This window comes from Balaenoptera acutorostrata, chromosome 16, assembly GCF_949987535.1.
Source record: "Balaenoptera acutorostrata chromosome 16, mBalAcu1.1, whole genome shotgun sequence".
Taxonomy (NCBI): domain Eukaryota; kingdom Metazoa; phylum Chordata; class Mammalia; order Artiodactyla; family Balaenopteridae; genus Balaenoptera; species Balaenoptera acutorostrata.
This window is the reverse complement of record NC_080079.1, coordinates 55,984,276-56,046,499: the sequence shown is the minus strand read 5'-3', so window position 1 is coordinate 56,046,499 and position 62,224 is coordinate 55,984,276. Positions and strand designations below refer to the sequence as shown.

Sequence of the window (62,224 nt, the reverse complement as noted above, 5' to 3'; positions counted from 1 at the left end):
CCAGATTGGTAAATTGTACCAATGTCAGTATCATAGTAGTTCCATAGTTTTGCAAGATGTTACCATTTGTACATGAGATCTCTCTATATTATTTCATACAACTGCATGTAAATCTATAATTATCTCAAAATTAAAAGTTTAAAAATTTTAAAGTTGTAAAATGCTTACCTTATGTACAGTCCATTTTCAAACATCTTCAATTATCCCCATAACGTATTTTAACTTTTATTTATTTATTATTATTTATTTTTAAAATAAACTTTTATTTTTTATTTATTTTTTTTTTAAAGAGGGAGCTTTTTTTTTTCTTTAAATTTTATTTATTTATTTATTTATGGCTGTGTTGGGTGTTCGTTTCTGTGCGAGGGCTTTCTCTAGTTGCGGCAAGCGGGGGCCACTCTTCATCGCGGTGCGCGGGCCTCTCACTATCGCGGCCTCTCTTGTTGCGGAGCACAGGCTCCAGACGCGCAGGCTCAGTAGTTGTGGTGCACAGGCTTAGTTGCTCCGCGGCATGTGGGATCTTCCCGGACCAGGGCTCGAACCCGTGTCCCCTGCATTGGCAGGCAGATTCTCAACCACTGCGCCACCAGGGAAGCCCTAAACTTTTATTTTTAATTGCAATCAATTTTGCCAAGTTGTCATCTGGAAAGCCTAGACTAATTTACACTCCTACATGAAAGTGGCCATTTCTTTATACTCTTGCTACACTGAGCTAGTTTTTTTTTTTTTGGTTGTGCTGGGTCTTAGTTACAGCAGGTGGGCTCCTTAGTTGCGGCAGGTGGGCTCCTTAGTTGTGGCTCCAGGCTGAGCTAGTTATTTTACATTTATTTTCTGCCAATCATACATGAAAAATAGTAAAGTTCTTTATGTGTATTCTGGATACTAAACCCTTATCAGATATATGTTTTGCAAATACATACTGTTATTATCCCCATTTTACCAGTGAAGAAACTGAGGCACAAAGACATTAGGTAGCCTGCCTGAGCCCGTGTGGCTAGGAGGGGGAGAGCCAGTGTTCAAATCCCAACATTTTGGTTCCAAAGGGAGGGCTTGAACTCACTCACCAGCACTGTCCTCAGAAGAGCAGGCTCAGAAACAAAGGGTTAAGGGCGCTTGGCTCAGAAGTCTCATACTCTCCCAGCTGAGATGGCTCTACCCTGCAGTCCAGGACAGACCAAGTCATGACTGGTTACCAGACTCTCACAGGCTTTCCCGGGGCTAGCCTGGCCCAGGGGTTGAAAATGGCAACGTGAAATGACCAAGCCCTCTCCCCTCCGATGCAGGGCAATGCTTGGAGGTCACTGCCAGGGCTTGTGCTGCCCCCTCCTGATGCACACATTCTTTCTAAAGGGAGCTGAATGCCTTGACTCAGGTTCTAGTCTTTCTCACTTCTCCCTCTAAGCTTACATTATGTGTCTCACCTCTGACCAGGCTTGCTTTGCTCTTGCTGAGCAACTGACAAGCAACTGAAGAAAGACTCTCTTATTTTCCTCACCCTCTAGCTCTTGTGGTTGGCAGCTTTCTTCACTTATCCTGTCTATCGATCAAGAGCAGCTGTGATGGACAGAAGCAGTAAGGGATTCAGTGTTGAGTGCATGGGAAACGTTCAATGACCACAGTAATGGGCCAGTGCAGGGAGAGATGACGGCATAAACAAAGGCAGGTGAACAACACCACAAAGAGCATTTCAGAGCAGGAGAAGGGCACGTGCAATGGCACGAAGACAGGAGTGAAGACTCTCTGAAGCATAAGCAGGGTGTGTGTGAGGAACTGCCAGAGAGGCTCAGGGTGCAGGGAAAGGGCTGGATCTGAGAGGAATCTACAGTGAGTGGGAGAGAAGTCCAAAACGGCTTCCAGCTTTTATTTGTTTAGGGGGAAATTAAGGGGCTGAGTAAATTCACCCCAAAATAATGTCTGCTTTTTTTTTTTAATTTATTTTTGCTGTGTTGGGTCTTCGTTTCTGTGCAAGGGCTTTCTCTAGTTGCGGCGAGTGAGGGCCACTCTTCATCGCGGCGCACGGGCCTCTCACTATCGCAGCCTCTCCTGTTGCAGAGCACAGGCTCCAGACGCGCAGGCTCAGTAGTTGTGGCTCATGGGCCCAGTTGCTCCACGGCATGTGGGATCTTCCCAGACCAGGGCTCGAACCCGTGTCCCCTGCATTGGCAGGCAGACTCTCAACCACTGCGCCACCAGGGAAGCCCTAATGTCTGCTTTTGAAGGGACTTTAAAATCAGGGCGTCTCCCAAAGAGCTGGGGTCTAGGATGGAGCACATCTTCCCCCGAAGGGTATGTGCTCATCAGACTTTCCGTACCCTTCAAAAGGGAATATGGAAATCCCCACTTTCCACTCAAGTTCATTCCTCCACACATGTTTAAAGAAAGAAAGGGACATAGTTTAAAAGCATGATCTTCATTTTCAATAATAATATCTGACTTATGCTGGATGTTGAATATGAGCCAGGCACTATGCTAAGTGCTTAATTGCGTTACCTCATTTATGTCTCACAACACTCCACAAGTTGGATACTTGAATAATCCCCATGTTATGGGTGAGGAAACAATTTAGGTTCAGAAGTTGATGGCTGGCCCAAGGTCAGAGAGCAAGGCAGTGGCACTCGGGTCTGTCTGTCAGGAGCCCACACACTTGACCGCCAGGCGGTGCTGCCTAACACTTTCTAATGAAGGAATTTTAATTCCTCTGTCCGTGGATATTTTGCTTCAAGTCAATTACAGTCTTTTTCTTAACTCTCAGATGAAATCAGATCTTCAAAGAGCTTTCAAATGATCATTGTCATCCAGATGCGTTTAAGCTCACTCATTCATATTTTATTGTCTTGATTATCAGCCAAAATTAACCAACACTCTAAACATTTAAAATCCCAAACAGGATACTTCAAAAATTCATGTTAGACCCTTTAGGGACACTGTGATAACCATATAAGTGGTAAAGTCCATCACTAAAGCTCTTCCCAGTGACAGAGTAATACCATCCAGTGAAAATATTCTTTTGAATAACTAGTACCTAGTAATATCATTGTTATATTTTTATGTAGATTGTAAATATTTTTCAAACGGTTGAATAATATCCTGTGGGGTGGATAAATCTCACTTTTCTATCTTTGGAAAGAGAACACGAAGAATGACTTTGGGGGAACAAATGCAAAACCTGTGATGTCACAACCAGATATTTTCAGAATTTGAGAATGAAATGGCTTAAATCAACTAAAAATGTGGTTATAAGAAGATGCTTGGGCTTCCCTGGTGGCGCAGTGGTTGGGAGTCTGCCTGCCAATGCAGGGGACGCGGGTTTGGGCCCTGGTCTGGGAGGGTCCCACGTGCCGCGGAGCGACTGGGCCCGTGAGCCACAATTACTGAGCCTGCGCGTCTGGAACCTGTGCTCCGCAACAAGAGAGGCCGCGACAGTGAGAGGCCCGCGCACCGCGATGAAGAGTGGCCCTCGCTTGCCACAACTAGAGAAAGCCCTTGCACAGAAACGAAGACCCAACACAGCCATACATAAATAAAAATAAATAAATTTAAAAAAAAAAGAAAAAAAGAAGATGCTTGTCAGCAAAGAAAAACTGGTGAGTGATTTTCTGGGCAGGATTAAAATTTATGATTTGTATGAAGAGAGTTCAATGCTTGCGCCAACAGTTCCTCAAGGAACAGCTCTGAACCCTGTTGCATGTCTCATATTACTAAAGGGAAAGTTCTCTGGGTCTTTCTGTGTTCATGTTTGAGTTCTATTTGTCAAGAAGAAACTTCTTCTGATGCCTTTCAACAAAAGGCAAGTCTGACCGTCACAGATGGCAGAAAGTCCCATTAAGTGTTCCCAGAAAGCAGACTTTTGGAAGCCATGGTCAGAAGTCATCCTGACACCCTGGTGTCAGGGATTTCTTGGGTCTTCCCACCTCAAAGAAATTATTAGAAAAGAAAAAAAAAAGTTGGTTGCCATTGTCAAAAAGGATGACCTCCAGGACTAAAAAGATAGCATCCAAAGATATTGTCTAAAAATATTACACCTGTAGATAAGTTTAGCTAAAGTGAAATGAAATAATCAAAAATTTCAGGAGAAATACAGTTCACGGATACCGGTTATTGGGACAAAAATTGCTCCACAAGAGGCACCAGAAAAGAAAAGTCCACATACATAATGCCAAGAAGGGAGAAACTGGTCAGGAATCATTGCCCCTAATGATGAAACACAAGTCTATTTTAAGCCAGACTGCAATAATTCCCTACAGCCCAAAAAAAGTCACCACTGGGGACATGTTCGAAGACCATAATGGGCCAGAATGAATTACCTCCAGATCATTTGTCTGAAAAACGAACTACATGGACACAACTAGCTGAGGAGAGACTTTGCAAGAATTATCACTAGGGGAGATAAATTCTGCAGATGAGCCTGGCTAAGGAAAATCCTCATGAATAATGGCCAATAGAAAGCAATTTCATGAGAAAAGTTAACCAGGGGAAAAATTCCTCAGTATTCATCACTGTCACAATCAGTGTATAAAACCAGTGTTTATGAGATGCCTCAAAAATCAATTGCTGGCCTTAGAAAGAGAAGTTTCTATCAACAGGATTGGCCAGAATAGATGCTCAGAAAGGTCATATAGAAAAATAATGCCCAGAGGTCAAGATGTTTAGAATAAAACCCTCAAAAGAGGCAGGATCTGAAGAATGGTTTGTTGACTCAATGAGAAATGATAAAACTAAGCAAACCTTGAGGGACTTCCCTGGTGGCGCAGTGGTTAAGAATTTGCCTGCCAATGCAGGGGACATGGGTTTGAGCCTGGTCCGGGAAGATCCCACATGCTGAGGAGCAACTAAGCCCGCGAGCCACAACTACTGAGCCAACACTCCACAACTACTGAAGCCTGCACTCCTAGAGCCCATGCTCCGCAACAAGAGAAGCCACTGCAATGAGAAACCCGTGCACTGCAACGAAGAGTAGCCCCCGGTCGCTGCAACTAGAGAAAGCCTGCATAGCAACAAAGACCCAATGCAGCCAAAATTAAATTAATTAATTTAAAAAAAAAAGAAAGAAAGAAAACCTTGAAATCTGGAGAAATTTAACAATTGTTTAAGGGCAAGCCCCAGGGCAGAGGTTGTTAGGATTATTCCTCAGAACAGTCAGTAGTCAGGTTTACTGAAGAGGTTCTGCAGGGTGATATTCCTGAGAACATGCCTTGGGGCACATTAGTATTCATCACTAGATCCCTTCAACACAAAATATCAAAAGAATTATCATTGTCATGGGTAAAGCTACCAAACCAAATAAAGAACCTTAAATAAAGAACAAATTTCTCAGCAAAAGTCATCACAAATAATAGTAGGTAAGTCTAGTCAAATAATGCCATCTGGAGATTAAAAAAAAAGGTTCAAGCGTATGATTAGTCAGGATAAAAATCTTGCAAGCAATTCTTTAGGAGAGGAACAAGTAATGCATACTTTGAGCCACAAAATTCTCCCCAGCAAATGCTGTCAGAAAATCTATGGAGAGGCTCCAACTCAGTGAAGTTCCCTGGCAAACACTATTCAAAGGAAGAAAATCTTTAGAAAAAGGTAGCCAAGACAAAACGTTTTAGGAATTGGGAATAGTTTGGAGCAAGGCTGAGCTGACACGAGCTCACGATGCCCTATGTTTGTAGCCCATCAGAAAGAAGTGCTCTGCACATTCTCTGCTGCAGAAATGACCTCTCCTGAGGTAAACTCCGTTATCTCCATTCATTTCTTTTCAGGAAAAACAGATAGCCAGGGTAAAGTAAATCCAGGCCAAGTAGTTCCACAGATGTCATCTTGTAGTGCAAACCCTGTAATCAGTGTCACCCAAGCTAAAGCTTTAGGTCTTCCTTCTGTATTCTATGACCCATTTCTGGAAAGCCATGAAGGCATGAAGATTTTCTCCACTTCAAGTTTAATTTACTTGCCTTTAGTGATTCAAAAAAAATCTTTTCAGAAGTTATCACGAGAGGTAACTCCAGACTAAGGTTAACAAAGCTGATAGATAACAGCAAACAGAAATGAAAGTCACAGCATCAGAGAATGAGGTTAGTCAGGATGAAGTTACCCAAGGAGTGATTCCCAAAGACTTTCCTTGAAAAAGTGGTCAAGTTCCCACAGTGTTTCTTCCTTCAGAGACAAAACAGCAGCTGAGAGGGGGAGAGGTAAATATCGAGGTAAAGACGGTGAACAGACACCATGGAGAAGAGATAAAAGAATCCAGCCATACTTCATGAGGAAGTTTTATCACAAGAGACAAGTACACTGGAGGCTGTTCATCAAAACTGAATTGCTCCTGATATCCACCAATCTGAGTCAAATTCCTTCTTGAAAGTGATTATTTTATGGGTAACTGTAACTTTCCTACTATGGTTCAGTGTTATTCCTTAGAGATAAAAGATGATGGTGAAATTATCTAAAAGGCTATTTCTTAAGAGATTATCAACCAAAAATATAACAAAATATCAGGTCTAAAGATGCATCAAGTACTTCAGAAACTCCAGAAGAAAAAGCAAATGACTGTATGGGTACCTAACGGATAAATGAGAGGAGTGTAGCTCCTTCTCTCAGTGAATAATGGAGACAAAACAAAAATAAAGAATTGATGATAAGATTGGCCAATTTCTACTTGATTTTCATCTCAAGTGAATTGTTATTTATTTGGAAAGCAAGCAGCATAACCTAAGGATTAAGGGCAAGAATTTTGGCCTCCACAAGACCTGGGTGCAAATCCACACCCTGGCACTTACTAGCTGTATGACCATGAGCAAGTTACTTAAACACTCCATGCCCCATATGCCTGCCCTTCCTAAAATTAGAACTCTAATAAACTTCACCACATAAAGTTGTTTTGGGGTTTCCATGAGGCAGTATATACAATACACAATAGCTATTGGCCATGTTTCCACAGCTTAAACTGGCCTCTGAAAACCATTGCATTAAAAGTGATTATGCATATGTTATTTTATTGCCTTATTCCACCTATTAGTTCAGACTCTTCCCTAGATTATTTTTGTCATCCCTAGTGATATGCCAGGTGAGCTCACGCACAATGCCATGTAATGCCTCTCCCACTCAGTGAGTTTGCTCCCCAGGCCTCTGCTCTCTGAGGAGTGGTTTGAAGGTTTCTGCCACCAAAGCAGTTGCTGCTCCCTTCCACCTCATGGCTGCTGCCGCCGCTCTGCTCACCCTCCAAGGGCTAACACAGCACCACGTCCCCAGAGGCAGAGCCAGGGGCTGTGGGGCCTTCTGGCAGAAGTGGACCTCTGGCCGCTTTGTGCCACCCGTTTTCACCTGGTCATTGTTGCCCCCAGTCTGGAAGAATTCTCTTTGGAAATAGCTCTTCCAGCTTCTGATGGCAGCCCCTCTGCTCTCACAAAGTAAGTAAGACATGAGAAAGAGCTTTTTAATGTATCAAGCTGTATAAAGATGTGTATACAGAGTTGTTCATTAAAATAAGTTTATAAAAATGAGAAACCCGGAGCAATCAGAATGTCCACCAATAGGGAGAATGTGGTACAGTTAAATGATCATATGATTTTGGTATGTATGTGTGAATGTGTGTGTGTGTGTGTGTGTGTGTGAGAGAGAGAGAGAGAGAGAGACAGGTGGGAGAAATAAGAGGGGTTTGAAAGGATGCTGTAAAAAAGGGTGGATTTCTTCTCCTTATTTGAAAACTATTTTATTAGACTCAGAATCTACATGACTAAAAAGAAAGCTTCTCTCCTTTTTAATATTTCTTCCTCCTGCCTAAGTAGTGCCCTTCAAGAACCCAAGGGAAGGGGAAGAGGCGAAAAGACAGACATGACTGGAGGTTGTAGGGCCCAACCTTGATAGCCCACCACCAGGGGGCAGCATCAGAAAGACAAGGGCAGGGGGGCCTGCGAGGAGCTCCACCTTTCTGAACTTTTTCAAGCCCTGCCTGCCCACCTTTCCATCTAAGGGTTTTGTTTTACATAAGTGGCCAAATGAACTCCAGAATCTTGTGTTATTCTATCCCCGGTTCCAATCTGCTTAGCATCTAAACTTTTCTTAAAGATTTGAACATTTCTCAAACAATTTCACAGAACAAAAGCAAAAACACACAAACATAGACTGACAACAATTTTGAGAGCTGATTACAAAAAGAGTACTTTGATTTGGTATTTAATTTCTTGTATATTTCAGAGATAGATAGATAAAAGATAACTAGTCAGTACAAAAGGCATTACTGGAATTCATCATGGAAACATTCCACTATGACTATTACGCAGCCATTAAAAGCAATAATGTAGAAAGATATGTGTTGGCATAGCAAATGTATTATCTTAGAGTGTGCATGTGTGTCTATGCATAGAGAAATATATAGAATGATGGCCATTTAAGTGATAGGAATACTGCTGAATTTATATTTTGTTATACTTTTTTGCATCACAAACTTCTTTATAATGATCATAAATCTTTTATAAAGTTAAAAAGAAAAAAAAAGAAGTAAAACTATTTTCTCCATTGGGGAAATAAAATTTATTTTTTAAAAGTAAAATGTACCAATATGAACCTGAGAAGCCCAAATTTTTTTTTAAGTGTAAAATGTACATTTAAACTTGAGCTTTCACTGTGATTGCTAAATGGATGCTTAATTCCCAGTCTTTGTGTTTCCACAGAATTCTTCTAGACCAACCTCCAGATGGGACAGTAATGGAGTGAACTCTTCTGGTTACTTGCTCCATCAGTCCTCCTTCTAGGAGGAAAATTGACCTCTCTGGTTGTTGAGATTGTTAGGTGCCTGCAAGTCTTGGGGTCACATTTCTCTGCTGGGCACAGGGAATGTATTAAATGTCACACTGTTTGGGATTTCTTTTTCTCCCTGGTCCCTTGAACCTGTCAGTACTTGTCAGAGGCTCAGCAGGTCTTCACGCTCTTGGTTTCGGCTTCTCCACCTACAATTTGGTGGGAAAATCAGGCTTGTGGAGGGAGATGGGAGACACTACCACATTCTTCATTCAGCAGCTTACCTATCTCTCTGAACACAATCTTAAATAAACTATCGCTCCACTGAAATGCAAGGAGAACCCATTGAAACTGCTCTCTTGTCATAACACTGCCCTTCAGATTATTATTATTATTATAATGGCCTTTGCAGTTGCCATTATCCATTGCTCATGACTAGTATAATGATCACTAATATAACCATCATTAGCTAAATGCTTCTAACTCTTTCCTACCAGGCATAGTCCTTCAGGGGTCTCATGCTCAAGAAGTCAGTCTCTGCTAAATAGACATTTCTCCAAAGAAGACATATAGATGGCCAATAGGCACATGAGAAGGTGCTCAACATTACTAATTATTAGAGAAATGCAAATCAAAACTACAATGAGGTATCACCTCACACTGGTCAAAATGGCCTTCATTAAAATGTCTACAAATAACAAATGCTGGAGAGGGTGTGGAGAAAAAGGAACCCTCCTACACTGTTAGTGGGAATGTAAATTGCTGCGGCCACTATGGAAAACAGTATGGCGGTTCCCCAGGAAACTAAATATAGAGTTGCCATATGATCCAGAAATCCTCCTCCTGGGCATATATCCAGAGAAAACTCTAATTGGAAAAGATACACCCACCCCAATGTTCAGAGCAGCACTATTTACAATAGCCAAGACATGGAAGCAACCTAAATGTCCATCCACAGATGAATGGATAAAGAAGATGTGGTACATATATACAATGGAATACTACTCAGCCATAAAAAGGAATGAAATAATGCCATTTGCAGAAACGTGGATGGACCTAAAGATTATCATACTAAGTGAAGTAAGTCAGACAGAGAAAGACAAATACCATAGGATATCATTCATATGTGGAATCTAAAATATGACACAAATGAATTTATCTATGAAACAGAAACAGACTCACAGACATAGAGAACAGACTTGTGGTTGCAAGAGGGAGGAGCAGTGGGGGAGGGATGTATTGGGATTTGGGGTTAGCAGATGCACACTAGTATATATAGGATGGAAAAACAACAAGGTCCTACTGTAGAGCACAGGGAACTATATTCAATATCCTGTGATAAACCGTAAAGGAAAAGAATATGAAAAAGAATATATATATGTATATATATATAACTGAATCACTTTGCTGTACACCAGAAACTAACACAACATTGTAAATCAACTATACTTCAATAAAATAAATGTTTTAAAAAGTCAGCCTCTGGTTATTCCACCCATGAACATCCACCTCCAACTTCCAGTACCCCCTGAGACACTTAAATGAGTTAATTCACATAAAGCTCCCAGAGTGGTGTGCCTGGAACATAGGAAATCCTCAATAACATCAGGTGCTGATGCTGCTATTATCATTATTGTTGTTGCTGTTGTGCTAGAACCACGTAGTTCTAAACCTGCAGTTGTGTTACTGCGGGGGGCTTTCCCCCAGCTCCCCACCACTTCCACGATTTTTCTTTCTCCCTTTACGAAAGTTCCAGCCTGTGTTTCCTTTCACAGCCATGTGGTGTCACCAGCACTTCACAAAGGTTCATCTGAAGTGGCTGGTTGTTAATTTCAGGAGCGTCAGGGTCATGCCTCTGCTTATACAAAGAGCCAAGCCTCATGAGACAGATCTTTCCGTGGATTGCAGAAACATTTCCTTTTTATGTGTGTTTTCATGGAGATGTATTTAGCACTGAATTTTGTGTAAAGTACCCCTGCTTTAGCCTCCGTATTTCTTGTTAATTACGCCGAGAAGCTATAAGCACACCAAGGAGCAACTTGAAAATAATAATGGTAATTTATTGAACGCCTGCCAGGTACGGGCACTGTCCTAGGAGAGACAAAGTCCCTGCCCTCCTGGAGCTTACAGAGTAAGCTGAGCCAATGATGCAGATGAAGCTAGAGGAAGGACAGAAGCCACGGTGCAGATCACCTTGTATAGTTCAGGATCTTATAAATTTGGCCAGCCCCAACCTGGGTCTGGACCGATAGCAGCCCCCAAACAGGCAGCCCTCGTCATGACGCTGGGTCAGGTTGTCTAGGGGGGAGCCAGATATCCTCAGGCTTGTGTGACTTGTTTCAGATGTGAGGTGAAAATTTTGCAAATGCGATGATGTGTCTGTGTGTGTGTTTCCTTTGGTCATCCGTGCATCTATCCAGTCATGTGGAGATGAATTGAAACCCCAGCTCTACCTTTTCCTTGCTCCATGACCTTGGCCAAGTCACTTATCCTCTCTAGGCCTTCAGTGCTCATCTTTAAGTGGAGGATTGCAAGGCTTTCTTTACAGAACTGAGGTGAGGATTACCTGAGATAACGTATATAGACCACTTAGCACTGGGCCAGACAGATCATGAACACGTGGTAATTGGTAGTTATTAGCTTCATTATTATAACAATTAAGTTAACCCAAAACCACCAAGCATGAGCCGGGTACCGTGCTTGGCTCTGCACAGAGCAGAGAAATCAATCCAACATAATCCTTGCACTGAAAGAGCTTCTAATTCAATAGAGGAGCAAATAATACACCAAATAATGATCATACAGACTGACTGGAATCATGTGCCAAGAGAGGAACCACAAATTGTAAGAGAATCCAAGGCAGGAGAGTTGCTGTGAATGTAGGAAAGGAGAGTTAGCCTAGACCTTTGATCTAAACACAAGTGTGGGATGGAGGGGCAAAGGTCAGACCCATGGACCCAAGATGGTGCGGAGGGAGCCAACTCCACCACCCAGGGTTGCTTTCACTGGGAAAAACAGAACACAGGCGGCAGCCTACTAGGAGTGCCCATGCAATATCCTCAAGAAAGCTTCCTTCTTCTCCAAGGCTTGCAGTAGCTGACAAACTGGGTCATATGGGTGCCCCCTTAAGGTCTCACAGACACCCTGTGAAGAGAGGAACTGTGGGTCTGCTCACAGAAATTTCCAAAGTGCCAGAGAAAGACTAAGCCCCTATCTCAGGTCCCAGAGCCTCCTGCATTCATGACCACCTGAGGACACATTCAGCAAACCCCCTCTGTAACACAGTGTCTTTATAGCCCAGAGCTACACAAATCGACCTCTAGCACAGATACTTTCCTGCTGGGAGGGTCAATGAAGTCTTCAAGAATGAGGTGACTTTGATCTGGGCCTTGGGGGGGATTTGGGGAAGATGCTCTAGAAAGAGAGAAGAGAGAAGTAAGACAGAGGCAGAGGCTGGAATGCACAGACCATGTGTACAGTGTACATCTGGTAAATTATCCTACTCTGCTGGAGCAGAGGACACCTGTACTGTTGACAATAAGTCCAGTTTCCAAGTGCTTCAGAGTGCTTACATTGTACCGGGTTCTAGGCTCAGGTCCGGCATGCCTTATCTCATCAAGTCCTCACACACTAGATACTGTTATCTCTGTTTTTCTTTAAGAAAGCCTGAGTGAGATAAGTGACTATCTAAGGCTACAGAGATAAAGCCTGTTAAACTGGAATTCATCCCTGACCCTAAGTCTCAGCTTAAGTCACTGTGCAATCTTAGCTTCCAATATGATTGGAAAAGTACCTTAGGGTTGGGTCAGAGAGGGCCTTGAATACCTATCAAAGAATATTGCATTCAGGGTAGCTCAAGCTCTGGAGTGAGAACATTTTGGAAATATCCAAGGTTGTGGTGGAATCTCCTTAAGCCTGAGCAGAAAGGTACATGCAGACCCAAGCCAACACACAACCGAACCTGGGGAGCAGAAAAACTCTGATTTGAGATAAGGTGGTGTCTTCTGGGAGTGTCACTCCAGATCCAGGGCACAGGAGAAGTCTTCCCAGGTGCTGGGTGTGTTCATTCTGCCACTCTTGGACAACAGTCTGGGCTTCTGTCATCTTTAGACCCAAAGGACCATGTGACTTGTTTCCATGGTTATACATATTTGTGCCCAGTAAAAATGAGCTGCCCAGGAGGCTGATGAGGAGAAGAGAGTGGAACTGATGAGAATTTAGTGTCTCGCAGGGCCTCCCCCACTGCCCTGGCTCGCTTGGGACCACCATGGGGGGCCTTGGGCTCTTCCCTTCCCTAATGAAGGAGGAGGGGAAACTCACTAGAGCTGCTGGAGAGGCAGGCTGCTGGAGCATGGAAAGCATCCAGCTGTGAGTCAGGTCACCTTGAATGTAGATGCTGACCTTGGGCAAATCTTTGTGCCATTTGTAAAACAGTAGGACAAACCAGGTGATCCGGAAGAAACTTTGTTTTGTTGTTGTTGTTTTGTGGTTAAAAAAATGCATAACATAAAATTTACCATCTTAACCATTTTCAAGTATACAGTTCAGTGGTGTTGAGTATATTCACATTGTTGTGCAACAGATCTCCAGAATTTTTCCTCTTGCAAAATTAAAACTCCATTAAACAAGAACTCCCGTGTCCAACCCCCTTCTGCTTGGTAACCACCATGTTATGTTCTCTTTCTATGAGTTAGACCACTTTAGATACATCGTATAAGTGGAATCATACAATGTTTGTCTCTTTGTGGCTGGCTTACTTCACTTAGTATAATGTCCTCAAGGTTCATCCATGTTGTAGCATGAGACAGGATTTTTTTGATGCCGAAAGCTCAGCTTCTCTGTACATCAGTGCCAAATCAAGTCTCGGAGACAGAGTTTTGGGTGAAGGAGAAAAGGATAGCTTTATTACTTTGCCAGGCAAAGGGGGACACAGCGGGCTCCTGACTCAAAAAACGATGTGTCCCCACTTGGAGAGGATAGTGAGAAGTTTTATAGCAGTGGTTCAAAGAGGGCATGATCAGCTCGTGGACATTCTTCTGAAGGGTTGGTGGTGAGGTAAGTAGGAGTCAGCAACATCAACCTTCAGGTTCCAACTGGTCTGGGGTCTACATGCTTGCGGGCAGCATACCATTGTTAATCGTTAACTTCTCCCGCCCGGAAGAGGTTTCAGTATCTGCAAAACAGCTCAAAGATATTGTTGTGTGTATCCTTTGATGGGGAACGGGGACCTTGTCCCAAGGCTGCACTATTGTTTCTCTTGACTGTTTTTTTTCTCCCTGGTCTCGCATCCCCTCCCTTCCCTAATTAACAACTGGTTGAATCTGCCCACTGGAACTAAGGGAAGGTCATGTAGGCTGATTGAAGGATATTTCCTATAATCAAAGAAATGGGGAACACAGAATGGCTTTGTGCCCAGGAGGCCCAAAGGGCCCTGCTTGGTATCATTTTTAAGGCTGAATAATATTCCATTGTATATATATATATATATGCCACATTTTGTTTATCCAGTCACCAGCTGACAGACATTTGGTTGCATCCACCTCTTGGCTATTGTGAATAATGTTGCTATGAACATGGGTGTGCAAATATCTTTTCAAGACCCAGTTTGACTCTCAGGTTTAAGATGCAATTAGTTCGGTTGCGTGTTTTATTACTGCTTTCTTTAAACAAACAAAACAAATAAACAAACATGGAGCCTTTTGAAGAGTGAACTAATTGAGATGAACACTTCAGATGCTGTAGGGTGACGTTAATTTGGGAAGTTTGGACACTCAAAGCTAAGATTTTGGCACTCAACAAAGTCCCAAAGCTGCACCACCAGAAGGAGCTAGAATAGCCCTAAACTGGGGCCTTGCAGAGAAAGTCCCGGCATCATTATGAACTTCAGTCACAACATTATGTAGGAAACCCTTTCAGCGGAGATAATGGGTATCTATTAATATAAATCATTTGCTGGATGAGTTATGCATTGACTTGTTGGAAAATACGGGAGATTACATGCCAGGTGTGCAGGAAAAACATTCTTCAAATTCAGTCACGTATACTATACCCCCAGGGAAAAACGTTTAGGATCTATACAGTTTCCCTTGAAAGAAAGGTTTGCTTTTCCTCTCCTGAATAGCATGGTTGAAAGGTCTGGCCAACAATCAGGCTGGCAGGCATGTTACTAAATACTGGGACCTCTGCCTTCAGCACGATGACTCAGTGGGGTGGTGGGCGTTTGTTAGATGATTAATGTTTCAGTGTAGGTGTGCCTGCTGGTTGGGGTGCAGGAGTAACTTAAATCGCTAATCACAGAATCCTCTTTAGAGAAAACTGTAGTGAAACCCGGCTGATCCATTGGAACTTTCCTCCCTGGGTTCGTTTCCACAATGAGAATGCCTATCTCAGGATGGTAGGGGGAGAGCCAAGCCATTCTTCTTAATAACAGTTGCCAAGCCCTTGTCTGGGAGTGTGGCTGTGATAAGCACAGTCTCTACCCTCAAGGTCCTAGTCCAGTGGGGGAGACAGAGGAGGCTGATGAGGAGAAGAGAGTGGAACTGATGAGAATTTAGTGTCTTGCAGGGCCTCCCCCGCTGCCCTAGCTCGCTTGGGACCACCATGGGGGGCCTTGGGCTCCTCCCTTCCCTAATGAAGGAGGAGGGGAAACTCACTAGAGCTCCTGGAGCATGGAAAGCATCCAGCCGTGAGTCAGGTCACCTTGAATGTGGATGATGACCTTGGGCAAATCTTTGCGCCATTTGTGAAACAGTAGGAGCAGCCCCCAAATTAGTAGGGGGGTGTGGGCAGTGTGTTAGTAGGCAGTGTGGGAACGGAAGTAGGAACAAGCCTTGGGAGCCCAGAAGAGCAGAACTAACTCAGGCAGAGTGTGAGGAAGAGCATCGCACAGATGGCTTCTGACCTGGGTATTGAAGGATGAGGAGGAGTTTTACAGGCAGAAAAGCACAAGGAAAGGCAGTCTAGCCAGGGGGAAACAGCACACGTGCAAAGATATCTCGATGTTCAGAAATGCGTAAGAATGGCAGGATGGCTGAATAGCAGAGGGTTGAGGGTGAGGTTGAGACTTGGGAAGGCCTCTTAATGAAGTGTGAGAACTCCAGAACAGGCCCGCCGTACCCCTGCCAGGAGCTCTGGGTGGATGCGATCCCATTCCTGGTCTCCCTGGCTGCCCACAGCGTCTGACCAGGGAGAAGCCACAGCTTACACTGTGCAGCTACGTGCCCAGAACCAAGGATGGAGAAGGCATTGCTTCATGGGTGACACAGGCACCACGTTCATGGCCATGTGTGGGGAGGAGGCACTCAATCACCAAAGAGGAGACCTTGCCAGCTTTGAGGGGAGGTTTCCTCCGGTGAGGCTGAGGAGAGTGTGAAGAATACTCACCTCTCAGCTCCTTCCTGCAGCAGCCCTGGCCATCCCAGCCACTGACCTGAAGCTCACCAACATTCCTGGGATGCAGAAACAGCATCCACTGGCTCCCACCAGGTCCCTGGGTGTCCTGGCAGCATGCCAACGAGGGGAAGGTGACACTTTGAGATAGCAGCAAGAGAACATAAGGCAAGGTGACTGCAGGCGGGGAGGAAGCTTTCGTTTTCTCTCAGAAGGACTGGCTGATGGCAGCCTGCTATTGTCCGAAGCAGGTTATCTGTGGTTTCGGAGACAATGCTTTTTATCATCGCAACCACGGCTCTTCTATCTGGGACACAAGCTATACTGAACGGGATACTAGGAAAAGAGAGAAAAATTAGACAGTGTTAGGCAAACCTAGATTCTCTCTGGGGTGCTCTTCCTTCTAAACATTTTTAGACTGAAACTGAGTCTCCTGGAAGAGCCTCGAATGAATTTGGAGCACCTGTCTCACTAGACAGATTGCTCTTTGTCCGGGGGTTCTGAGTGTCTTCTCTAGCCTCCAGAAACCGTAGGTGATTTTTTAAAATAATAATTAATAATTTAATGAGAGGTAGGCAGAGCTGGGAAGAACTATAGAGAACTCCCAGAGCAGGGGGATGCCCAAAGTGTGAAGTATGAGGAAACAGTTTTTTTTTTTTTATCATTGTAGCTATTTTCTTTTTAGTTATATTGCTTTAAAAATACTAACATGAGTCTACACGTCGAAAAGTATATCTTCCTCTCATCTTCCTCCTTCCCAAAGTGGAACAATTGCTATCAATTTGTGGGGTTTCCTTCTAGAATTTGTTCTATGCCCATATGGCATCAGCATGTGTCAATACAGACCTACACATAGCTAGATGAAGAGATAGACAGACAGGACCAGAACTGGGATACAGATAAGGATAGAGACACAGCTGATGTCAGTTGTCCCTTCCTGTTCATCAGGAAGAGAGAATAGAAGATTTTAGCTCTTGGGAACAGGGAGTGAGGAGTACACATTTTCTGTTTCCAGCCAGCTGAGCAGTTACATTGGGGGAAACAAGCCAATACTTGGGAGGAAGGAGAGGCTGGAGAAGCCAGACCCATGGTGATGTTGAGATTTCTAAGACAAACGGAAGAGATGCGTCTAGGGTTATCCGACATGACGGAGGGCCTGAGCCCTCTCTGTCCCTGGATTGCTGCAGGATCTTTGTAGAAACTTGACCATATGCCCTAAAGCATTGAGGGTGGCTTCAAGGGTCTAATGGCAAGTGTGCTGTCAGTGGAGGAAACCACAGGGGATGATGGAAAGTACTAAATTTGGTGAGGATGTGGAGCAACTGGAATTCTTAGAATTAGAATGAAAATCATATAGGCACATCAGAAAACAGTTTGAGAGTGTCTTATAAAGTTAAACATACACTGACCATATGACCACTCCTAGACATTGATCCAAGAGAAATGACAACATACGTCCAGAGGTTGCATACAAATGTTCCCAGCAGCTTTATTCATAGCTGCCAAAAAGCTAGAAACAACCCAAATATATCCATCAACTGGTGAATGGAGAAACAAAATTTGGCATACCTATACAATGGAATACTTCTCAGCAGTAAGAAGTAATGAAGTACTGCTGTACACAGCAACATGGATGAATCTCAAAAGCATTATTCTAAGTGAAAAAAGCCAAACAAAATACGACATGCTGCATGATTCCATTTATATGCGATTGTACAAAAAGCAAAACTATAGTGGTAGGAAGCAGATCAATGATCTCCTGAGGCTAGGGGTCTGGGGAAGGAATTGACCACAAGGGCCATGAGAGAACTATTGGGGGTAATAGAAATCTTCTATATGATGATGGTGGTGGTGATGGTAGATGTCTGCACATGTGGGTTCCAACTCTTCAAATTCAGCAGTTAAAATTGGTGAATTTTACCTCAACTCTAACTTCATAAAAAATTGAACTTTACTAAAGCTGACAAAACTTTTTTTAAAATAAATAAATTTATTTATTTATTTTTGGCTGCGTTGGGTCTTAGTTGCTGCGCGCCGGCTTTCTCTAGCTGCGGCAAGCGGGGGCTACTCTTCGTTGCGGTGCGTGGGCTTCTCATTGCGGTGGCTTCTCTTGTTGTGGAGCACGGGCTCTAGGCGCACGGGCTTCAGTAGTCGTGGCTCGTGGGCTCTAGAGCACAGGCTCAGTAGCTGTGGCACATGAGCTTAGTTGCTCCACCGCATGTGGGATCTTCCTGGACCAGGGCTCGAACCCGGGTCCCCTGCATTGGCAGGCGGATTCTTAACCACTGCGCCACCAGGGAAGTCCCCAAAACATTTTTTTTAATTAATTAATTTATATATATATATATATATATATATATATATATATATATATATATTTTTTTTTTTTTTGGCTGTGTTGGGTCTTCGTTTCTGTGCGAGGGCTTTCTCTAGTTGCGGCAAGCGGGGGCCACTCTTCATCACGGTGCGCGGGCCTCTCACTATCGCGGCCTCTCTTGTTGGGAGCACAGGCTCCAGACGCGCAGGCTCAGTAGTTGTGGCTCACGGGCCTAGTTGCTCCGCGGCATGTGGGATCTTCCCCGACCAGGGCTCGAACCCGTGTCCCCTGCATTGGCAGGCAGACTCTCAACCGCTGCGCCACCAGGGAAGCCCAAAACATTTTTTTAATTCAAGCAAAAATAGGTGAGAAGGAAAGTGATAACCAGATTGAGATAGGGATATAACTACAGGAAAAGCAGAGTTTTTTGAAAATCATTAGGGAACAACTTTAAATAAATACATCTTAAAACTTAGTTGAAATGGACAATTTTTTCAGAAAAATATAACAATAAACTGAATCAACAGAAAAGTTCTTAACGGGTTTTACTATGCTAGATAACCCAGATGCCCCTAAACCTATCAAGGACAGTGAGGAGTTTGAGGGAACAAGACTTCTGACACCAATTTCAAGTTTAGGGTCCCTGAGACCACACTTAGGTTTGATAATTCACTAGGGGAACTCATAGAACTCACTGAATGCCATTATGCTCACGGTTATATTTTTTATTATAGGGAAAAGATACAGATTGAAATTAGCCAAGGGAAGAAGTGCACAGGGCAGAGTCTAAGAAAGTACCAAACTCAGAACTTCCGGTCTTCCTCTAACTATGGAGTCATGAAAAGTGTTACTTTTCCAGCAGTGATGTGTGACAATATGCATAGAGTATTGGCAACCAGAGAAGCTCACCTGGACCTTGGTGTCCAGCAAAAGAAGTGAGAAGGAAATCGATACCAGGATTGAAAATTGGAATATAGTTATAAATAAAGCAGAGTTTTTAGAAAATACCGCATTAATTTGAATTACAATGACTTTATGGTGTATTTTGATATTTGGTAAGGCAAATTTTGTCTCACTGTTTTTTCATGTAACTTTCACAACTACTTTTAGACATTTGTTTTCCTTATAAAGCTTGGATTCTGTGTTAGTTAAGTTGCCTCCAGTTGCAAGTGCACATTGTTTATATTCCATGAGTTGAGTTTAATTGCTGTATAAAAATCTTCTAAGAGATTACATTAGGATTTGGCACTAAAGTGAAAAAGTTATTGTGAACACAGAAATTCATGGAAACAGCAAGTGGAAAATAAATTTATATTAGTAAAGGGAATTTTGTTATCAAGGGAATGACTTCATTTTTCTGTTTTCTTGCAAAGCAAAATCAAGAGGTTTATAGAACCAAGAAATAAAGCTACCCCCAAACTCCCTTCACACACATATGAAGTCTATTAGCTTTCACTACAAGATCCATGCAAAAGGATTGTAATACAATGGAAAATTTCCCAAATCTCTTGAAATAGATAAAAGAAATTCCAAAGCAATGAGAGATTGTCATCACAATTCATGTGTTTTGAAGGACTACCATTAGGATGTAAAACATCTATTTATCAAAACTTCCTGCTGGTTTTGAGCAGAAGACAATGGTGGAGCACTCTTTTTTTAAAAAAGATTTATTTATTTATTTATTTATTTATTTATTTATTTATTGGGCTGCATTGAGTCTTCGCTGCTGCGCGCAGGCTTTCTCTAGTTGTGGCGAGCAGGGGCTACTCTTCGTTGCAGTGCGCGGGCTTCTTGTTGCAGTGTAGTGGAGCACTCTTTAAGAAATGCTGCATCACCAGTGTTTCTAATAGCCCAAGGATAATGTTGTGTGATAAATGCAGACATCAGTGATTCTGAGTCCAAAAATGATGGAGAAGAGTTGGACTTTGGATGTGAAGATGTCTTAGGAATACCTTAACACATTTATTTCACTTCTATTTATCCTTTTAACTATGCACGCAATAATGTATGAGATGGGCACTAACCCAGACTTAGATCAATCAGAGCGCAGCAATACCTTGACCACAGTGACTGGCCAATCAGAGTGGCTGACTGGCTCTGGGCTTTGTTCACTCCTTAGTCTAACTGGCCCCTCCCCATGCTGGATCTTGGAAGCCATCCTATGACCACAAGATGAATCAGTCTTAACATGAACCAACACCTGGCTAACAGTGCAAAGAAGCAAAAGGACCTGGATAGTTGATGACTTTATTGAACCATAGGATCACCTCAAGGCAGTATGAGTTGGGTTTCTGTTACCTGCACACTAAAGCTTCCTAAATGAATGTTAGTGGATAGAGAAAAAGATAATGAGTGAGGACACTCAAGGCAGCCCTGCTTCCCCAACCTGGGGACAGAATTATCCTACTATCCAGCTCTGGGTCAGTCACTGATCCATCTGGTGAACCACTGGTCATGTCTATTGAGGGCTCCAGAAAGGTTTTGCTGTGAGGTGCGCTGTGGAAGTAGAGCATCTTTACATACTTTTATAAAATAAGAAAGTGCAATTCAGGGATATTGGCAAGTAGAAAGATATTTGGAGCTGATCCGTGAACATCTGTTTTTGTGGTTCATACATGTTTCCAGATCTTGATTTGACTTTTATGCATTCACGGAACAAGAACCTAGGCCGGAAACAATGAAATCAAGCACCTATTTTTACTTTATTTTCATGTTGATGCTAGCTGCTTCCAGAACTGTCCCCAATGAGCCCAGACACACTGCAGGACCATCAGCTTAAAAAATCATGTTATGATGCTGGCCTGGGTCACTGCTGAGTGAGCAGATGAAGCTAGGTGAATCTAGAGGTGTCTGTGACACTGAAAGAATCACAAATCTTTACCCAAACTGCCTCCTGTTAGCAATGTTTTCTGCCTGCCCCAGGGGATTTATGAAGGACAGAACAGTTTCCCTGCCCTTGCTGAGAGGGTACCCCATCTAAGTTGTCACAAAGCTCGTAGTCGACCTTAATTTCTACCCCCTTAAATTAAAATCTAGGTTATTTCATGGTCTTTACAACACCAGAACTACTTTTCTCTTTCAAACTTGGTAGATTGGTGTTTTTGTTTTTAATCCCTGAGTTTGTAAATTTTCCTGTGCCTACTTTTTCTTCTGGTCTGATGACTGCTTTTTAATGAGTTCAGCCTGTGCCTTCTTGGACAAATTGGGAGTGTAAGGAGTGTGTTAATTAGCTATCAGATCTAGCCTGGCTTTTGAAGTCCAGAGCTTTGGAATGCTACAAAAGTATAAATATAATCATGGCTTTTTGTACTCGGTAATTATACCACAGCTTGAAGCCTCAGGGAGCCTTCCACCCCAGGATTCTGCTACCCGTGATCCCTGAATGGTTCTGGCATTAATGGTCAGTCTCCGGGGACCCATACCCAAGGGAAATGGCTTCCTGTTTTGTTCTAAGTGGCCCTTATTCCCCTGCAACCTTTCTCCCTGTTGACCAAACATCCTATTTCAGGATGGATAGAATAAGCCTTTTCCCCCTCCCCTTCACCGGGTAAGAAGGTAATTAAGCAGGAGTGAGAAAGGCCCTCTGGGGGTAAATTGTCTTCTTATGACTACACCCACATTGTACCAAATTATACCAAATATTTTCAGGCCTTCAAATCAAACACCTACTCCTGCAAGAAGGCTGCATGATCACTCAAACTGATTCCTCTCACCTTCAATTTAGAAACATCCTCTCTTTCACAGCACTTCCCTTGTGTACTTCCGTGCTGGCCTTGGGCCAGGCTCTGGGTTCCCAGAGATGGAGCAAAGGAACTCACAATCTGGTGAAGGAGAGATCTCTTAAATGGCCCATAAATTTACAAGGAGCTTGGAGTCTGGGTGGGAGGTCGGGAAGGTGACAGGGAACCCTTTGGACTCTGTACACCAGTAGGCGGTGCCAGGTGAACTCAGGGGACCAAACTGCAGGCAGACAGCTACCTCTGACCAGTGGGTGTGGCAGCCCTGCTTTGCTATTTCATTGCACACTGCCCTGTGACCGATCAGTTGTCCCAGTGTTACTTTAAGTGTTGTATTGTGAATCAATTCTTCCTGTCTCTGAAAAGGTGTTCTCTCAACTGCCTTTTATAAAACAGTGTGGAGACTTAACATATGAGGAGTAAATGAATGAGTGGAAGAACCATGTGGGTCAAACTAGACCCTGACTTCAGAATCTGTGAAGTCAGGCAACATCCCAGTAGCCAGTGCTCCAGGCCTCCACTCACCACGCTCTGCCCAATGGCCAGCATTTTGGGGTGAAAGATGATGTGGGATGGGGGGTCAGAGGCTGGCAATTCTGAATTTGTTGCTAAAGTGTGTCGGTCGTAAAGATTCCCCCTCCCTACGCCAAAAAACCGTGAAAAAATAACTGCTCAAAAACTCGCTGAGGACTGAAAGGGGACTGTCCTCGGCTACAGGACTTCCAGATCCCAGCAGGGCAGTCGAGAGCCTCCTTTTGCTCCAGAAGGCGCCCCTGACAATGAATCAGGAGTCTAGGGTCACCACTCGTGAAGGACTGAAAGCAGCTGGAGCTGTGAGAACCAGGGACCGCCTGCGAACGGGTCCCGAGAGCCGCATAGGGTTGGACGCGCGCTCCGAGCTGGCGACAGCGCCACAGCCGGGCTGGCACTGAGCCACGGCGGGGGGCGGGTCGGGTCACGTGGGAGTGGCGCGCGGGGAGACGCAGGCGCGAACCTGCGCAGGCGCTGGGGCCACCCCTGGGACCCCTGGGGCCGGGGAGTGTGTTCCGTCCGCCAGCCACCGGGCGTCGGGCGCGAGAGGAGGTGGGCGGCAGGGGAGCGCGAGCGGTAAGTGCGGCGCGCAGGGCTCTGCGGGGCACGTGACGTCTGCGAAGGCAGGTGAGGAAACTGAGGCAGGGAGGGGCGAACGAGGCAGGTCGGCGCGCGCGGGTTGGCCGGATGCGGGGCTGGTCAGGTCCGCCCCACGATCGGCTTCGGAGCCCGCGGGAAGCTGCTTCAGAGCCGGCAGGGCGCGGCCACACCTGCGGGTCTCGAGGCGGCCCCCACCTCCCTCGGAGGACGACGCCCCTCCCGCCCCTGAGCCCCGCGCTCCGCGGAAAAACCCAGCGTTTGCGGTCAGAAAACCCGGGGCCGGGACCGGCGCTGATCTGACCGGCCGAGAAACCCCCCTCTTCCCCGCCCCCAGGCTTTGAGAGAGGCTGATGGCACCGGCCTGCCTGGATTGTTGGGACAAAGAACTGAGAAAGGGGCTTTGTCCTGGCGCGTTTGTTATGCGGGGCCGAGCCCGGGATGGGCCTGCGGGGGTTGCCTGTGGGTGGCGGGCCGACCAGCTGGCGATGTGCGATGTGCGGGTGGAGGCCAAGAGCCTGGTCGTCTTGGGCCCTGTGCCTGCTTAGGGTCCTGTGTTTTATGGCGCCGCGATTTCTCGCTTTTTTCATCATCTCAGAGGCACCTGTTTTGCCTCCCTTACCCAAAGGTTACAACCCCTGGCAACTTTGAAAAGAGCTCAGCCGTACGTTTTAATACACTGTACTGAAGTCTGGGAGTGAAAAGTCAAGGCACTTGACTGATGATCGGACAGTCTCTCCTCGAGGTTGTTGCAGGGATCGGAGCTAAAGCAGTTGGAGAAGATGTTTAAGGCCCAGCCTGGCCAGGGCCGTGGGGAGGCAGCACCTCCGGGGGGCCAGAAGCCGGCTTGGGGTCCAGTCCCAGCTGACTCTGGGCTTCTTTTCCTTACCACACGAGGCTCTTTCCACAATCCAATTCTCTAACCGTCAAGTTTAGTTTTTGGTGTTTTGTTTTGTTTTTTTAATGTATTTTCCTTTGAACTTGTCAGTTGGTTAAAAACAGAAAATAATTACTTGGGATTTATTTAGCAAAGCATTGTCCGGGAGCCAGCTCGTATAGTCTCCGATGCTTCTGCTCCAGCCCAGTCCTGGAGATCCGAAACCCTGTCTCCTTGGAACATACCAGGTCATCAGAAACCCTCCATCTCATGTACAAACAACATTTTAGGGGCAATCATTGACTAATCTAGAAATGAGTAAGAATTACACCTCACATATGTCACTCTTCGTAAGGCAGCTTACAAAGCACCGTGTATACATTTAATCCTTTGATTCTTACAACTCTGTCTAAGATTACATTTTGTAATTTGGGAATCATTCCTGTTTTACTGATACAAAAACAGTGCCTTGTCCAGGTTCTTACAGCTTGTAGGAATTTGAATTAGGTTTGAGCTATTCTTGGTGTGGCCATTCCTGTATTGCTGTTCTTTATAAGGGCATGCCATTTATTTGCGATCTTATGCGTTGTTCCTGAGGGGTATGAAGACATTTCTTATTTTGTCTTATCTGCTTCTGTCACTTAAATGGTGCTTGGAAAGTCTGGTGAGGACTGGAATGCTGAGGCTCAAAGCCCCAGGCTCTATTAGTATCCCAGAAATAAGGCAGCTCTCCTGCCAGCTGGGTACTTGCCTTTTTGTGAAATGTTGAGCAGAGACACTCCAAACCTCCTTCTGCTGAGGCGTGTGTGGCAAGAACTGTCTGGAGACACTGTGCGGGAACCAGCTCACCCCTGAGCCCAGTGGCCTCTGACACAGGGAGATTACAGCTGGGCAGGGCCATTTGCCTTCTCTGGTTCTGGCAGGCTGCAAAAGGGCAGCATGGAGTATGCATTGTGGAGTGGCAGTTAGACCACAGGGGCCTGAGAAAAGCCAGGGTTCCCTCCAGATCCAGGACTTCGGCCCAGGAGGCAGGCCTGCAGTGACACAGCTGAAGAAGTTGTTCAGTGTTTTGTGTCTGTTCTGCTTCAGATCTCCTGCCCTCATAGGAGAATGAGTGAATCTGAGCCCTGCAAAGAAGAGAAAGATAATGCTGCCTTACAGTTTGTTCCTCATTGATCTTATATAGTCTTCCCAACAGCCCTTCAAAGTGCCCTTTTTTTAAGAAGACACTGAGGTTCAGAGGGACGAGGTGACCTCTCATAATCAAAGAGTGAGAACCCAGGATTTTTGTCCTGAATCCCAGTTTCTTTTGTGGTATCTCCCTTGCCTTCCACCCACACTCATATAACTGAGCCCAGACAGGAGGCTGTGCAAGCAAGGGGCAGAATAGCCAGGTATTTTGCGTGGGGCTCTGTAGCCTCAGGATAGCTGATCAGAGGAAAAGACCTCTTCCAGCCCTCATATTCCTCACACTGGCAGTGACTCAATGTTTCCCAGTCCTCTTGTTCTACATTCAGCATCTGCTCAGAACTTTCTGAATCTGGCATTTAAGAGCTATGCAGTCACCCCAAGGAGCAAAGCAGGAAGTCAGAGACCGAGGCAAGTAGGTGAGAGCTCCTTGCAACTGGCTAGTTCCATGGTGCTTGACAACAAGGGTGGGTGGGAGTGTATGTCCTACTGCTCGTGGGGCCCTGGGTGCCCGTGTCACCAGGCTGCTAAATTGCCATTTTCAAGGCTGTCTATCCAGAATTGACAGGACCTTGTTACGGTGGGGAGGAGAGGTATGGAGTGGCTTCTCAGCTGAGAATGAGCAACGTGACCCTTAAGAAAACATTTGGCTTTGAATTATAAACTGCTCACAAAGCACTGGGCTTGGGAAAGATTAGTGCCCTCTCTAGCCACCCGATTTCCCAGGCTCTGTTCAGGAGCAGTTTTGCTTTCAGCCTTCTTCAGGCCAGTGAGCAGACTTGAAGACCTGCAGGCCCTCTTCCTGAGCTCTGATCCCACACTGTTTCAGCCTATGTGGGAGTGTCCAATGCAGGATAAATAGCTATGGACTGGGAGTTGGGAGACCTGAATCCCGGCACAGCCACTAACCAGTCCTCCCCTCAAGTGACCTGGGGCTAGCTGGTCCCATCTCTGGGCCTTAGTTTTTTCTTTTGTTCAGTGAAGGAGGGTCTGAACTAGAGCTCTGAAGGAACAGAGGAGAGCAAAGAAAAGAAGATGAAGCATCCTTTCCAGCCTCGTTCACTGAGGGCTTGAGACAAGGAAGCCCATGTACACTCCTAGTTTCTTTTGTCTCCCTCAGGACCCCTTTCTTCCTTCTGCCCTGTGTCTGCCTCAAGCCAGCTCATTCTGAGGAGGGAGGATTCCCTGGGTCGGGCTTGGCTGGGCAGGTGTACCCTTAATGTTTGGAATATGATGCTGTCTCTACTTGTTTCAGGCATGAATTAACCCACCCAGTGCTGATACTTTGTTTTAGTAAGACTTTATCAGTTCCTGCCCAGAGGCAGCTCCTTGAACAGGTAGAATGAGGCCTCGGGAAGCAGAGGGTGAGACTGTACACACCCAGCAGGAGAGCAGTAGTGGCAGGTGTCCCCGTGGCTTTCTGGATGTCAGAACCCTGGAGTTGCAATCATGCAGTACTTCAGAGTCTTTGGATGTCAGAACTGAGATGAACTTGTAGATTTTCTAGTTCCCTCCTCTGTACAGATGAGGAGACCCAGGCCCAGAGTGTCTTCATAGCTTGTGTCAGATCACCCTGCCAATGAGCGGTGGAGGTAGGACCCAACCTAAAGTCACCTAAGCCCCAGGCTTGAGTGTTTCTTTAAGGTCAAACCAGCTGCAAATTAGTTCCAGCTCTGCCTCACTGCGGAGTTTAAAGAGTAAAATTCAGATCATTTCATTCAGAGATTTAATGCCTACTAGTTGCCAAGATTTGTGTTAAATGCTGAATTTGCAGGAATGAATAAGACAACAGCCCCTGCCCTCAGATTGCTCCACCATATTGTGTAGACAGACACGTAAATAACTAAATTCACTAAGTCCATCTGCTTGTGCATTGTGCAAAGGTATGTGTGTGTTTGCACATACATGCCTGCTATCTAACCAGAGGTGAGGGAGCAGTCAGTTGTCGGGGCTTTCAGGAAAGGCTCCGGAGAGAAAGTGTTACATGTGCTTGGGCCTTTCCCTAGTTGGCATGGGTGGGGAGGGCATTCTGGGTAACGGAAACAACACGAGCAGCAGTGCAGAGGCCTAACAAAACATGTCATAGTCCTTGCACATTGAGTGATCCGACGAGGGTGCTGAAGTGGCCAGGGGTGAGGCCGGAATGGTGGCCTGAAGCTGAGCTGTCAAGGGCCCTGGTGGCGGGCGGGCTGAGAGGTTTGTAGCTAGTGAGGGTCTGAACGCAAGGGAAGGATGTGATCAGGCCGGGGGAGTGTGACAATCGCTCTGGCTATAGCACGGAGAATAGGCTGAAGAGGCCCTGGCTGGAGCCAGCCAAGCTTAGTTCTGTAGTTACTGAGATAGGCCAGGTACAGAGTAATAGGGGCTTTGCCGTTGACAGCAGCAGTGAGGCTGAGAAGAGGATGGGTAGCGAACCCGTGTCATAGGATGGTCGGAACTTCCTGACTGATTTCCTGTGGGCGATGAGGGAGAACAAAGAGTAAAATGCAACTCGCAGTTTCTGGCTTGAGCAGTTGGCTCCATGCTTGTGTCATTCACTGAGCTAGGGGAAAAGAACTCCGGAAGAGAAACTGACTCAGCTTTGGTCATGACGCAACAGAGACAACCTATAGAACCCCCAAGTGGAAACTTTTGAGTCCGGAGCAGCACTTGGAACCTGGAAGTCACTACCAAGGTGGTGGGTGAAGTGCTGGCCATAGGTGAGGTCACTGAGGCAGGGAGTGTGGGTTGAGAGGAGTCTTGAAGTGGCAGGAAGAGAAGGGAAGGCAGACGGAGGTGAAGAATAGACAGCAGGTCAGGGGCCCCAGTGGTGTGGGGTGGAGGACAGGGGAAGGGAGCAGGCTGCACGAGTGTTACCAAGTCCAAACTCATACTGCTCGCCTCACGGCATGCCAGTAAATCGGGAGAGGAGGTGTCGGGGCAAGGAATAGCGACTTTATTTGGAAAGCCAGCAGACCGAGAAGATGATGGACTCGTGTCCCAAAGAACCATCTTACCCGAGTTAGAAATTCAAGCTGCTTTTATACTGAAAGGGGAGGCAGGTGGCTGGTGGTTGCATACTTCTTGGTGCAGGAATCCTTTGTCCTTGCGGCTGTCCATGTAGGTCTGGTCACAGGGTTCCTATAAACCTCCAACAAGACAATTGTTATTTTTTGTTCTGCTACTTTTTAAAGGTCAAAGCCTCCAGAATGGGCTATCATGTATATTTCAGGCTCTAGGAAACATCCTTTTACAAAGGTGCAGAGCCAGCATGACTAAGCGCAGGCCACAGAGCACAAGGGTTAGAGCTAAAGGAATAGATCCACTAGGGAGTCAGGCTTGTTTGTCTGTTACACAAGCGGCCAGGGAGAAAGGGACATCTTCCTTTGATTTCAGTTAGTGTGACCCCTGGGCTGCGTTAAGGGCCACATGAAGGGCTTCGCTTCATTAGCCTGCCCCAGAAAGCAGAGAGGGAGTCTGTCGGCACTTGATAAATGTTATAATCTGCATGACTGCAAATGACTCAACATTTGCTCAACGTTTTGAAGGGCTAGGTGGTCTTGGCAGCTGTCCATATTGATGTTTTCTGGAGATTGACTATCAGCAGCTGAAGGAGCCCCAGGGTTTCTGGGTGGCCTGGTCCTGCCAATGGAGTGAGCTTAGGGCCATAGGCGGGACTCCAGAGCCCCACCTCCAGCCCTCCCCGGCTGCCTGTTCCCAGTGGGTCAGCAGAAGCCAGGGTGTGCGCACTGCGGATGGTGAGTGCCTGGTGCCCGAGGTTGGGGATGAGGGACCATGTGTCGGGGAGGGGAGGTGCCTTGTGAAGCTCTGGGCAGCGGGGAAGAAACACTCTGGAAATTGAAATGGGGGTGGGGTGGGGTAGAGCCGTGATGAGGAACCGAGAATGTGCAGCCTCCAAAGTGAGCTGTTTTTGATAGAATCCCACGATGTCACTGGGTGCTTTAGAATCTTTGCCATTCACCCCATCCAACCCCCTCATTTTGGAGTTGAGGAAAATGAGGCTGAGGGAGGGATCAAGCCAGCTGGGCCTAGGGAGCCCAGCCGGGTCTCCTGTCCCGAGACGCTTATCCCAGACCAGCGCTGCCACTCTGAGCCGCCCCAGCTGTTGTTTCTTTGTGGTCTTATCACGCTTCACGTTCTTCTGTGGGAGAGACCAGATCAGATAAGTGCCACAGTGGGGAACCGAATACTGTGGCTGTGTCAGGTGGCGGCTGGCTCTTCTGTAAACAGCCTTGCTATTATCTTTCAGAGAAACTGACCCTTTCCTTAACAGAAGGGGATAGAGAGGGGAGGAAAGAGAAGGGACATCTGTCACATGGTACATTTCCTTTAGCGTAAACATGGTTTGGCTGTATGTGATGATTGAAAAAAAAGTAGGTTGCTCATTTAAAATTCTCTTTACGACAAAAGGGATCATGCCCTTTGACCTCCAGAAACCCACCACTGAACGTGTGGGGAGGCCTGTGTAGTAGAAAGACTACAGGCTTTGGGGTCCTAGTGATCTGGGTCCAGGATGCAGCACTGTCCTGCTGGCTCTGTGACACTGGAAAAGGTACTGAACTTCTCTGAACTTCAGCATTGTCAGCTGCATAACAGGATACTATCTGCATCCTACGACTGTGTGAAATTAAGGCACGCATTTCGGGTGGCGCTAAGTAAGTGCTCGTTTACCGGCCTCTCTCTCTCTCTCCAGTTGGTAGCCTTAGAGGCCCGTGTGAAAATGCGTTGTTCCGTGTGGATGTTAAGCTTCCTGCTACCTCCAGTCCTTTTCTGTGGGTGGGAATAGCTGTGATGCAGGATTCAGAGCCAGCGGGTTGCATGGCACATGCTCCAAAGACATGCTGGGATGGGAATTGCTTTGCAGCTCAGGGGGGCCTGGCTGAGAGGCCGGATCTATACACTCTCTAGGTGTTTCCGGAAGTCAGGTTTCCCTGCTTCCCACCGGCAGAAGAGGCAGCTGCTAGAGGCCCGCTGGGAGTATACGTTCATGGCGAGGCCAGCCTCTCATCTCTGGTGCTGATAATACTCTCACATCTTAGCGCTGCGGGGCCTGAGGTCCCGGGCCAAGCTTCCCAAAGGGGTGACTCTGTGCTTATGCTTTCCGGATCACAGCTGGAGGCGGGGTGGGGTGCTAAACAATGCTCCTGGGGCTTCTGAAGCCCACATCTTGTGCTCCGGCTTGTGAACTTGAGGTAGGGTGTCGGGCGCCTTTGGGACGTTCACCCCAGCCAGCCCGCTGTTTCCCAGGCTTATTGAGCCCAAGCCTGGCCTAGCTGTTCCATCCTGCTCTCTGAATCCTATGCCTGCTCCAAAGCCACTTCCTTCTGGGTGCTTCTACGGCTGCCCAGACCAGACGTAACTGGTTCTCACCCCTGCACTGCCTTAGCCCCGTGTTCATACCTTTCCACTCGAATTTCTGTTATCTGTGTACTAGGCCTGTATCTCCCTGAGGACTGTTTATCATTTACTTTTATGTCATCCTAAACTGCCATTTATTAAACAGGTCAGTGCTGAATAAATGTTTGGAAATAAATGTTCAGTCTGTTTGGGTCTGATTCCCTTGTGCTCACGAGCAAACAGGCTTGAGGACTGTTGATGGGCAGTGGGGAGCCGGAGCCTGTTTGCCTCCAAAAACAGCCACTGGTGTGTTAGAAGGGTGTGGAGCTGACTGGAAGGGTCCCTGGACTTCCTGCAACGCTCTGATGTGTCCCAGGAATTGAAGTGAGTCCTTTTGGAGGGTAGGTGTAAGCTGGCCTTTGCGAACTGATGCAGAAATGTTAGCGAATCTGTGATCAGAGACCGTGCCATGTGGGCCTTAATCATATACACATGTCAGCAGTCCAGGGAGGTTTTGGAAGTGCGTCAAGGTACAGAAATTGTTCCAGGCTCTGGGGAATCTCCTGTTTACAGCAGGCAGGTGAGAGCTGTGGTTTTCCTCCTGATTGTTCTGTGAACTATAATGCAGTAATGTGTAACTTTGATACATAAAAGAACTGGAAGCTGGCCTGTGGAACGTTCTTTCCTGCTTCACCCGAGCGCTTCGGTCCTCCATAAGTTATCATTTTCATCACTCAATCCTACTGAATTCATTTCGGCACACATTTATGGAGAGCCCACTGTGGACCACAAACAGGCCCTGTGCTGGGGGAATTCAGAGATAAACTGAGGAAGAGTCAAAAGAGAGAAAACTTGAAAACAGGTCCAAATCAGAAGGATCGTGGTGTGATTTGGACACAGGTGGGGGTGAATAATCCGCTCTTGGGGGGGCGTGGGTAGGCAGAGCATCCAAGAAGACCCCTGGAAGAGGCGTCTGAGTCATGCAGAATAGAGCGAATGAGGAAGGACACTCCGGGCAGAGGCGTGGAGTTGTGCCTTGGTTTTTGACTCTCGTTGTCTCCGTGGCTGCCCTCACACAGTGAGCTGAGGGAACAGAAGCCGGCCCTTGAGGAAGGCCCAGCTCTCCAAGGCCAGCCTGCCCTCATGGCTGTACTTTGTTCTGTGGCTTATGGCCAACCAACCACAAAACCTGAATTCTTTGTTCCAAGACAATGCTTCTGAAACTTTTATGTGCCTGTGAATTGCCTGCCGTGTCTGATGAAAATGCAGGTTATGATTTCTTAGTTCTGAGGTAAGGCTGGAAATTCTGCAGTTCTCCACGATGCCAATGCTGCCAGCGTACGAGAGCACATTTTGAGGTTATAAGAAACTCTTCTCTCCCAGCTCACCTCCTCCCCCAACACACACAGAGTCCCCTTCTTTTTCCTCTCCCCTAGTGTACAGATGCCAAATTCCTCTTTCTTAAAGGCTATTTTCATTTGGTCATTCCCAGTACACACTCCACACCCCCTGTCTGAAAGTTCCCTTTTATTTCTGAACTCAAGTCTGAACTTCCCGGGCTGGCCTAAACACTAGTCTGGCCTACCCTTTTCTTCCCAAAGTTATCCCCACCAAGTTACTCCCAACTCTACCTCATGGCAGTGGATCCCTCACAGCCCCCTCCCTTGGCAGTGACATGCGGATATCTGGGCCTTTGCTTAATCCTTTGGAGAGGTCCTCTCCTGAGTCAAGTCCTGCAGGGGAGAATTAAGCCTTTGGTTAGGTGGGATGAGGTCAGGTGGGCCACACGCACACATACACATAGACACACACCCCAGGTCGGTACCCAGTGATCCGAGCACATAGAATCGTGCAGGTACTTAGGGAGGAAGGCTCCGGCGTAAGTCAGATCCTAGGATGGTGAGAGGGCCAGATGGAAAGATAGGTATTGTAAGTGGTTGTCAAGAAAAGAAGGCTGGGTGGGGTACTTGCTGCGGTTACAGGGGTGGGCTGCTTCCAGGAGCTCCCACTCAGAAGCACAAGGCTTCCCAACTAGAGGAAGCCTTGGCGAGGCCCCCAGGCATGAGCTGGGGAGGAGGCTGGATGCTATAGGACCTGCCTGGACCTCCATTTCAACTACAGAGCCCCCTGCCCAATGCAGACTGTCTGTTGCCCAGTTCTCTGAAGCAGACACCCCAGCACCGTGCTCTTTCGTACATGTTGCCTACTCTCTCAGTCTCTCTACCTGTTCACTGGACAGACATCTGTATAATTCTGTTCACAGGGGAAAAATGTCAGACTAATAGTGGCCATCTCTATTAAACTGTATAATTTAATAGGTGGTAGATGTTGAGAGGATATTTGCTTTCTTGTCAACTGTGGTTTTATGTATTGCTTCTTTTTTGGTTTTTTGTTTTGTTTTCACCGTGAGCCTGTTTTATTTGTATAATGAGCAGAAAATAAAGGTATTCTCAGTTGGAGAAATGTACTGAGATTGCCTGCCTACTTCGAGTGAGGCCCTGCTGGGCACTGTCTGGGGGCTGGATGAATAGGACCTGGTCTCTGCGTCTGAGGGATTCACAGCGAGGAGGAAGGGTAGGGTTACAACAGGGTGATTGGTCTCTAAGTAACCTAATCACACAGAGAGGCTGCTCCCTCCCCAGGGAGGTGGGAGCTGCCACTCCTGGGCTGTGAAGGAAGAGAGCAGACATGGATGAGGAGGGCAGTGACACAGCCTGGAGGAGCGCCACCAAGCCGGGAGGCCACAGCCTTGAGCAAGGGAGAGGGGGCAGCAGGAGAGGCTGTCGCCTCCGTCGTGGCTGCTGACCCGCTAGTGAGCTCCCTGGGGCGGGAACCGCCACGTGCGTGTTGTATTCCCAGGCTCCTGTAGCGGCAGGTGGGCAGGTGCTCAGTTGGCAGCCCTTGTCCAGTCCCATCTCTGACACTGCTGCCCCTCCTCCCTTTGCCTCCGGCCCCCTGGTTGGCTGCCCAGCCAGAGCCTTGTCCGGGAGATCAGATTCCGGCTGTCCTGTGGGAGCAGTAACGTCTTCTTCCTTTCTCTCAATCCCCAGAAATGTCTTTCCTCCAGGATCCAAGTTTCTTCACCATGGGAATGTGGTCCATTGGTGCGGGGGCCATAGGGGCTGCTGCCTTGGCACTGATCCTGGCCAACACAGACGTATTTCTGGCCAAGCCCCAGAAAGCAACGCTGGAGTATCTGGAGGATATAGACCTGAAAACACTGGAGAAGGGTAAGCAGTGACCCCACTGGTGTCAGTACTTTTCCAAGATGCTGGGATGCAGGCTTACTTAGTTTTTTTCTCTCTAAAGTAGTTCTTTTTTTTTTTTTTAATTGAAAAGGCAATATAACATTAGGAAAAATTTAGTTAACACTTTAAGAATTACTGATAATTCCATTACCCTAACACAATAATCTTTTTTATTTTTACACATTTTTTTCCCAGGTGTACACGTAATAATATGTAGTTATGATCTTGGTGTACTTGTACATTGATCTTTTACATTTTAGCTTTTTCTTTTTTTTTTAAGACATAAAATCTATTTCTTTTTTTTTTTTTTTAACATCGTTATTGGAGTATAACCGCTGTACAATGGTGTGTTAGTTTCTGCTGTATAACAAAGTGAATCAGCTATACGTACACATATATCCCCATATCCCCTTCCTCTTGCGTCTCCCTCCCACCCTCCCTATCCCACCCCTCCAGGTGCTCACAAAGCACAGAGCTGATCTCCCTGTGCTATGTGGCTGCTTCCCACTAGCTATCTATTTTACATTTGGTAGTGTATATATGTCCATGCCACTCTCTCACTTCGTCCCAGCTTACCCTTCCCCCTCCCCATGTCCTCAACCATTCTCTACATCTGCGTCTTTATTCCTGTCCTGCCGCGAGGTTTTTCAGAACCTTTTGTTTTTTAGATTCCGTATATATGTGTTAGCATGTGGTATTTGTTTTTCTCTTTCGGACTTGCTTCACTCTGTATGACAGACTCTAGGTCCATCTACCTCACTACAAATAACTCAGTTTCATTTCTTTTTATGGCTATTAGTTTTTTCTTATCAAAAGCATTTTTCATTTTCTCATGTTGTCTCTCTAAATATAATAATAATCGTTCCATAATATTTAGTAATATTGTACCACTGTTTACTCAACCAAACCTTCCAGAGTGTGTTCTGAGGAATTCCAGGCTCCTGGATCTTCAAAAACAGGAGCTCCTGAGTCTAATAAATTTGAGAAACACTATGTCCAACTGCATGTTCCTGGTTCTCAGCACAGGGGTTTGCTTACTGAAATGAGGTGCCTGGATCGTTACTGGTACAGGCATGGGCAGCCTCGCCTGTGGTGTAGCTACAGCACCCGGGGAAGCACAGGGCCACACCTTTAGAATGGACCTGCCTGTCTGTCTCTTCCTGGGGAGCCCACTGGTGTCCCTGCTGGACGGCTGAGAGCCGCGCGTGGTGACTCTGCTGCCTCTCTGTGCTCTCGGCGTTGGATCTGAAGCCCAGGGGATTTTGGTCATGCCGATAGTGTGGGTGCAGTGGGCATGAGAGTTTGGTGCAGTTTGGGGCTCACTGACTGGGAGGTCTCCAGGTTGGCCCCTCAAAGGGAGGCCATCGCGTCTGTTCAGTAAGTGAGGAAGCCTGTCAAGGGAAGGCAGGAACTGTGACTGCAGATTTATGATGTAGGTCACCTCAGTAAGGGACTAAGAAGCCCTGCAGAGAGAGTCCTATTTAGCTATGTTCGACCCAGAGTTTCCCAGTGTCATTTGATTTCAATCCCCTCCCACCTTCTTTTTTTCCTATATAACATCCCACAGGGACATGGATTCCTCTGAGAAATGCTAAAGTAATAAGGGATAGTACTTATTGAGCCCTCACTAACTCTGTATTACCTGGAGAGCACTTTTATATCCATCTTTTAATACTCCCTGTGGCCCAAAGTGGAGCTGCTAGGCATCTGCATTTACAAATGGGGAAATGGAGGTTCAGGGAGGAGATACAGCCTGCCCCGGGTCACACCTAGATGCGGACTCAGTGTGACTGGAGCCGGGCTTGAGCTACACTACTCTGCTACCCAAAGAATTTCCTCGTTGGACATCTTCTACCCTCTCCTATGGATAACGTTGCAGTTAACATATTTAGGTTAAATTTTTTTTTGTTTTTAATTTCTTTTGACCTAATTTCTTTGAATACTTTTTTAAGAGTTGGGGTTTTCTTGGCCAAAGTGCAAGATCTCGTTCAAGTTTTGGCCATGTATCTGCCCTAAAGGATTGTTACAAGGTCCATTGAGACCAGCAAAGGAATATGCTATTTTTCCAGAAATGTACCAGTTTGGGATGTTCAAGTTCACAACTAGATTTTTATGGGGGAGGGGCCTTCTGGTTATATAGTAGGACCCGTACACTGGATTCATTTTCCTTGGAAAGATGAATATTCCTTGTCCGTGTTTCCTGTTTGCTTTTTCCCACATGTGAAATACTTTTGCAGGTCCTCTGTTTGGCCTGGTGCTGTTTATGAGGTGCTTAGAGGTTGGGGCCAGGCTGAGAGGAAATGATACTGAATTCCCTTTTCTTCTCCTCAGAACCAATGACTTTTAAAGCAAAGGCGCTCTGGGAAAATAACGGAGCTGTGATTATGGCTGTGCGGAGGCCAGGCTGTTTCCTCTGTCGAGAGGTGAGTGCATTTGAGGATGTGTTCGGAGGAAGGGATCCTAGCAAGTGGGGACCAGGGCATTTCCAGCCAGGACCAACAGTGGCCCATTATGTTATTTACTCTAGGTTCGTTTTGTTTTGTTTTTTGCCTAATTCTCTGTTTCTGTTCATTTAACAGCTCACCATATCCTAGGGTTAGCAACATATTTGACTTTCCTTTGGCGTTCCAAGGCCTCTCACTCTTATAGTATCTGTGTCCTGGACCAGGTCCAACTGCATGTTCCTGGTTCTCAGCACAGGGGTTTGCTTACTGAAATGAGGTGCCTGGATCGTTACTGGTACAGGCATGGGCAGCCTCGCCTGTGGTGCAGCTACAGCACCCGGGGAAGCACAGGGCCACACCTTTAGAATGGACCTGCCTGTCTGCCTCTTCCTGGGGAGCCCACTGGTGTCCCTGCTGGACAGCTGAGAGCCGCACGTGGTGACTCTGCTGCCTCTCTGTGCTCTCGGCGTTGGATCTGAAGCCCAGGGGATTTTGGTCATGCCGATAGTGTGGGTGCAGTGGACATGAGAGTTTGGTGCAATTTGGGGCTCACTGACTAGGAGGTCTCCAGGTTGGCCCCTCAAAGGGAGGCCATCGTGTCTGTTCAGTAAGTGAGGAAGCTTGTCAAGGGAAGGCAGGGTCCAGCCTTGTCACTTTACACGTAGGTAAACTGAGGACAAGAATGGTTTGTTGACCTATCCATGGTCATACAGTCAGTGACAGAAGACCCAGGTTCTGAGGTTCACGGCTTTGCCTGGGGGAGAACTGGGAACGACAGTACTCCAGCTCTTGAGAAAACTTTGCTTTCCAGGTCATGGCCTTGGTCCTGCCCAAGTTGCCATCCTCCTTCCCCTGGCTGTCCTCTCTCATCCTGAGGCATTTCCTTTCAGCCTTGCAGAGCTCTCCCCTTCTTGTGTGGTTGCGCTGGCTGAGAATCTGCCTACTTTACATTATAGCACTATTGTACTATACATTCAGGGCACTTTCCGCCGGTACCTCATTGGTTCCCCACTGCATCCCTGGAAAATACAGCTTGTTGTTGTTATTCTCATTTTACAGAGGAGGAAATTGAGGTACAGAGGTAGTGACAATGTCATACTGCTGTAGGGGGTGTATTAATTTCCTATTGCTGCTGTAACACATGATCACATACTCAGTGGCTTTAAATAACACAGATTCATTTTCTTACAGTTCTAAAGGTCAGAATTCTGAAATGGGTCTCACTGAGCTAAAATAAAGGTATCAGCAGGGCTGTAATTCTTCTGGAGGCTCCAGGGGATAAATAATTTGTGTCTTTTCCAGCTTCTAGAGGCCATCTGCATTCCTTGGTTCATGCCCCCTTCTTCCATTTTTAAAGCCAGCAATAGCTGGCCAAGTCTTTCTTACATTGTGTCACTATGACACTGACTCTTCTGCTTTCCTCTCCCACATTTAAGGACCTTAGTGATTCCACATTGGGACCACCCAGATAAAACAGGATAATCTCCTTTAAGATCACCTGATTAGCAATCTAAATTTCATCTGCTGCCTTAATTCCCCCTTCCCATGTAACAAAACATATTCACGGGTTCCTGGGATTAGGATGTGGACATCCACCCTTAGAAGGTATTATTCTGCCTACCACAGGAGGTGACATTTAAACTCAGGGCTTTTGAGTCCAATCTCTGATGCCTCCAAATACCAACATGGAAGCCTGTTGTGACTTGATTTCTCAAGGCCAGCTAAACCCCAAGGTTCCAGGAGCAACTGCTCTAATTACAACCTGTTTTTCTGGGCTCTGGTCTGTACCCTGGTAGAGCATTTTATGGAAACTTATGTTTCTAAAAGAATGGTTGGATGGCAGGCCAAGTTATTTTGAGGGGGGAGGCATGTGACTCAGTTTCCACTTCACACTTTTTCTGAGTAAAGCCCAGGGAAAGTGAGTAAAACCTTGACTCTCACACACAGGTGGTCTTTGACCACATTAGACCTGTAGTCCTCTCTGCTCTTGGGCAGAGTTTGCCACTCACTGAACCTCCTGACAAATGCATTGTAATGAATTCTGCTTCATTAGCTATCCTTTTGTTGTTGTTGTTCTAGAAAATAAATGAAAAATTAAATGCAGTTGCCACCATATAGCAATGTATTGGAGGCAAGTAGGCTGCTTCTGAAAGGATTTCCTGCTGTTTCTTTAATTCTGACACCAAATGTGAAAAAGGAGTTTGTTCTTAACATCGAAGCTCTACCCTGATGTGTGAGTTTCATCTTTCCATCTAGACCGCAGTTCCTGAGAATCAGCGATGTCCATACTTACCAGCTCAGCTGCGGGCTCCCCACTGTCCACCTTCACCTGGAATCTTTCCTCCTGGTACCTAGTACCTTCTGCATGTCCAGCCATGTGCTAGGCACTGAGGGATACAAGAAATGGAAGGCAGTTTCTGACTCTGAGACACATTTGGGAACTTAAGGGACAAAGCTCAACTTAGTGGGACCCAGTGGACTCAGTACAGAAAAAGTCGCCAAGCAGGAAAGATTCGATATACACAGAGAATCAGGCCTTCACTCCAGGCTGGGCTAGCCAGGGAGAACTTTTTAGAACAGGGATCCTTTTCTAGAGGGTAGGATTTGAGTTGGAGAAAGAAGGAAGGTTATTGCAATGAGAGGGGGCCAGCTGAGCAGAGGTGTGGAGGCAGCTATTCACATGGCCTGCATGGAGATCGACTGCTAGGCCCTTGTGCTAGTTTGCTCTAGAGCAGTGGAGGGGCTGGGAGATTAGGAGAGAAGTACTGTGGCTAGGAGTGGAGGACTGAGTTTGGGTGCAAGCTCTTACTTATCGGATGCTCCCCAGGCCATGGTTAGGACACCCATAACAGCAGCCCAGCCTCTCCTTCCCTCCACGGAGAGGACGGGAACCTGATACTCTATCCTGAGGCCTCGTCTCCAGCTGCGACAGTCTTTTGCTGGTCTACACAGGCCTTAATTGTTCTTGGCATTTTGTCACCTTTGTTCTTCTGCATTCGGTGCCAGCCACGCTCTGGGCCTGTAGGAAAGAGGGTGTTGGTTGGCTGCAGAGCCTCGAGAGTTCGTGCCCCTGACCTTTCCTGTCTTCGGCAGGAGGCTGCAGACCTGTCCTCCCTGAAGCCCAAGTTGGACGAGCTGGGCATCCCCCTGTACGCAGTGGTAAAGGAGCAGGTCAAGACTGAAGTGAAGGACTTCCAGCCTTATTTCAAAGGAGAAATCTTCCTGGATGAAAAGGTACGTGTGCTGTGAGCCTGTCGGACACAGACCACTGGGGATTGCGCTCGTGCGTGTAGAGTTCAGTGGCCCAAAGCATGTCTGGACAGGAGTTGGAGTCGGCCTCCCTTTCAGCTGCCCCCAGCCCTCTGAGCAGAGCATGAGTGAAAAAAACCTAAGAGCTGTCCTTCAGTTATTACTTGAGCCCTTCCTGACTTGTGACCCGGGAATGGGAGCCTTGCAAATAGCTGAAAGCTCCACCAGTTTCCCCCGCGCTGCAGGGGGTTGCCCAGCACAAGCCCCTGTCCCTTAATTCACTGCAGCCATAGTTCTGTCCCCTCTACTAACCTCTACAGAATGTAGGACTGTTACCACTCTGTCAGGCCCAAGAACCCTGTACGTCCGTAGCAAGAGATGAGAGTCAGGGTGGCAGGCTGCAGGGTTCTGCTTAGCTCGGGCAGTTGCGAGCGCTCCTGGGTGGCAGCTGTGCGTGTCGGGTGGGGGAGGACCGGAACCAGCAGCCTTTGGGTCTTTGTCTGAAAGCAGATGCCCTGCTGGGAACTTTCCTCCCCGGGGAGGGCAGGCATATGGGCTACTCACACGGGGCCTGTCTCCCTCGCTCCTGCAGAAGAAGTTCTATGGTCCCGAAAGGCGCAAGATGATGTTCATGGGATTTGTCCGTCTGGGCGTCTGGTACAACTTCTTCCGGGCCCGGAGCGGAGGCTTTTCCGGAAACCTGGAAGGCGAGGGCTTCATCCTTGGGGGAGTTTTTGTGGTGGGACCAGGAAAGCAGGTAAATTCCTAGTGTGTTCACTCGGGGGCCTGTGAGCATGAGACCCCGATGTGTCGGGTGGGAGGGTGGCTTTCCCTGCTCGGAGTCTCCCAGCCTTCCTTCCAGAAAGCCAGGGAGCACGAGGAAGGGGAAGGGAGGGAAATGATCGTTTATTGCACGCCTGCTCTCTCGGCCCCTCACACATGACCCCCTCCGTCGTCACGGTAACATCACGACACAGTCTGAGTCCTGCAGGTAAATAACTTGTGAGGGAGCGAGTGACCGCACCAAGGAGGACGGCTCCTCAGTGGCACTTCAGGAGCCTGGACCCGGGTTTCCCGATGTCACGTTCTGTTTTCTGCACTAGAACAAAAGCAGAGTCTTTATTCTGTGAAGAATTTACTCCCTTGCAGGGTTCCCTGTCATCGAGGATGGACAGTAAAGTGAAGAGGAGAGAAGGAAGGAAAGAGACCTCGTTGGGGGAGCAGCAGGGAGCTGTGGTGGGCGGCGCTTTCCCTGCGGGGTCCTGGTGGCCTGGCTGTCTCCGGAGGGGCAGCAGACTTCTCTGCGCACTCTATTTCAGGCCCTGGCTGTGGGGATCCAGAGTCAGCACGGGGGCTTAAGGGAAGGTGTGGAGAGATGAGGGAGGTCTCTGTGGGCTCAGGAGGCGGGTGGGTGGATGCTTCACGTCAGACTCAGGGCAGTGCCAGCAGAGGCCGGGTGGGCACAGAGAAAGGACAGGCTCAAGGGCCTGGCAGGAAGACACAGTGGTCTGATTTCTAGGCCCGTCTCGCCAACTTTGGGCATGACATTAACCTTTGAGCTTGTCTGTAAAAAGACAGGGTTGGAATTCCCTGGCGGTCCAGTGGTTAGGACTCGGCGCTTCCACTGCAGGGGGCACGGGTTCGATCCCTGCTCGGGGAACTAAGATCCCAAAAGCCGCATGGTGCAGCCAAAGAAAAAAAAAAAGAAGACAGGGTTGGTCTGCATGGTGGAACTCACTACTGACAACGATAACTGCATACTTTCCCCAGTTGGGGAGGAAAGCTGGTGGGACTAGAAAGCCTTCAATTTTAAGCTGTATTTCGAATCTCTTCCTTTTAAACCTTGGTATCTGCAGTTGCTTGTCTGTGTGAGAATCTAGCACGAATTGGTGTCTGATATAACATAAACCTGTTTGCTAACTTTCTGGTGATGTATCAAAATGTCTTAGTGATAATGGCTGCCAGTGAGTGCCTGCCTTGTGCCAGGTGCTCATATACATGATCTCATGTCTTCTCTGCAACCAATCTGGCATGGTCGGTATTTTTATTCCCATCTACATGTAAGGAAATGGGCCTGTGAAATAACTCAGCCAAAGATAAGCAGCTAGTATGTGGTGCAAAGGAAATGAAACTCAGGAACTCCGATCTGTCCTGCTCCAGAGACCCTGCCCTTCCCTTGCCCATAGCCCCTCTTTGGAGGTGGTTCCCAAAGACCGCTTCCAGGTACCCTTGCACTTGGGCAGGCCACTTCCTCAGGATCCCTCAGCCTCTTCCCACTCCAGGCCCCTGGGATTCCTTCCCCTTCCTATCTCTGCCTTTCCTCAGCCCCCGGGGAAGGGCTTGGCTCACCTGCCAGCCTCCTCTTGCCTGGCAGTGACTCACCTGGTGCTCACGGGCTGCCCAAGCCTGGCTGGCTCACTCCTGGGGTGTTGTTTGACTTTGTCGGTGCTCCCCGGAGCTCCTGCCTTCTTCCTTCGTCGTGGAAGGTTGACCAGGCTGGCCTGGGCTCAGGGCTTACCTCCGTGTTTCTTGACAGCAGAGTTTTTGCAGTCCCACTGTGCCAGGTGCCACTCAGTAGAGATTTCCTTTGTAATAATAATCTTTAAAGCATACTTATCTTTAAAGAAGCAGTGTGTTTTCAACATAGGAAATTTGAAAACGGAGGTGGGGAGAGCCATTCTATAAGCTCAGCTACCAGGGACAACCTCTTAGGACAGAGCTGAGCTGACAGGCCTTTTGTGGTTTTAGAAAACAGTAACTTACTAATACTAAACTAGATGTTCTTTTTTCATTTAACAGCATGTCATGAACATTTCCCCATGTCATCATATGTTCTTCCTCAGTGTTTTTAATGTCTGCAAACCGCTCTAATGAGCAAGTAAATATAGTTTCCTGATCTGCTTCCCTGTAGTCACCACAGCGTGGTGGCACTTTTTTTTTTTAAAGTCTTTATGAATAATGGTACAAAGAACATGTTTATAAATGTTTATTTTTTAAATTCAATTTGAATTTAATTTGTCACCTCTCAAAGAACCCTTTAACAAGGATTCCTTGATGCTGATCTCAAACACATTTTATCTTTTTTACAACTGTAGGGTATTTTGGGGTGTAGTACGTCTTAGTGCATTTTGCTTCACGGTATCAGAAGTGAGTGGCCTCCAGTTTCGTAGGAAAACTAAAGATAGCGTCTCCCTTTTCAGGTGTTCACTTAGTGCCTGTCAAGGTCTGACCTCTGAGCTCTACTTCCACAACTTCAGGCTTTTCTGTGCAAGCTCATTCTGTTCTTTCTGCCTGGAATGTTCTTTTACATACATCTCTACCTGTAGACATGCTTTATCACCTGTGAAGCCTTCTTTGATCGCCCTGTTATATTAATCACTCCTGACTTCCTGCTCCCAAAGTGCTGCTTGTACAGTCCAAATATTGCGAGGGAGCCTCCCCTGATCTACCTTCCCCAAAAGACTGAACTCTTCAAGGGCAGAGCCGGGACCGATTCAGATCTCTGTTCCTTGCTGCCCAAGCAAGGGCCTTGATGGACAGCTGGCGCTTAGTGTCTGTCTCATGAATGAATGACTCAGAGTGAGGACTGATGTACCCTCTTGTTTCCTTTCAGGGCATTCTTCTGGAGCACCGAGAAAAAGAATTTGGAGACAAAGTAAACCTAGTTTCTGTTCTGGAAGCTGCTAGGAAGATCAAACCACAGACTTCAGCCTCAGAGAAAAAATGATTGTGTGAAACTGCCCAACTCAGGGATAACTAGGGCTCTCACCTGTGTTCATGGGATGTGTTGTGTTTCCACTGCTGTCCCTAAGGAGTTAGAAACCCATTTATGCCATATTCTCAGTATAGACAATTAACATATTTTAATATTGTACTCTGTTTAGGCCTAATAAGGCAAAATAACCCCCAAACAAGACTGATAAAAATCTAAAAAGCTAATTAATAAGGCTTATTTCAGCTAAAACCTGGAAAATCTGAGGCTTAAAGTTGACTGCTACACCTCATTACAAACATATATGGTGTTTGAGTGCTGTTATTTGAAATGATTTTTATTTTCGTGTCTTTAAAAAATCTAAGAAAAGTTGGTGATTGACTTGAAGATTAAGGGTATAAGGTTTTGGCTTGTGTTTTCAATGAATGATTCATGCTAATGATTCATTCATGTTAGTGATTTTGCTGTCTTTCCTAGAGGAATGACTTGGCATTTAAAATTGGTAGCTGCTTTCCTATTGATGGTTTTCTAGCCTAATTTGGTGACTGAGGAGGAAGAAGGACAGAGAAGATGAAATGCAACTTAGTTCATTGGTTTGTTATGATTCATTATATTACTTTAAAGTAATACTCGTATAAAAGAACTGATGTGCTTTGGATGGCTTGATAAAGGTAAACTATAAAGTGAAATCTATTTTTTCATTGTCTTCCATTCTAATCTTGGAGATTTGATTTTCTAGAAGAAATGATCAATAAAATTAGGCTCTAATAAAATTAGGCATCAGAAATTGCCCATATATACAAATGTTTCTGACAAAACTAACAATAAAAATATTTACCATAATAACGGCTGAATTTATTAAATCAGTGGTGCCAAAGACACTGAACATGAAAAATCAGTATTCTGCATGTGTGTGGGGTAGGGTCGGGGGAGGAGTTCCTCTAGTTCTGATGATCTAAGAGGTTTCCAAATGCCCAGAAAAGTTCATCCTGTCATTCATGTTAGTGATTTTGCTGTCTTTCCTAGAGGAATGACTTGGCATTTAAAATTGGTAGCTGCTTTCCTATTGATGGTTTTCTAGCCTAATTTGGTGACTGAGGAGGAAAAAGGACAGAGAAGATGAAATGTAACTTAGTTCATTGGTTTGTTGTCTTTGAAATTTTGTCATGTGAGTAAGTATGAGGTCAGCAAGAGCCTGAAGGGAGCTCTGCCCTAGGGAGTCTTCTCAAGGCACCAGATTGGCCCAGGAGTAGGAAGGCGGGGATGGGAGTCCAGAGAAGAAGAGTACAGTGGTCCCCTCATATGTATATGTTCCAAGACTCCCTGTGGATGCCTGAAACCAGGGAAGGTATTGAACACTGTGCATACTGTGTTTTTTCCTATACATACATACCTATTATTTTAATTTATAAATTAGACACAATAAGAGATTAACAATAATTAATAATAAAATAGAACAATTACTATACTGTGATAAAAGTTATGTGACTGTGGTCTCTTTCAAAACATCATACTTATCCTTCTTGTGATGATGTGATATGATTACGTGCTGAGATGAAGCGAGGTGAATGACGTAGGCATTGTGATGTAGGGTTAGACTACTACTGACCTTTTGACACTAAGTCAGAGGGAGGATTGTCTGCTTCAGGTGATCCTGGATTACTGAGCCATGACAATGTCAGTGGCTGGATGTCAGCAGCAGACGATGTTGATGGCTGGGGATCCTAGGCAGGACAGAGTGGGACAGCACGAGATTTTATCATGCTACTCAGAATGGTGTGTGACTTAAAACTTATAAATTGTTTTTTTCTGGAATTTTCCATGTAATGTTTTCAGAGGGCAGTTGACTGTGGGAAACTGAAAGGGTGGAAAGCAAAACCACAGATAAGGGGAAACTATTGTATTTACCCAAGGAACCAAAGCAGCCAGGAGGAGGGGAGTCAGTGTTTATCCAGGAAAGCAAGGATGAAGACTGAGGTTGGAGGTAAAGCTGGGAAGGCAGGCGTGTCGACACTGAGTGTACAGTAAGTAGGGGCAGCTAGTTCAGGACTAAGACTAGGACTGGGTCTGACTTCATGTGGTGGCGGCTATGTGGTATGTGCAGGGGCCCCTGAAGCACTGGGCTTCTGCAGATGTTGAGGCAGCGCTTTTTAGTACTTGAAGAGGGTCAATACAGTGACTCAGCCCCCAGTAGCTGTGATCTCTGGGACTCCAGCTATTGATAGGATAACCCAGATGAGAATTCTTTTTTTTTTTTTTATTTTATTTTTTTTGGCTGTGTTTGGTCTTTGTTGCTGCACACTGGTTTTCTCTAGTTGTGGCGAGCAGGGGCTACTCTTCGTTGCAGTGCGTGGGCTTCTCATTGCGGTGGCTTCTCTTGTTGCAGAGCACGGGCTCTAGGCACGCAGGCTCAGTAGTTGTGGCACGTGGGCTCTAGAGCGCAGGCTCAGTAGTTGTGGCACACGGGCTTAGTTGCTCTGTGGCATGTGGGATCTTCCCGGACCAGGGCTCGAACCCGTGCCCCTGCATTGGCAGGGAGATTCTTAACCACTGAGCCACCAGGGAAGCCCCCAGATGAGAATTCTTTGGTGCCTAGAAGACACTTGATTCTGAAACAGTTCTCCTGCAACCAAAGAAGAGCAGAGCCTGCAAGGACATTGCTGCATTGGATGTTTAGAGAGGAACCTTATTGTGATCTCCTTCACCAGCTGTTTTATTCCTGGGTCTTTACGTGCATTGTGTCTTCTCTCCCCAATTAGCATGGCATTATGGAAAGAGCACCAGACTGAGTTCTGAGGTGGGTTCAAGTTCTAGTTTAACTGTGTGACTTTGAGCAAAGCTCTGACCCTAATCTCTCAATGGTAGAATGGGCATAATAATTCCTGTCTATAATTGAGGGCTGTTTATTAGAAGTCATTTAGGGAATGATAAGTATTATGAAACAGTGCTTCTCCAACTTTCATATACATGCAAATCACCTAAGGATCTTGTTAAATGGAGATGGTTAAAGAAAAGCCAAACACTAGTTAAAGGCAGTGTAGACAGATTTTACTTGGTAACTCCTGTAGTTAGGGGAGAGCCCTCAGTATAGAACTGAATTCAGGCAGGCTCTGTACAAAGGTGACTGGAATTTTAAAGGGAAAATGAAGTGGGAGGGGAGACAAGCGGGGGCTTGAGCAGAGTCAGAGTAGTGGAAAATTACAGAAAGCAGGTGGGGGTACTGATCGCTGTGATTAGCCTTTGACAAGCATTAGCAGGTTCTCTTTTTATTTTATAAACTAATCAAGAATCCATAATAATTCAAACTACCGAGAGAATACAAGAGACAGTCCTTGTAGGAAAGTTGATGGTTCTCAAAATGGATGCACAGTAGAATCACCTGAGGGGGTTTTAAAAAATTCTGATGTCCCGGCCACACACCCAGGCCCATTAAATCAGAGTCTCAGGGATGGGACTCAGGCAACAACATTTCTTAAAGCTCCTGGGTGATTCCAATATGCAACCAAAGTTGAAAACCATCTTAAAAGAATTTAGCATCAAGTCTAGAAGACCAGCGCTCACAACTTACAAGAATTTACCCAGAACCAGGCTGCCCCTGGTGATCTCTGATGAGTTTTGGAAAATAGTCTTTGGATGGCAAAGGTCAGGGATGGTATGGACATGGATGTAGAGGGAGGCTGGGCTGGAACTGAACCTTCAAGATGGAGATTTGGGTAGGTGGCCAGTGTAAAGAGGTCATTTCAGATAGGATCAAGCCCCTGAACCAAGAGGTAACCAGAGGAAAAGTAAATCGGCATGGGAAAACAGGTGAGAGGCTGGTCTGTTTTGTTTTCCTGATTCTGTGTTCCTTTCCCCAATACACTGATTTCTCAAAAGCAGTACCCTTTTCAGATCAATGAGGAAACAGCAAATCCAAAGGTCCAGAGGTGGGGATGGGATTATGTTCAAGGAACAAAAAGAAAGCAAATGTGGCTACAGCAACATGAGTGAGGAGCAGAGGTAGATGAGATTGTAACAGAAGAACAAGCCTGTCTCCATACTGGATCTATTCCTTTAGCGCTAACTCTTGTGCTCTGTGGCCTGTGCTTAGTCATGCTGGCTCTGCACCTTTGTAAAAGAATGTTGCCTATAGCCTGAAGTATACAGGATAGCTCATTCTTAAGGCTTTGACCTTTAAAAAGTTGCAGAATATGACTTCCCTGGTGGCGCAGTGATTAAGAATCTGCCTGCCAATGCAGGGGACATGGGTTCGAGCCCTGGTCCGGGAAGATCCCACATGCCGTGGAGCAACTAAGCCCGTGCACCACAACTACTGAACCTGTGCTCTAGAATCCGCGAGCCGCAACTACTGAGCCCGCGTGCCACAACTACTGAAGCCCGTGCGCCTAGAGCCCATGCTCCGCAACAAGAAGCCACCGCAATGAGAAGCCCGCGCACTGCAACGAAGAGTAGCTCCCGCTCGCCACAACTAGAGAAAGCCCGCGTGCAGCAAAAAAGACCCAATGCAGCCAAAAATTAAAAAAAAAAAAGTTGCAGAATAGAAAATAGCAATTATCTTGTTGGAAATTTATAGGAACAGTGTAACCAGACCTCTGTGGACAGCTGCAAGAACAAAGGATTCCTGCATCAAGAAGTATGCAACAACCAGCTACCTGCCTCCGCTTTTAGTATAAAAGAAGCCCAAATTCTAACTTGGGTAAGATGGTTCTTTGGGACACTAGTCCACCATCTTCTTGGTCTGCTGGCTTTCTGAATAAAGTTGCTATTCCTTGTCCCAACAACTCCTCTCTCGATTTACTGGCCTGACATGGTGTTGAGCGGTACGATCTTGGACTCAGTAACAAGATCAGAAGGTGGTGAGATGGTAGAAATGCATGCCATGTTCTGGCAGGCCCAGGTAAAACTTGATTTTACTGAGAGAGATGGGAATCCATTGGAGGGTTTTGAGAAGAGGAATGATCTGATTTATATTATCCTGACTGCTTCGAGACAATCAATTATAGGAGATCAACCAGGGAGACCACTTAGGATGCTACTGCAATAATCCAGGCAAAAGAGTATGATGGCTGGAACCCAGTGGTAGCAGTGGAGGTGATGAGAAATTGTCAGATATATTTGAAGACAGAGCTAAGGGGATTTCCAAATGAATGGACTTGGGACATAAAAAAAAGAGGAGTCAAGGATGACTCCAAGGCTTTTGACCTGAACCACTAACTGCACATGAATTTTGCAGTAAAAGAGAGCAGAAAATGATGGTGTAGAAGTAAGGTTTTAACCAGCTATAATAATTACAATTAATGAACCAGAGGTGTAAGTATCAACTGGGATGCATCAAAACAATGCTAGGTAAAAACAAGCTCCCAGGGCTTCCCTGGTGGCGCAGTGGTTGAGAATCTGCCTGCTAATGCAGGGGACACGGGTTCGAGCCCTGGTCTGGGAAGATCCCACATGCCACGGAGCAGCTGGGCCCGTGAGCCACAATTGCTGAGCCTGCGCGTCTGGAGCCTGTGCCCCGCGACGGGAGGGGCCGCGATAGAGAGAGGCCCGCGCACCGCGATGAAGAGCGGTCCCCGCACCGCGATGAAGAGTGGCCCCCGCTTGCCGCAACTGGAGAAAGCCCTCGCACGAACCGAAGACCCAACACAGCCAAAAATAAATAAATAAATAAATAAATAAATAAGAAAATCCTTTAAAAAAAAAAAAAAAAAAAAAAAACAAGCTCCCAGTGGTATACTCAGTAGGATACAATTTATATAAATTTTTAAGACTGCACAACAGCAACATTTAAAACTCCATACACAAGGTAGTAAAGTGTAAAAACACATATGGAATGATAAACAATGTGCAGCCAGGGTTCCACACCATCTGGTTGCTTCACACTTTTACAAATTCTATTGCCCAGGCCAGATCCTAGTCCAGTTAAACCAGAATCTCTGGGCATGCATCCAGGATGGATCCAGTATTTTTTTAAAGCTCCCTAGGGGGTTCTAGTATGTAGGCAAGGTGGAAAACCACTGCCTTAAATTGAGAAACAACTGATATCTTAGAGAAGTACAAGGAATTTTCCCCTTTTATATCTAAGGCTTGAATAGAGTATCTGTTTTAGAGCTAGGCAAGAGACACCCATGCCCTAATTTTCATGTTGTTCAGCCAGGAAACATGAAGAAACTCTCCCAAGAGGCAGATGAGCCCAGACTGTGGTCTTCTGACATCCAAAAGGACCTCCTCGGAGAAATGGCTGATTACAAGCTTAGGGCAGAGAAGGTACAAGATGAGCCTGGAACATCTTGTCATATCGGTTGTCAAGCAAGCTCCCAAACACTACTGAAGGCTTGTAGAAAGAAAGGACCCAGGATCCACCTTGAAGAGTTTCTTTCTTGCTAAAGATGGGACAATATGAGCATCTTTAGTTAAAATGGATTAAAACACATCAGATATGTTTAAATCCATAAGTTCATAATGATCCTTTAAAAATAAAAAAATCCGGCTTCCCTGGTGGCGCAGTCGTTGAGAATCTGCCTGCCAATGCAGGGGACACGGGTTCGAGCCCTGGTCTGGGAAGATCCCACATGCCGTGGAGCAACTAGGCCCGTGAGCCACAACTACTGAGCCTACGCGTCTGGAGCCTGTGCTCCGCAACAAGAGAGGCCGCGACAGTGAGAGGCCCGTGCACCGCGATGAAGAGTGGCCCCCGCTTGCCGAAACTAGAGAAAGCCCTCGCACAGAAACGAAGACCCAACACAGCCAAAAATAAATAAATAAATAAATAAATTTAAAAAATAAATAAATTAAAAAAAATCATTGGATGATACTAAGAAATCAATTCATTTTAAAACCTGGAAAAGAATAAAGAAATAAGCACTTATCCTATCTTTGTTGCTTCACAGTAACCAAAGAGTTGATAAGAGAAGTTTCTCATTACAGAAGTACTTGCTCAGGGCTGGTCCAGCCTAGTTAGAATGGGAGTGGTCGCAGTGTGGCCAGTGGGAGAGGCCAAGTCCCTGGAAATGCCTCTCTGGCTCAGTCCATAGGGCAGCTCCTTACAAGCTTCCTCCCAGCAGATGATGCCTCGAACTACTCTCTACATCCAGCAAGACATTCTGGTTCCATTTCCTACTCCAAATGCTCCCTCAGTACAGACTGAGTCAGTTAAAATCTTGATCCTACCCCTCACTTTATGGGGGAAAACAGAATTCTGGGGAGATGATGTTATAGGACCCAAACTGGTCAGGAGCAGCTTTTTGATGGAAAGAAAAGAGCTCTGAACTAAGCCTCCAGAGCTGGTACACCAATTTGCTATGAAACCTTGTGCTGGTCTCTTCCTTCTCTAGGCCTATTTCTTCACCTGTGCCATCCATGGGCTATTCTAGATTTGGTAGCTACAAGCCCTGTATAATTCGTTCGTCAGGTCAAACCTATAGCCCAGATCTCTATGCTGTTGTTACACAACCAGCCCTCCTTGGATCAATGGACTGGACATTCCAGGAAAGCAGGGAATTGTTGGTCTTGTTCATCCTGGTTTCCTCCGCACCCAGTATAGAGCCTGTTCCTAAATAAATAATAGAGCTTGGATGGCAAAAACAGCCATAAGAAAAGTCAAAAGGCCAATAAACAACAGGGAAAAAACACTTGCAATTCAAACTACAAAAGGCTGGTTTTTCAAATACCAGTTCCTACAAATCAATAAAAGGTTAACAGAATTCCAGTTTCCAGTCCCCCCATGTAAAGAGCTTGGAAGTTAATACTCTATCCTAACAAGTAAAAAACTGAGTAAGCTAGAAAATCAACAACTCTTCTTAGATCTTTAAAAGAAATGAGGCAACAGGGAAAACTGCTGGCCCCAAAAGTGGAGAGTCCAACAGGCTAATACAGAGAATTACAACTTACTGAAGCAGAAATCCATGTGTAGAAACCTCTGTGGGCACCAGCTCTAGGACAGGAATACCTAAACTGTAATTGATGAATTGCTGGAGGCTCAGTGTGGGCAAGTCTTCGAGTCAAAAGCTCCAGGGGACTAAGTCACAGGGAGTCCCCACACTTTTGTGAGTTTTACCTCCAGAAACTTGACCAGGTTCTCACAGTAAGTATTGGAGAAAAATCCCCTCATGCTTCTGGCAGGGGGAGGGGAAAAGCAACCATTTTGAAATATGCCAGAGCTATCTAACCAGAGCCTAGCTGGCATGGGGGAAAAGAAATACCCTACTCCAGCAGGCTCTAGTCTTCCATGTGGGAGAAGGGAAATCCCTAACTACAGCCCACTCTAGCCATCCTGTCCCACCTATGCGGGGATGGGGTACTAAGAAGCACTTGGGAAGTTCACAGTCCAGGTGCACAGGCTCAGTAAAAGACTCAGACTTAATCACAGGACTAAGAACACACCCTCCACCCCACCCCCACATTACTAAATTGCTAACAGCAATTCCTTTTACCCAGCATACCATGCCCTGCAATCAAAAAAAAAAAAAATTACAAAGCATACTAGAAGACAAAAATCATAGCTTGAAGAGACAAAAATGAGCCTCAGAACCAGACTCAGATACGGCAGGGATGACTGGAATTATCAGATCTGGAATTTAAAATAACTATGATTACTATGCTAAGGGCTCTTATGGATAAAGCAGACAGCATGAAACAACACATAGATAATGTAAGCAGAGAGATGGATATTCTAAGAAAGAATAAAAAAGAAAAGCTAGAGATAAAAAACACTGGAACAGAAATGAAGAATGCCTTTGATGAGCTTTCTAATAGATTGGACACAGCTGAGAAAAGAACCTCTGTGCTTGAGGATATCTCAATAGAAACTTCCAAAACTGAAGAGCCTCATCCACCAGAGGGCAGACAGCAGAAGCAAGAAGAACTACAATTCTGCGGTCTGTGGAAGGAAAACCACATTCACAGAAAGATAGACAAAATGAAAAGGCAGAGGACTTTGTACCAGATGAAGGAACAAGATAAAACCCCATAAAAACAACTAAATGAAGTGGAGATAGGCAAGCTTCCAGAAAAAGAATTCAGAATAATGATAGTGAGGATGATCCAAGACCTCAGAAAAAGAATGGAGGCAAAGATCGAGAAGATGCAAGAAATGTTTAACAAAGACCTAGAAGAATTAAAGAACAAACACCTAGAAGAATTAAAGAACAAACAAACAGAGATGAACAATACAATAACTGAAATGAAAAATACACTAGAAGGAATCAATAGCAGAATAACTGAGGCAGAAGAACAGATAAGTGACCTGGAAGACAGAATGGTGGGATTCACTGCTGTGGAACAGAATAAAGATAAAAGAATGAAAAGAAATGAAGACAGCCTAAGAGACCGCTGGGACAACATTAAACCCAACAACATTCGCATTACAGGGGTCCCAGAAGGAGAAGAGATAGAGAAAGGACCCCAGAAAATATTTGAAGAGATTATAGTCAAAAACTTCCCTAACATTGGAAAGGAAATAGCTACCCAAGTCCAGGAAGTGCAGAGAGTCCCAGGCAGGATAAACCCAAGGAGAAACATGCCGAGACACATAGTAATCAAACTGACAAAAATTAAAGACAAAGAAAAATTATTGAAAGCAACGAGAGAAAAATGACAAAAAACATACAAGGGAACTCCCATAAGGTTAACAACTGATTTCTCAGCAGAAACTCTACAAGCCAGAAGGGAGTGGCACGATATATTTAAAGTGATGAAAGGGAAGAATCTACAACCAAGATTACTCTACCCGGCAAGGATCTCATTCAGATTCGACAGAGAAATCAAAAGATTTACAGACGAGCAAAAGCTAAGAGAATTCAGCACCACCAAACCAGCTCTACAACAAATGCTAAAGGAACTTCTCTAAGTGGAAAACACAAGAGAAGAAAAGGACCTACAAAAACAAACCCATAACAATTAAGAAAATGGTAATAGGAACATACATAACGATAATTACCTTAAACATGAATGGATTAAATGCTCCAACCAAAAGACACAGCCTTGCTGAATGGATACAAAAACAAGACCCATATATTTCCTGTCTACAAGAGACCCACTTCAGACCTAGGGACACATACAGACTGAAAGTGAGGGGATGGAAAAACATATTCCATGCAAATGGAAATCAAAAGAAAGCTGGAGTAGCAATACTCATATCAGATAAAATAGACTTTAAAATAAAGAATGTTACAAGAGACAAGGAAGGACACTACATAATGATCCAGGGATCAATCCAAGAAGAAGATATAACAATTATAAATATATATGCATCCAACATAGGAGCACCTCAATACATAAGGCAACTACTAACAGCTATAAAAGAGGAAATCGACAGGAACAAAATAATAGTGGGGGACTTTAACACCTCACTTACACCAATGGACAGATCATCCAGACTGAAAATTAATAAGGAAACACAAGCTTTAAATGACACAATAGACCAGATAGATTTAATTGATATTTATAGGACATTCCAACCAAAAACAGCAGATTACATGTTCGTCTCAAGTGCGCACGGAACATTCTCCAGGATAGATCACATCTTGGGTCACAAATGAAGCCTCAGTAAATTTAAGAAAACTGAAATCATATCAAGCACCTTTTCTGACCACAATGGTATGAAACTAGAAACCAATTATGGGGGAAAAAAATGTAAAACACACAAACACATGGAGGCTAAACACAATACTAAATAACCAAGAGATCACTGAAGAAATCAAAGAGGAAATCAAAAAATTCCTAGAGACAAATGACAACAAAAACACGACGATCCAAAACCTATGGGATTCAGCAAAAGCATTTCTAAGAGGGAAGTTTATAGCAATACAAGCCTACCTCAAGAAACAAGAAAAATCTCAAATAAACAATCTAACCTTACACCTAAAGGAACTAGAGAAAGAAGAACAAACAAAACCCAAAGTTAGTAGAAGGAAAGAAATCATAAAGATCACAGCAGAAATAAATGAAATAGAAACAAAGAAAACAACAGTAAATATCAATAAAACTGAAAACTGGTTCTTTGAGAAGATAAACAAAATTGATAAACCATTAGCCAGACTCATCAAGAAAATGAGGGAGAGGACTCATATCAATAAAATTAGAAATGAAAAAGGAGAAGTTTCAATGGACACCACAGAAATACAAAGCATCCTAAGAGACTACTACAAGCAACTCTATGACAATAAAATGGACAACCTGGAAGAAATGGACAAATTCTTAGAAAGGTATAACCTTCCAAGACTGAACCAGGAAGAAATAGAAAATATGAACAGACCAATCACAAGTAATGAAATTGAAACTGTGATTAAAAATCTTCCTACAAACAAAAGTCTAGGACCAGATGGCTTCACAGGTGAATTCTATCAAACATTTAGAGAAGAGCTAACACCCATCCTTCTCAAACTCTTCCAAAAAATTGCAGAGGAAGGAACACTGCCAAACTCATTCTATGAGGCCACCATCACCCTGATACCAAAACAAGACGAAGATAAGACAAAAAAAGAAAATTACAGGCCAATATCACTGATGAATATACATGAAAAAATCCTCTACAAAATACTAGCAAACAGAATCCAACAGCACACTGAAAGGATCATACACCATGATCAAGTGGGATTTATCCCAGGGATGCAAGGATTCTTCAATATACGCAAATCAATCAATGTGATGCACCATATTAACAAATTGAAGAATAAAAACCATATGATCATCTCAATAGATGCAGAAAAAGCTTCTGACAAAATTCAACACCCATTTATGATAAAAACTCTCCAGAAAGTGGGCATAGAGGGAACCTACCTCAACATAAGAAAGGCCATATATGACAAACCCACAGCAAACATCATTCTCAATGGTGAAACACTGAAAGCATTTCCTCTAAGATCAGGAATAAGACAAAGATGTCCAGTCTTGCCACTATTATTCAACATAGTTTTGGAAGTCCTAGCCATGGCAATCAGAGAAGAAAAAGAAATAAAAGGAATACAAATTGGAAAAGAAGAAGTAAAACTGTCACTGTTTGCAGATGACATGATACTATACATAGAGAATCCTAAAGATGCCACCAGAAAACTACTAGAGCTAATCAGTGAATTTGGTAAAGTTGCAGGATACAAAATTAATGCACAGAAATCTCTTGCATTCCTATACACTAACAATGAAAGATCAGAAAGAGAAATTAAGGAAACAATCCCATTCACCATTGCAACAAAAAGAATAAATACCTAGGAATAAACCTACCTAAGGAGGTAAAAGACCTGTACTCAGAAAACTATAAGACACTGATGAAAGAAATCAAAGATGACACAAACAGATGGAGAGATATACCATGTTCTTGGATTGGAAGAATCAATATTGTGGAAATGACTGTACTACCCAAAGCAATCTACAGATTCAATGCAATCCCTATCAAACTACCAATGGCAGTTTTTACAGAACTCGAACAAAAAATCTTAAAATTTGTATGGAGACACAAAAGACCTTGAATAGCCAAAGCAGTCTTGAGGGAAAAAAATGGAGCTGGGGGAATCAGACTCCCTGACTTCAGACTATACTGAAAAGCTACAGTAATCAACACAATATGGTACTGGCACAAAAACAAAAATATAGATCAATGGAACAGGTAAGAAAGCCCAGAGATAAACCCACGCACCTATGGTCAACTAATCTATGACAATGGAGGCAAGGATATACAATGGAGGAAAGACAGTCTCTTCAATAAGTGGTGCGGGGAAACCTGGACAGCTACATGTAAAAGAATGAAATTAGAACACTTCCTAACACCATACACAAAAATAAACTCAAAATGGATTACAGACCTAAATGTAAGACCAGACACTATAAAAGTCTTAGAGCAAAACATAGGAAGAACACTCTTTGACATAAATCACAGCAAGATCTTTTTTGATCCACCTCCTAGAGTAATGGAAATAAAAACAAAAATAAACAAATGGGACCTAATGAAACTTAAAAGCTTTTGCAAAGCAAAGGAAACTACAAACAAGATGAAAAGACAACCCTCAGAATGGGAGAAAATATTTGCAAACGAATCAATGGACAAAGGATTAATTTCCAAAATATATAAAGAGCTCATGCAGCTCAATATTAAAAAAACAAACAACCCAATCCAAAAATGGGCAGAAGACCTAAATAGACATTTCTCCAAAGAAGACATACAGATGGCCAAGAAGCAAATGAAAAGCTGCTCAACATCACTAATTATTAGAGAAATGCAAATCAAAATTACAATGAGGTATCACCTCACACCAGTTAGAATGGGTATCATCAGAAAATCTACAAACAACAAATGCTGGAGAGGGTGTGGAGAAAAGGGAACCCTCTTGCACTGTTGGTGGGAATGTAAATTGATACAGCCACTATGGAGAACAGTATGGAGGTTCCTTAAAAAACTAAAAATAGAATTACCATATGACCCAGCAATCCCACTACTGGGCATATACCCTGAGAAAACCATAATTCAAAAAGACACATGCACCTCAATGTTCATTGCAGCACTATTTACAATTGCCAGCTCATGGAAGGAACCTAAATGCCCATTGACAGATGAATGGATAAAGAAGTCGTGGTACATATATACAATGGAATATTACTCAGACATAAAAAGGAACGAAATTGGGTCATTTGTAGAGACGTGGATGGATCTAGAGACTGTCATACAGAGTGAAGGAAGTCAGAAAGAGAAAAACAAATATCGTATATTAACGTATATATGTGGAACCCAGAAAAATGGTACAGATGTACCAGTTTGCAGGGCAGAAATAGAGACACAGATGTAGAGACAAACACATGGACACCAAGGGGGGAAAGTGGAGGGGGCAGTGGTGGTGGTAGGATGAAATGGGAGATTTTGATTGACATATACACTAATATGTATAAAATAGATAACTAATAAGAACCTGCTGTATAAAAAATAAATAAAATTAAATTTAAAAATTAAAAAAAAAAAAAGAAACTTCCCAAACTGAAAAGCAAAGCAAAAAAAAGAAAATCACACACACTGAAAATAGTAGAACAGAATATCCAGGAACTGTGGGACAACTAAAAATTAGGTGTAACATTTGCATAATGGGAATACCAGAAGGAGAATAGAGAAACAAAAGAATGTTTGAAGCTGTAATGACTGAGAATTTCCCCCAAATTAATGTCAGACACCAAACCACAGAACCAGGAACCTCAGAGAACACCAAGCAGGATAAATGCAAAAACAAAACAATAAGAACAAAAAACACCCTACACCTAGGTATATCATATTAAAACTGCAGAAAATCAAAAAGAAAAATCTTGAAAAATCAGGGGAGAAAACACCTTACCTATAGAAGAACAAAGATAAAAATTACATCCAACTTTTCCTCAGAAACCATGTAAGCAAGAAGAGAGTAGAGTGTAATTTTTGAAGTGTTGGGGGAGGGACTTCCCTGATGGTCAGTGGTTAAGACTCCGTGCTTCCACTGCAGGGGGTGCAGTTTCAATCCCTGGTCAGGGAGCTAAGATCCCACATGCTGCACAGTGCAGCCAAAAAAATAGAATAAATAGGGCTTCCCTGGTGGCGCAGTGGTTGAGAATCTGCCTGCCAATGCAGGGGACATGGGTTCGAGCCCTGGTCTGGGAAGATCCCACATGCCGTGGAGCAACTGGGCCCGTGAGCCACAACTACTGAGCCTGTGCGTCTGGAGCCTGTGCTCCGCAACAAGAGAGGCCGCGATAGTGAGAGGCCCGCGCACCGCAATGAAGAGGGGCCCCCGCTCGCTGCAACTGGAAAAAGCCCTTGCACAGAAACGAAGACCCAACACAGCCAAAAATTAATTAATTAATTAATTAATAAAAAATAAAGAAAAAAAATAGAATAAATAAGGAAAGAAAGAAAGAAAGAAAGAAAGGAAGGAAGGAAGGAAGAAAGAAAGAAAGAAAGGAAGAAAGAAAGAAAGTAAGTAAGTGGTGGGGGGAGAAAACACCAACATTGAATTCTGTATCTGACAAAAATGAAGGAGAAATAAAGACTTTCTCAAACAAACATAAATTGAGGGATTTTTTTGCCAGTATATCTGCATAGCAATCAATGTTAAAAGAAGTTCTTCAGAGAGAAGGAAAATGATACAGTCAGAAACTCAGATCTACATAAAGAAAATAGAACATTGGAGAAGGAATAAGTGAAGGGAAAATAAAAATTTTTATTTTTCTTATTCTTAATTGATCTAACAGATAAGTTTGTTTAAAATAATAATAGTAAAAATATATTCAATTATGTATGCTTATATATATGCTATGTATAAGTGAAGTGAATGACAGCAATGATACAATGGATGGGAGGCAGGAATTCTAATTATTTTATTATTACAAGGTACTCACTCTGCACCATGAAGTGGTATAGTGTTATTTGAAAGTGGACTTGGATTAATTGCAAATGTATACTGCAAACTCTGGGGCAACCACTAAAAAAAGTAAACAAAGAAGGATAAGTGATATATTAAGAAATGAAAGAAAATAGAACCATATAAAATGTTCAATTAAAACTATAAAAGACAGCAAAAAAGTGGAAGACAAAAATAGGAACAATATAAAAAAGGCAACAAATAAAAACTAATATGGTAGAAATTAATCCAACTATATCAATAATCACTTTAAATGTCAATGGTGAAATACACCAATAAAAGACAGAAGATTGTCAAGAGTGGACCAAAAAACAAGACCCAACTATATGTTATCTACAAGAAACCCACTTTAAATATAAAGATGTGTGTACATTATAAACAAATAGGGAGGGCTTCCCTGGTGGCGCAGTGGTTGAGAATCTGCCTGCCAATGCAGGGGACATGGGTTCGAGCCCTGGTCTGGGAAGATCCCACATGCCGCGGAGCAACTGGGCCCGTGAGCCACAACTACTGAGCCTGCGCGTCTGGAGCCTGTGCTCCGCAACAACAGAGGCCGCGATAGTGAGAGGCCCGTGCACCGCGATGAAGAGTGGCCCCTGCTCACCGCAACTAGAGAAAGCCCTCACACAGAAACGAAGACCCAACACAGCATAAATAAATAAATAAATAAATAAATAAATAAATAAATAAATAAATAAATTTATAAAGTTCCTACCAAAATTCTAAAAAACAAACAAGCAAAAAAACAAATAGGGACTTCCCTGGTGGCACAGTGGTTAAGAATCTGCCTGCCAATGCAGGGGACACAGGTTCGAGCCCTGGTCTGGGAAGATCCCACATGCCGCGGAGTTACTAAGCCTGTGCGCCACAACTACTGAGCCTGTGCTCTAGAGTCCGTGAGCCACAACTACTGAGCCCGCATGCCACAACCACTGAGCCCGTGTGCCTACAGCCTATGCTCTACAACAAAGAGAAGGCACCGCAATGAGAAGCCCACACACCGCAACAAAGAGTAGCCCCCGCTCACCGCAACTAGAGAAAGCCCACGTGCAGCAACAAAGACCCAATGCAGCCAAAAATAAATAAATAAATTTATTTAAAAAATATTAAAAGAAAAACATAAATAAATGGATGGAGAAATACATACAATGCTAACACTAATCCAAAGAAAGCAGAAGTATCTATATTAATTTCAGACAGAGCAAACTTTAGAGCAAGGAACGTTATCAGGGAAAAAGAAGGGCACTGCATAACGATAAAGGGGTAAATTCTCTAAGAAGACAAAACAATCCTAATATATATGCGCCTAACAACAGATCATCAAAATACATGAGACAAACATCAGTAGAACTGCAAGGAGAAACAGATGAATCCATCATTACAGTTGGAGGCTTCAACACCCATCTATCAGAAAATGGATAGATCCAGCAGGCAAAAAACCAGTAAGGACATAGTTGAAATCAACAACAGTCATCAATCAAATGTATATAATGGACATTGATAGACTGCTTTGTCCAACAGCAGAATATACAATCTCCTCAAGCTCACATGGAACACTCACCAAGATAGAGCATAGTCTCCACCATCAAACGTAACTTCTGTTCTTCAAGAAAAGAAATCATACAGTGTCTGCTCTCAGACTGCAATGGAATTAAACTAGTAATCAATAACACAAAGATATCTGGAAATCCCCAAATACTTGAAGATTAAACAACACACTTCTAAATAACACATGGGTCAAAGAAGAAATCTCAAAAATATGTTTCACTAAATGAAAATGAAAATATAACTTAACAAAATTTGTGGGGTGCAGTGAAAGCAGTGATTAGAGCAAAATTTATAGCACTGAATGCACATATTAGAAAAGAAGAAAGATCTAAAATCAATAATTAAACTTCCACCTTAAGAAACTAGCGAAAGAAGAGTAAATTAAATCCAAAGTAAGAAGAAAAAAAGAAATAAAAATTAGAACAGAAATCAAGTAAATTGAAAATAGGAAATCAATAGAGAAAATCAACTAAACCAAAAGTTTATCCTTTGAAAAGATCAATAAAACTGATAAGCCTCTAGCCAGGCTAACTAAGAAAAAAAGGGAGAGGACACAAATTACTAACATCAGAAATGAAAGAAGGGACATCAATATAGATCCCATGGCCATTAAAAGGATAATAAGGAAATACTATGAACAACTCTATACGCACAAATTTGATAAACAGATGAAATGGACCATTTCCACAAAAGATATAATCTGCCAAAACTCACACAAGAAGAGACAGACAATTTGAAGAGGCCTATATTTATTAGAGAAATTGAATCAATAATTAATAACTTTCCAAATATAAAGCACTAGGCCCAGATGGGTTCACTGGTGAATTCTACCAAACATTTAAAGAAGAAAATATGCCAATTTTCGGGCTTCCCTGGTGGCACAGTGGTTAAGAATCTGCCTGCCAGTGCAGGGGACAGGGGTTTGAGCCCTGGTCCAGGAAGATTCCACATGCTGCGGAGCAACTAAGCCCATGCGCCACAACTACTGAGCCCACATACCACAACTACTGAAGCCCACACGCCTAGAGCCCGTGCTCCGTAACAAGAGAAGCCACCACAATGAGAAGCCCATGCACCGCAACTAGGAGTAGCCCCTGCTTGCTGCAACTAGAGAAAGCCCACGTGCAGCAACAAAGACCCAATGCAGCCAAAAATAAATAAATAAATAAGAAAATATACCAATTTTCTACAATTTCTTTCAGAAGATAGACGCAGAGTGAATACTTCCTAACTCATTCTATGATACCAGCATTACCCTAATACCAATACCAGACAAAGACATTACAAGAAAACTACAGACCAATATCTCTCATGAACATAGATGCAAAAATCCTCAACACAATATTAGCAAATCAAATTCAACAATATATAAAAAGAATTATACACCACAATTAAGTGGGATTTATCCTAGTATGTAAGGCTGGTTCAACATTCAAAAATCAATTCATGTAACCCATCATATCAACAAGCTAAAGAAAAAAGCCACATGATCAAATCAATAGATGCAGAAAAAGCATTTGACAAAATCCAAAACCTACACATAATAAAACCCCTCAGTAAACAGGAAAAGAGGGGATCTTCCTCAACTTGATATCTATTTTAAAACCACATAGATTATCATGTCATCTGTTGTCTATTCTGTTCCACTGGTCTATGTGCCTGTTTTATGCCAGTACCATACTATTTTGATTACTATAGCTTTGTAATATAGTGCAAAATCAGGAAGTGTGATGCCTCCAGATTTGTTCTTTCTTAGGATTGCTTTGGCTATTTGGGGTTTTAGGATAGTTTTTCCTATGTCCTTAAAAAATGCCATTGGAAATTTGATGGGGATTGCATTGAATCTGTAAATTCCTTTGGGCAGGATGGACATTTTCACAATATTAATTCTTCTAATCCAGGAACATAGAATATCTTTCCATTTATTTGTGTCTTATTCTTTTTTCTTTTTCCTTTTTATTATTTGTGTC

The 62,224-nt window shown here is 44.6% G+C and overlaps 1 protein-coding gene and 1 long non-coding RNA gene across 7 annotated transcripts; one reads left to right on the top strand and one right to left on the bottom strand.

Annotated features, from left to right (window-relative positions):
• The first annotated feature begins 23,108 nt into the window (after positions 1-23,108).
• On the top strand, positions 23,109-44,187 carry PRXL2A (peroxiredoxin like 2A). 6 transcript variants are annotated; one of them, XM_007177922.3, is made up of 6 exons: positions 23,109-23,265; positions 33,739-33,918; positions 36,268-36,359; positions 39,474-39,614; positions 40,222-40,386; positions 43,243-44,187. In XM_007177922.3, exons 2-6 carry the CDS (start codon positions 33,741-33,743, stop codon positions 43,354-43,356), a joined length of 690 nt encoding a protein of 229 aa, XP_007177984.1. In that variant the 5' UTR covers positions 23,109-23,265; positions 33,739-33,740; the 3' UTR covers positions 43,357-44,187. The 6 variants fall into 6 exon arrangements, with proteins under 6 accessions (XP_007177984.1, XP_007177987.1, XP_007177986.1 ...); XM_007177925.3 differs by having other exon boundaries at positions 23,113-23,265; positions 33,756-33,918; XM_007177924.3 differs by having other exon boundaries at positions 23,148-23,316; positions 33,756-33,918.
• Positions 34,394-40,226, bottom strand: LOC130705021 (uncharacterized). Its single transcript, XR_009005613.1, has 3 exons — positions 39,942-40,226; positions 38,674-39,399; positions 34,394-37,399 (listed from the first exon to the last, which is right to left on the bottom strand). It is a non-coding gene; the product is annotated as an uncharacterized LOC130705021 (long non-coding RNA).
• Positions 44,188-62,224: the final 18,037 nt, after the last annotated feature.

Excerpts from the sequence above, each read along its gene's own strand:
- PRXL2A (XM_007177922.3), top strand. The coding sequence starts at position 33,741 with ATGTCTTTCCTCCAGGATCCAAGTTTCTTCACCATGGGAATGTGGTCC. Across the intron at positions 36,360-39,473 it reads GCTGTTTCCTCTGTCGAGAG|GAGGCTGCAGACCTGTCCTC; the intron begins GTGAGTGCATTT and ends TGTCTTCGGCAG. Across the intron at positions 40,387-43,242 it reads TGGTGGGACCAGGAAAGCAG|GGCATTCTTCTGGAGCACCG; the intron begins GTAAATTCCTAG and ends GTTTCCTTTCAG.